Source organism: Akebia trifoliata, chromosome 13 (assembly GCF_017979445.1).
Source record: "Akebia trifoliata isolate Shusen 1 chromosome 13, ASM1797944v1, whole genome shotgun sequence".
In the NCBI taxonomy this organism is placed as follows: domain Eukaryota; kingdom Viridiplantae; phylum Streptophyta; class Magnoliopsida; order Ranunculales; family Lardizabalaceae; genus Akebia; species Akebia trifoliata.
In genome coordinates, this window is record NC_141387.1 from 9,384,222 (window position 1) to 9,456,310 (window position 72,089).

The 72,089-nt window shown below is 32.9% G+C and overlaps 5 protein-coding genes across 5 annotated transcripts in view; 2 read left to right on the forward strand and 3 right to left on the reverse strand.

The window, feature by feature from the left end:
* The first annotated feature begins 22,124 nt into the window (after positions 1–22,124).
* LOC147387753 (inactive TPR repeat-containing thioredoxin TTL3-like) lies at positions 22,125–26,835 on the forward strand. Its single transcript, XM_086421135.1, has 7 exons — positions 22,125–23,435; positions 24,368–24,563; positions 24,650–24,834; positions 24,920–25,253; positions 25,362–25,566; positions 25,655–25,761; positions 26,025–26,835. The coding sequence occupies exons 1-7, from the start codon at positions 22,519–22,521 to the stop codon at positions 26,175–26,177; spliced, it is 2,097 nt and encodes a 698-aa protein (XP_086277261.1). The 5' UTR covers positions 22,125–22,518; the 3' UTR covers positions 26,178–26,835.
* Positions 26,836–30,741: 3,906 nt separating this feature from the next.
* Positions 30,742–31,149, reverse strand: LOC147387754 (uncharacterized). Its single transcript, XM_086420230.1, has one exon. The coding sequence runs from the start codon at positions 31,147–31,149 to the stop codon at positions 30,742–30,744; it is 408 nt and encodes a 135-aa protein (XP_086276356.1).
* Positions 31,150–34,383: 3,234 nt separating this feature from the next.
* Positions 34,384–35,504, reverse strand: LOC147387755 (uncharacterized). Its single transcript, XM_086421727.1, has 3 exons — positions 35,370–35,504; positions 35,122–35,166; positions 34,384–35,033 (listed from the first exon to the last, which is right to left on the reverse strand). The coding sequence occupies exons 1-3, from the start codon at positions 35,466–35,468 to the stop codon at positions 34,698–34,700; spliced, it is 480 nt and encodes a 159-aa protein (XP_086277853.1). The 5' UTR covers positions 35,469–35,504; the 3' UTR covers positions 34,384–34,697.
* Positions 35,505–50,633: 15,129 nt separating this feature from the next.
* Positions 50,634–54,216, forward strand: LOC147387756 (arogenate dehydrogenase 2, chloroplastic-like). The gene is made up of 7 exons (XM_086421849.1): positions 50,634–51,056; positions 51,197–51,365; positions 51,460–51,627; positions 52,497–52,579; positions 52,679–52,748; positions 52,893–52,967; positions 53,814–54,216. The coding sequence occupies exons 1-7, from the start codon at positions 50,680–50,682 to the stop codon at positions 54,066–54,068; spliced, it is 1,197 nt and encodes a 398-aa protein (XP_086277975.1). The 5' UTR covers positions 50,634–50,679; the 3' UTR covers positions 54,069–54,216.
* An 11,378-nt stretch (positions 54,217–65,594) lies between these two features.
* LOC147387757 (ubiquitin-conjugating enzyme E2 35) overlaps positions 65,595–72,089 on the reverse strand; it is a 9,938-nt gene continuing 3,443 nt past the window's right edge. The window contains exons 4-8 of the mRNA XM_086421014.1: positions 68,954–69,012; positions 66,611–66,652; positions 66,450–66,523; positions 66,166–66,263; positions 65,595–66,013 (exon numbers count right to left, since the gene is read on the reverse strand). Coding sequence (XP_086277140.1) covers positions 65,976–66,013; positions 66,166–66,263; positions 66,450–66,523; positions 66,611–66,652; positions 68,954–69,012 — 311 coding nt within the window. The 3' untranslated portion in view covers positions 65,595–65,975. The remainder of the gene's footprint in view (positions 66,014–66,165; positions 66,264–66,449; positions 66,524–66,610; positions 66,653–68,953; positions 69,013–72,089) is intronic.

Consider the following 72,089-nt stretch of genomic DNA (forward strand, 5'->3'; position numbering starts at 1 on the left):
ATTCGAGGTCAGAGTTTCGAAACATCCGTATATAAATGCGATTGATTTTTGACAATACGAGGTGAAAGAGAAGATGAAATGAAGAGATCTTTGGTGAATTTTGTAGATGTCGAGGCTGCGGACCTTTCTCCCTTCTACGTCAGAAGTCGACGGCAAGCGATTTGCGACAAATCCGAAGTTGAAAATCGAAGAAAAAAACAAATTTTTTTTTAAAAAAATGGGTTGGCTGGTTTTGGGTCGTTTAAAACGAAGGTGAATAATGAAAAAAATTATTTATATGTCTCTTGGGACGAAATTGGTATTTTGCCTATTGTTTCGATCGATGATAACTTGACCGTCCGGACTCTAAAAATGATGAATAAATACTCTATTTCATATAATTTTTCATTACGGATCTAAAGTATAGTCAATTTCTATAAATTCTATCTCTAACAAAAATTTATATTTTTAGCCTCAGGTGACCGTTAAAATTGACGTCATTTTCGTTTTTCACGATAATTTGATTTTCTATGCTCAAAAAATAATAAATAAATAGTTCATGTTTAATAATTTTTCATTATGAACCCAATGGTATGATCAAATCTTAACAATTCTTACTCTAGTAAAAAGTCACTATTTTAGCCTGGTTTGACTCAATAATCGAGGATTTTGTAACTTTTATGTTCAGACTTGCATTTGAGCATGCTAACAGACTAAAGTATGTTTTTTTAATTATTTTGAATCCAATGGTAAGATCAGATTTCATTAAAAATGATAAAAACAAAGTCTTACAATTTTACCTTGAGTCCCACTTTTAAGATTTTCTCAAAATTTTACTATATTTTTTCTCGAGATACGAATCGAAAACTCGGGGTTTTACAACTGCCAAGGAAGCCTTGTGACTTAAAGGGTTGGTCAAAGAGCTGGGTATTTAAAAAGGTGGAGTTTAGTTTCATTGTAATAGTCAAAGTGTCATTTATTTGACAAAGAACTAAGTGTATCATGCAAAGACCAAGCACATATATGTGAGGTTTCAAAGGATTAGGTAATTGGTTTCTTCTGGTGAATTATTTCTTGAGAAAATTCATACTTCTGATAAGTCAAAGACATATTAACAAAGCTTGTTACCTCAGATAAGTTCAAGCATTGCTTGGACTTGATTAATGTCTTTAGGTGTTAGATGGAAGACGTCCCAACCTATTATCTCAAATAGAATTCCAGGTTATGTTTTTTTTTCTCCTAAGGGGTGGATATTCGCCAAGATGGGGGATTGTGTGTAGTATGTGGCTCATCTTGAGTGGAACATGTATATAGAGAAAACAAGTGATGTCGAGAGTGAAGTGGAGCAGAACGACTGTATCTACCATTTGGGATGTAATTTACTATTTTATTACCATGGACAATTAATAGGTTGGGGGTGCGTTGCCGTATGATACATGGGTATTATTGGAATTTTCTAATACCTCTTGTACGGTTACGGTTTACTATAAATTCATATGATGTAACCCTAAATTTGACAAATAGTGAAAATTTAGCCCCTCGTTCCTATGGATGTAAGCACACCGCCAAACCACGTTAAATATGTGTGTTTTTCTTATTTTCTTTTTTGGTACTATTCATCATAATTGCCACACGTAACACATTAAAAACAATGGCCTTAGTGATAGAAAAATACAATTGGCCAAAGTTGCAACCAGATGTGATGCAGTACGTTGAATGATACCAGATTTGTCAAGCTTCCAAGGGTCACACGCAAAACACAGGGCACATTCTATTACCAAAAAATCTTTTTTAGTATTCTACTATGTTTGTCACTATTCATAATCCATCATCTCAATTGCAATAGTGGATCGTTGGTTTTTCTAAGATTTTTTGGTAGTAGAATGTGCATGAATGCAAATATATATACATGTTTCTCTAAGTTTTTGACAAAGAAGTATTTGAAAAATTATGCAACAAGATACGATTTCGAAACATTTATGTAACTAGCTAATTAAACTTATTTGATTTCATCTAAATATTTTTGCAAATTTAATGAATTTTTGTGGATCTGAAACTAAATTTACCCTAATATCCTTACACAAAAAAGTCATATTTTTTGCATTTGAAAAGGGGTGTTTATATAAGTCTATAGTACTGACCATACAAAAATTTTACGTTTTCGTAATAATGTATTTACATGACAATATAATTTTGAGAATTAGTAAATATTTTAAAATTTTATAAGCTTATATAAATTTTATCATTTTTATGTATTTTCACCTTATTTTTATATTACATTAATAGTCCTTACTCTAGATAGTTGAGGTAAAACTTCACCATCTATTAACATGATGTATATCATGAAAATAGGAAAAAAAGGAAATTCATTAAATGTTACATATTTGGTTCAATACATATTACAACAAATTAAATAGGCTATTAGTATAAAAAGATTTGACAAGTTGTAAAATCTTTAAAAAATATTTCAAAATGAATGTAAATCTATAATTTAAAGAAAGTTTTTCGATATAACCTTCGCACCACTCCATTATTTACTTTTATCTATGTCACAAACAAAACAAAGGGGTATTAATAATTGAGAAATTGACAAGTTGTAAAATCTTTCAAAAATCTGTATTATGAAAATACAAGTTTTCTACCATGTCTAATCCTAGAGGAGGGGGGTGAATAGGATAATTTAAAATTTCTTTCAATTCTTCCAATTAACCTCCTAGGTATTTAGTTAAACAATGTGATAACCTAAGTCCATTCACCAAGTCTCAAATGTTCTAAGTTTCTAGTTTGAAAAGACATAAAACTCACTTAGATTCTAAGCATGCATAATATGTCATACATGGCATTCAATCAATATATGCATTCATGACATTCATGACAGTCATTCATCCAAGTATGAACATAACAAAGACGTTTTCACAAATATGAGACAAGCAATTTATAGTGGTTCAGCAACTTGCCTACATCTACTCCTAAGAGAGCTTTTTTCTAAAATCTTGGTGTTCACTTCAAACCTTACACAAATTTTTTTCCTAAGCTAAATTCCAAAATCTTATTGTCTTGAGAGAGGAAACACCTTACTTAATGAGCTAAGTTTTATACTTAGAAAACTCACAACCTTGACACTTGACAAGAGTTCTAGACTCAAGCAAATGCTTAGTTTTTGACAAGGTCAAACTAAGAAACCACCTTAGATGGTTTTGTGAAAACAAATATAAAAAAAACTTACAAGGACACACTTAACATGTTAATCTTCCAATCTTGACTCTCGAGCTTATCGATATCCTTGACTTCTTCACTTCTTTCAACTTCTTTTAGCTCCTTGCTCCAATAGATGCTTCAAGTGTGTTAAAGGTGAAGATGGACGGATAAAGGGGGGATCAAACAATGACGGACATGGGGTTGATGATGATTTCAACTTAGGCCATGGTTTCCTATGATATGAGAAGGCTCCAAGGGATAAGAGAATCTTGGGAGCTAAAATTGTCAATGTTTGACCAAATCCAAGTGAAACAAATGGCTTCTAATTTATAAAAATGTATTAGGGAACATCTTTCTGTCAGTAACAGCATCAAAGAAGCAACGGTCAGATTTTTCAAAAATCTGACACTTGGACATGAGGGGCAACACTGTTGGTGGCACCGACGGAAAATGCTTATGCCACCAATAGACCCCTGAAAAGTCCACTTCTATTAGTGGTTGAGGGTGCCACCCCTACTCCTACCAAGCACCAAATTTGCTGGAATTTGGGCTGATTAAACGGGCCTAATGTGTATCGATTTGGTTGAATTTAAATTCTACTAGGGTGTGTCGGGAAGGTCTTAAATGTTCTATTTATTTGATTGGGTTGTGCACACAAATGGTCGATCTCGTGAGAGCATGTGCATCGAAGTAGTGTTTGCACGTGTCCTTGAGTGTCTGGCCTATGTCCCTATGTGTCTAGCATGTGTTAATTACATGTCTTCCAATATATACAAATTTAACACACCACAAAATCTTGGGATTGACAAAATCAAGGCACTAACATATTATACCATAGTCTTGTTGTCTTTAAATTTATGGGTGAAAAATCCTATATGACCTCTCCACTTGATGTAACATGAAGCATCTTATGATTTAGGGTATAACTTATCATTTTCCATTCCTTTTGTAATTTTTCATTCACTATTTTGGATAGATGAGACTTCAATTTTTATCAACCCAAATCCCAATGATTATTGACATTTCTCTTAACTAAAATATTGCAAAATGGGTGCATCCTTTGTTATCAAATTTATCCACAAGGGATAACGGTCCCACTCTCAAGGAGGAGGTTGACATCCCGGGTGTGTCAATGACAAGAGACTGGGTTTGAGATGATGTGATGTCTTCTTCTATCTAGCCAACATTTCTTGCACTTGAATGCTTAAAAAACACGAGAAATATGTTGTTCAGGGTGGTATAGGGGATGAAGCCATTGTATTTATTATGTTTGGTTGTACTGCAGGAGTCACCAAATGGATTGATAAATAAGGCATGGAACCATGCAGCAAGCTCGCAATAGAAATTGGCTGGATTTGAGTTTGTGGCCAGAGCTCAACATAAGGCTGAAATTCTAAAAATAACAACAACAAAAAACAACATGAGGCTAAAATTTTTGCACTAAACAACTAAACCAATTGCATCGACATACATTAAAATTTATGATATGTTTTTCAACCATATCCAAATTCTCTTTTAAATCCACCTTTCAAACCCTCATGTCACTTTGTATCGATAAGATCTCAGAAGATGGTTAATTCAGGAGCTCGGTCAGAAACCTTAGTTATTATAAAACAAAGACTAAAATGTGATCTAAGTTCTTTGATGTATCAAATCTTTACATTTAATGCAATATCTGATAATACTTATCAAATTTGATGTAGATGTGACATTCTCTAACTCACCTTCCCCCAAACAATACAATCACCTCAACTCAACCTCAATTGCGTTTAGACGCTATAAGTCCAACTCAAGTATTAGCATTAATAAGGCATGGGCATAAAACCCAATAAAAGGATTAGCAATCCCATCCAGCTCACCCACTACTTGGCATTAGACCTAGACCAACTGTAAGGTGACACTTGTCTCTGGGTTTTAACTATTAAACTCCCTCTCAAAGACTATACGAGGGTTCAATAAAATTACTCAAGTCCCGTTGTAAAAACCTACTCCCTCTGCAAATTAACTATTCATCATCTTTTTCATCTAAACTCCTCATTTTCTATTATTCACCATTATTCCCTAATTAAATCTTAGGAGGATCTTTGGCAAGTGTCACACCGAGGCCTCATCCTTCTTCATTCAGCCGTCCAAGGAGTCAAAGTCAACTAAATCAATGCCAGTCAAAGGAAAAGATTACAAGATCAAGGCACAACCACTCATTTGAAGATCCTGCTCATCTCTAGAAATGGAAGCCTGAAAAAGCCTCCACAAGAATGGAGTCCGTTTAAAGATTTACACAAAAACCCCAACATTTGAATTCTCTCGTTAAGCCGGCTGATTATGGTCATATCTGAATATATTGAAAAATTAAAGAAAACATGATCATGAAAGTCTATTGTGAAGGAATCACAAGACCCCCATCAACTTCCAACTACCAATTGTATTTCATACCTTCAATATTAGGGTAACAATTGGGATCCTTGATGAGCTAGACCAAAAAAAATTTCCAACTCACACAAACTAAAATTTGGAAGAACTTATTTCAATGTCTTCATCATAAAAAAGTATTGTGGGCTCTCCAAACCAGTTAGATTGCCTAGCTGGCCAGTCATCGAAACTGGAGTGGTACATTCCCTTACCTAGACGAAATTTGTCATAATGCAACTTGCTTTATTATTTTCTCGCAATATAATGCCAAATTTTCATTTGCATAGCCTATAACTAATTAGAATTTAAAGTATTTTGATAAAAAGGCATCATTACTTTGCATTGGAAGCAACTAGGTCAAATGATTAATGCAGCACGAAGCGTCTTATGTTTAGGTTATAGTTTTTTTCATCCATCTATCTGTTATTTCGTTTTTGCTATTTGGATTTATGATGAATTTGTACTCATCGATCCAAACCCCGATAGTTGTTCCTGGCATTTCCTGTAAACTAAAATATTGCCAAAAAGAACACGCTGTACATCGATGTTGCTCACCAAATGTGCACCTGTGGCACATCTCCACCACCAAAAACGTCTCCTACAAATCGTCTATCCCTTTACTCTCTCTTCTAAAATATTTTTTTTAATCTTATGTTAGTTTTGGTTGCATTTTATCTTTATTCATTTCTTATGGACTTGGAACAAACAATCTTTATCTTGCAGGTTTCTCGAGTTGCCTTCTAGGTTTGGCCAGACAAATCAGGGTGTCTACATACAAAAAATGTGTGAAGCACACTTCAAACGCTTCTAAAAACATTGATATTCGGCAATGAGGATTTACTGTTAGACAATCCACGGTTGTTTGCATTGAGTTTTCACTAGATTTTGATCTGTACTTTCATTGGTGATGTGTAAAATCGAAGTTATGTTTCTTGGGAGGTCTATATTTCTCTTTATTTGGTAAAGGGTATAATCTTTAATAGAAAGTTTTCTCTTCATAGTGAAATCGGTGTAGAACCGTGGATGTAACCTCAATCTTCAGGAACAACGTAAATCTCTGAGTTTCTTTGTGTACTTAAATTTTTGCTCAATTTCTATGTTTTTCTTCAATCGAATTCATTTCATTTTCTAAAACGAAACGAATTCGAGCACTATTTTAGAATATTTTTCATGTATTTTATTCATTTTAGAAGGATTGGGTCGTGTCATCTACGCGTTGAAAAAACTGATCGAGAATGATTCTCTTTGGTCTGAATGAGTTTTTGAATTATGTTGGACTACATAAAACAAAGGGAGGTCTATAACATCCTTTACAATCTTATAGCAATCAGGACATCGATAGATACAAATTAGATACCATAATAGGCAACCCTCATATAACAAAAGAGTATTATTAATTGAAAAAGATTTAATAACTTGTAAAATCTTTCCAAATATTTTGGACTGAATGTATCATAATCTTGTTCTCTTCCAATTTCATGAAGAAAAAAAATCCTATAAAAACCCTACCCACTTCACCCAACGTAGTATGAAGCATCCTATGTTAGAGCATCTCCAATAGACTCTTTAAAGTCCGTTAACTTTTTTACTTTAAAGAATGACAAGTTGAAAATTTTGTCTTCAAAAGACTCTTTAAAAGAAAATGTTAAAATAAAGAAGCAGCTTCCACTCTTTACATGTAGAGAGCCTCCAAAATTAACTATTTTAATGTTTAAAAAAATGGAAAAACACTTTCCTTTCCAACTTTGTAAGATTTCAAATTTTACTAAAGGTTCTTGGCCCGCATGGATTATCACATTGGCAATCCAACATAACATTCTTCTAGATTTCATGGGAAAACTCATATAATAAGAATAATAATAATAATCTGTTTTTGAACTTTATCCAAAGTATTGAACATGGACCACTACCAAATTCCGAAAACTTAAAATTAAAATTTAATGATGAAAAATAATATTATAAAAAATTAAAATTCTTAGAATTTCATTCTCTACAAGCTCACGGCATCATATTATACTTTTGAATGTCAAGATGTGAGCTCGTGACCCTTAATAAGATTTTAGTAGGTCTCAGCAAATATTTATTTGTAAAGTAAAATAATATTAAATATTAAGAATCAAGAAAGAATTGTTGAGTCTATTGGAGTTAGGATCAAATTTTAAACTAGTTAAGATAACTTTTGATACTGTTTTTTTTATATACAAAAGATGTTCTTGATTGTAAGAGTCGTGCTGGAATGACCTCAAGATGGGACCTCATATCGCATTTCTTGACGTGAAAGTCGATAGGAACCATAGATTCTTTTTCACTCGTATCTCGATGAAAAACATCTATGGTTCCCATACACTTTCAAGTCAAGAAGTGCGATATGAGGTTCCAACCTGAGATCACTTCAGCATTATTCTTATTTCAAAGAACATTGTGTATGGTCCTATGTTTTCATCCATTTATCTATCATTTCTTTTTAACTATTTAGATTTATGATGCATTCTTATGTATGAAGTCCAAATCTCGATCGTTGTTCCCAAACAATTCTTTTAAAGTCAAATATTGTCAAAAATAATGAATAATGATTTCCTGACGCCCCACTCCCACATACGCCCCCATTACAAAATCTTAGATCATTTGCCTCAAGATATGTAGAAACATAAATTTGTTTCTTGTGTATCTCCTGGCAAATGATCTATGATTTTGTGATGGAGGCATAGGTCAAACTATCACGGCTCAAAAAGAATACACTGAACACCTATTTTTGCAATAATGATTAGTGTTAGGGTGTTTGAGCATGCAGATATGTGGCATATTATCTCCTTCACCATCTCCATAAGCATCAATTGCAACTCGTCAGTCCCTTTACTCTCTCATGGATATATATATATAGGGGTCCCCTTCAAAAGCCAACGTTAGGGATTCAACGATTTTTTTCTATATGGGTTAAAAGTATTGGATTGAGCTGATTTTTTGTGAGGATGATCTCTATGATGAGAAGATCATTCTCACTAAAATCAGCTCAATCTAAAACTTCTAACCCTATTAAAAGTGGTTTAGAATTGTGGACCATTAATTTTTTATTGTTAATTTGTAAACTACTTTTGATGGGGTTAGAAGTTTCAGGTTGGGGCGATTTTTTGTGAGAATGATCTCCTCACCATATAGGACAAATTTTGGCTCCCAACATTGGTTACCAAACTTCCACAAATGAGCCAGAGTTGGAACCAAGGCATATAGAACCCTCCCCCAGGCACGCACAACGCTCGCACATCACACACACCAAGTAACTGAAGGAACGCCCTTGTGGGTGGTCCCAAGAAAATATTACTCATACTGGGTATCAAACACACAACCTACAGAATCTCACCGCTTACAGGATTCGAAATTGCCATTGAGCTAACCCCTCGGGGTTACAAATAATCGATTTTTCTTTTAAGAAAGGGAAACATCTATGTTTTTCAATAAAATAATTCTAGCAATTTATAAATTTAACCAACTTATGATGTTTAAATTACCTATTTGCCAAACAATCCTAAGATATTATAAAATTGGCTACATCATCACGAGGAAAAAGATCTACGATTCTATGCCCTTTCCACATCATCCGCTTATCTTTACCGCGTTGATTTATCTTGACTCCACAAAATGTCCCTTACTAATAAAGATACAAATCTATCTTGAATAATGTAATATCAAATCTTGAAATATAGCTCTATATTTGAAATATGATGGCAACCCAGAGGAGTAAATAGCCTCATGGTGAACTAAAGTATTCTCATACCCAAAATCGGATCTGTTCTTCTTTAATAACTAGAATTTTGATCAAGAATTTGAGTTTGATCAGGATCCGATAAGAATTCGATCCAATAAAATTTGAGAGTTTATGAAATTATAATATATATTTTGTTTGAATATATGAAGTCAAAACAAGATTTTATTTTATCTGGACCCAATCAGATTGTTATTGGATCATATTTTGATTTTATTTTTATTTGAGCAGAGCCCACCAACTAAACAATAAAAACCCACTGACAGTATCGTTCATGGTTTCTTGTCTCGTCAAAGTAGTTTAAATAAATTTAATTATAAACTATAAATTTATATTTAAATAATATCTATAATTTTGTAAGAACTCTTAATCACAAAACCTTCACAAACATTTAAACTCTCAAAAATGATTATTTGCATTAAAAAAATTCAAAACTAGGGGTATCAGTGGCAAGTTTGGGCCGGGCTTAGTTGAGTGCTAACCCAACCCAATAGTAGTGGACTTTGCCTTACACCAGCCCTATACCCCTATCAGGTCTAAGTTGAATTAGCCCTAACCTGGCCTTGATGGGTTTGGGCTTCGTTCGGACCAACTCAAAAAGAATTTACTTCAAAAAAAAAAAAAAAAGTGTGAATCAAAACCAATAAACTTGTCGATACTTTGAATTTAGAGAAATTTACCAAAATAATACAGTTTTCATAATTAATTACCAAAATGGTAAACTGTAGCAATTAACCATTTACCATTTTCGAAATTAATATTTTTTATCAAAATGATAAAAATAGGAAAATATAAATTTTTTTTACTGAAAATACTCTTTTTTTTATATATGCATTTATCATTTTAACCTTAGAAATAATTCAAAATCCAACTAAATCTTTCTCATCTTTTTAATCTTCCCAACACTAACAAAAACCTGCACTTCGTCTTCTCCATCTTCTCAAATCTGACTCAATATAAACGACACCAAATAGAATTATGAAAGAAGAAGGAATTTTTTTGTAATTTCATTATTAAAAAAAAAAGGGTATTTTTAATTTTTTTTTTTAAATTACATTTTACTGTTTTTACCGTTTTGGTAAAAAATATTAATTCCGAAAATGGTAAATTACCATTTTCGGAATTAATTGCTACAGTTTACCATTTTGGTAAATAGTCGAAATGTAGTGTATGTTTTGATAAAATTGCCTTGATTTTAAACAAGTCAATGTGAAGGGTAATTCACAGGGACTATCTCACGCATACCTTCAAGGCTGAGATGACTCGAGTCATCTCGAACAAGTTCTAAAACCATGAAACCTCTACGAATTGCAGTACCAAGAACTTCAACCAAACTTGGCACACCGTACATTATATAAGAACAAAGAAAGACAGATTACTTAGTTTACAAAATAAACTCTAATATAAAAGAAGCTAAAACTAATGAAAATGGTACAGTGTCCCATGTGGATGTAATCTTGGGCTTTGTACAGATGAGCCTTCCCAATGAGATGTAATGCTCTTAAGAGATTATTAAAAAAAATTTGTTTTCAAAGGAGCCCAGCATTTCCTATAATCAAATAGTTATTATAATCTTCTTCTGTTTTTTAAGTAACAAATCTTCATTAATAGAGTAATAATTTCTTCATAGAGGACCGTCGAATCATCCATGAACAGTGAATAATTGTGGACTGTTTGATTAATAAAATAACATTTCAAACATATATCATGGAGCAATCTTAGCCATTTTATATGGATTAAGGAGAATAGTTAAACCCAGAGAAAGACTTTATTTGGTTGACATCAAATCTAATTAATAGTAGGTATTTATACATTATCTCTTAAACTTTTAAAAACTATTTTGGTATTCTATATTTTTGAATTTCATTATCTTGTAGATCCTACGATATTATTTATTTTTAGCGACAAGTATCTTTGCGTTGATGTTTACGTTAATGTGTTGGAATATACGTAATGGTGAAATTATTTTGGTTATTTATATCAAAATCCAGTTTCATTATCCCGAAATTGTCTTGTGCTATATTTTTCAAGCCCAATGAAGAAAACCTACTTACATGTTGTTTGGATTTGAGAAAAATGGAGAGAAGAGAAAGGAATAAGTTTTCTCTTCATTTCTTTTCTTTGGGAAGTTAAGTGAGGAGAGAAAAAAATTCAAATTTTTTCTCCCCCAAATTGGAGAAATTTGGAGAGAAAGTGAGAAAATAGAATAAATTACTTCATATTCTATTATTTTCTCCCCTATCTATCCACACAAGATGGAGAGAAAGTTGCTTTATGCTCTTTTCTCTCCGTTTCTCTCAATCCAAATAAATAGTTAAGTAACTCTTACAAATTATATTAACAAAAATATAAAAATGATTTAACCTTACCATTCCCATTGTTAATTAAGATGTAAATCTTTTAGTACGACTCTTAGGTTATGTTTGGATTGAAAGAAGTGGAGAAAAGAGAAGAGAAATTCAATTTCTCTCCATCATGTTTGGATTGACAAGAGAGAACTTAGGACAACTTTGAAATTTTAAAATACCTTAAAAAGAGATTTAGGGGCAGAGTTGGAATTATAAAATATTTTAAAATGGTTTCTCTACATTTCTCATCTCTTCTCTCCACTTTTGGAGATGAAGAAAACTCACATTTTTTTCTCTCCTCACTAAACAATCCAAGCAAGAGAAATGGAGAGAAACCCATTTATTTTCTCTTCCCTTCTCTTCTCTTCTCTTCTCTCAATTGAAACACAACCTTAAAGAATTCATTTTTAAGGAAATATGAATTTCCTGAGATTATAGTCATGGGAACATGATTTTTTTTTTCTATTTGATTAAACCTAGAAAAATTCTGAAAAGAGGGTTGATTTTTGTTTCGAGAATGAGTGTTAATTGTGAGAAAATAATATTACGAGTGGGAAAATCATTTAATGGGGTGAGGTGTGAAATCATTTTCACTCCCATGATGGAAAATTCCTTCGACTAGAAAAATGAATTCAAAGGAAAATGTTCGATCACATACCTGAAAATCTTTTTTCCAAGAAAATGAATTTCTTACATGTTTTCTACATGTAATCATAAAGATCCCCAAGTGTTCATTTCCTTCTTTAACAATCCATCAATTTTTAATGATAAGATAGCCAAAAGTAGCAAATGTGTGTGTGTTACTCTAAATTTGATATTTAATGATATCTGGTTGGTGTCACACCTAATCCATCTTTTCTATTTAAAAGTATTTGAAAAATTCATTTTTTGGGGGAAGCTGCTTTTGTCACTTTATTATTTTTTTCTTAAATAAATTATTTATAATACATCAAATAATGATGTATGCTGCATGTACCCATTAATCAGGACCGCAAATTTTATTGATCGAATGATCAGCTTTGTTATCACATTGATTTAATGGTCCAGATTGATAAGTAGGTGCCAATGTTAATAGATATAGAGACAAATGTCATCATCTGAACATCATTGTTGCTATTACAAGGCACCATATTATATTTCCTCCTTAAATTGTGCAAGAAGAGAGGATGTGTTGAAGTCTGAAGAAGTCAACGAGGAATCATGACGTTGGTATCTTTATATAATTAAGCTGTTCTTCAATATTTTATATCCAACCATTCCTAAGGTAAACTACAAGGAAGACATGAAGAAAACTATAAACTACAAGGAAAGAAATATATATATTTACAAGATGAATAAAAAATTAGAATGCTTATCTCGAAAGGAAAAAAGATAGAAGTTGTTATTGGTGCACTTTGTAAATTATATATTTCGATGGGGGTAGAGAAGTATAACTCAATCGTAGTCCTTTTTGTATCAACTTGTTGAGTTAATTCAATAGTTTTTTTTTTTTTAATTGTTTTGAAAATTGAAACTTTATTATTTAATTATCCGATTATATATTTTGCAAAATATTTGGTTGTTAGTAAAATTTTGTAATTCTTGAAATAAAAATATTAAATTTTCAATTTACCCATCAGGGATTAGCTGAGATGGGAAGACTGATTGAATTTGCTCTTCATATCGTGATTTCAAATCTCTATATGCCCCTCTATAAAAAAAATGTGGTTAGTTATTTGTTTTATACGTGTTGGGTGGGGTGATGATACATGCAACCCGTCAAAGTTAAAAAATAAAATAAAAAATTATATTAAATTTTCAATTCACAGATTGAAATTCATTTTGTATAGTGACGTCATCTTGAAAGAAAAGAGTAAAACTTTGAGGGGTGGCTCAATGACAATTTCAGATCTAATAAGTAGTTAGAGTTTGTAGGTTGTGTGTTCGATACCTATTATGAACAATAATTAAAAATGTGGATTGTCAATTTTTTATCAATAATTTATAAATCACTTTTGATGGACTTAGAAGTTTCAAATTGAGCTAATTTTTTGTGAGGTTCTTCTTATCATAGAAATCATCCTCGCAAAAAATCAGCTTAATCCAAAACTTCTAATCCATATTTTGAAAAATTATTATTTTTACATATTTCTCATGATCCGCCCCTATATATATATATAAACACAAAATCCAATGATTGAAAAATATTCTTGAGATAAGTATCATCGACATATGTATTATTGAGATATACATAAAATCTCAATCATTGAATTTTGTATTATATGATCAAGATCTTGTGTCATAACTTGAGTCATATTTATTGAATTAGTAGAACACTACTCTCTCTATATATATTTTCAATAAAGTAAATGAAATAAAAATAAAAAAGAAAAAATTTTAACTACTAAAAAGAAAAGTTATATATTTTATGAAGTACAAAACTTTAACGTTTACCATGGCCTATAGTGCTATATAATATATATTAAATAATAAATGTAACGGTCAAGGACTTTTACGCTTATAACTGACTCCGTCAAATGTACAGTAAGTGGAAGTCGATTTCCTCAGTTATAAACGGTCCATTCTACCTGTCTTCATCTCAAAATAAATAACACTGTCCAAATCCTGTACTTTACGGAGTTGTCCACTTACCCAACTTCAAGTTTCCTTTGAATGCCACGTGGAAATTCCTTTTTTTTTTATTAGTGGTGATGTTGTGGCTAAAAGAAACCTGGAGTACAGAATCTGAAGTAATGTAAATAACAGCAAAGAGTTCCCCCCCCCCCCCCCCCCCCCATTAGCCACGTGTTACACTCTACTTCTCACGTCACATGGCACTTTTTGGGCCCACTAACCCGCTCCATCCCTTCTAAACCCAGCCATTGTAAATCATTTTATTTTTTATTTTTCCATTTTGGGTTTGAATTTTAATCAAACTAACCAAAACTAATAAAAAAATTAAAATAAAATAAAAATCGTGCTCGAATGACTTTAAAATTGACATCGATTCATTCTTTTATTGTCGTAGAGGTGCACATGAATCATTGATTTTTTCACTCATATGTTAATGAAAATATGGAAAATACTGGAATGACACAAGGTATTTACTGTGATTCTCACAAGTCTGACATAGGATATGCACATAATCATAGATGTGTTTCCTTATGATACGAGTAAAAATCATCTACGGTAATTTATGCATGTCCATGTTAGAATTGTGAGAATCACAATAAATCCTATGTCACCCCAGCACGACTCAAAAAACATTTATGATTCCATACACACATCCACGTCGGCAAAGTGTGAATCAATGTGAATTTTAAAGTCGTTCCAATATTATTCAAATGAAAAAAGTCATGATGGAACGACTTTAAAATTTACATCGATTCACATTGCAAATCACGTGAAGGCCTATATAGAATCATAGATCATTTTCTTGAAGAAGACCACGGTCAAGGGACTTATTCAAATGACTAAAAATGGAAATGTAGGGATATATCTAAATTACCCTTATAATTATAATTATAATTATAATAAAATTATTTCAATCTCTCAAAAGTCAAAACCTAGTTCACAACTTGTATGTCTAAGATAGAACGTTAAAATAAAGAATTAAAAAAATATGATTTATAGGCGGAATTACTGGTTTTGTCAAGTTCCTAGTCTCTTTTAGGAACATGTGGTCAAGAGACTCACGAGCACCGACACACCGACCTCGTGACTCGTGAGTGAGTTCGTCACTACGTCAGCAATACCTCCTCCCAACTATTTTTTGACTTTTTGCTTAAAAATGAGAATGGAACACCAATACATTTTTTTTATCAATTCAACCACCTTTAGTAGAAGGTGGCATGTGCAAATGCAAATGTATCATAAGGGCTTATCTGTAATTTAAAATTTTAATTAAAGGTTAGTTTAGAAGATTACTTAGTAAAAAGAATATGTTTGTAATTTTGAAAATTAATCAACGTGATTATAGGGATGGACGATTTTATATTTCTTAGTTTCAATCAAAATGATTTTGATTATATTAAGTTGAAATATTAAGATGGGGGTAATTTTGCTGTTGAACCACTTTTACTATGTCTTCTCTGATTATAATAATAAAGAATATTTTTATTATTATTACTAAAAGATAATATATATAAATGCACGTGAATCAGAAGGGTTATTTGTAAATTAATATATTAATTAAAGTATTTTTATAATAAATATTAAAAAGAATATTTTTGTAATTTTTAAAACCACTCAACATGATATGAGTCATTGGCGTGTAATTTTCTAAGTTTTTCTTTATTTATTAAAATGACATTGATTATATTAAGTTCAAATGTACAAGTGGGCTCCAAAATTTGTTGTCAAACCACTTCTACTCTGCATTCTCTCAATATAATAGTAAAGATTATTATTATTAGGGTTGCCAATGTGGCCAGCTTGATTAGAATCCAATTGGAATCAAAATCAAAAATCGCAATTCTACATCTCTTTTTTAGTTATTTGTATACTTGATTAGAGTTGGGATAAAAAAGAATCGAACTAATAGGAATCAAAACTGATTTGACTATGACTTGTTAGCATTTGGAAATAATTTATTTTGTGATTCCCGTTTAGTTTTGAAAAACATATCAACTCATATTTTTACTAGAACAAATTATAATTATGTTATTGATAATTTTTTAGTTGATGTGTTGTGTTCTTAAAAATGAAAATAAGGTAAACAAATTTTAAATCTCTCATTTAGTCAAACTTATTACTCTACAAATTATTAACTTGATTGTCAGAGACTCTTTGGTAGGCTTCACATTGATTTCTTAGGTAGATGATGAGAGTTGATTTGGAGAAGATCAATACAAATCTCAAAGGATGTGTGAAAAATAATCTCCACAATTTTATTGCATAATATATATAACTAGGGTTGTCAATTAATTGGCTTGGTTTGGCCCAAAAAATTTGTAATATAACCCTAAAGAAGACAAGATGTGCCCTAGTCCAACTCTAAATATCTATTTTATTGGTACTAATTCAATATTTTCAGTCAATCGTGTCCTTCAAATTTTATAAATATTTTACAAATCATAACCTAAATCCTCACTGTGCCTCTATTTTTTTTTTTTTTTTTAATTGTTAGAAAATCTATTTTTAGTGAGACCAGTAACTCGATGATGATGAGAATTGAACCTAGGTCTATGGTATCATCAACTAGAAGTTGACTAACACTTCTGAAAATTTATTGTTGGCGCCATGTAAGCCTGTTTTTAATGTAATAAATAACTCGATGGGGGGAGTGGACCTTCTATAATTTTCTTTTCCTATAGTTTCCTGTAGTACTTTTTCCACAATGAAGAGGACATGATGAAATAAAAAAATCAATACATCAACTATATAAAGAAAGATCATGACTTAGATAGGATTTGAAAAAAGAAAAAATTCTTCTTTAGCCTGATCGGTGGTTTTGAATAGAACAGTCATTGAACTCCAATGATTTTAACGGAAGGTTTTCAATGTTGTTGCCATGTAACATTCTCTCAAGTAAATATCCTCACTACAAGGAACGACTTCGTTTCCTACCCAATGTTAGGTTTTGCCCTTCAGATCCGGACATGGAAATATCAACTATGCATTGGATCTACTTAGACCCAGGAATAGAGGTGGTTATCCCAGTGTAGGGGATTGCGGGCGGTGCAACAACGATCTTCAAAGCAGGTTGAGTTCATTGGATAACCTCAATCGAGTTCAATCTGACTCTTGCTTGCCCTAACAACTCAATTCGAAAAAAAAAAAAAAAAACTCAGTTACATTAACCCTCACTGCATTTAGAGTCCAGAGAAAGATAACTACAGAGGATTCGCTCCCAACTCGATGATGGTGGGAATTATTCAAACCTCAATAAACATCTTAGAGCTTGTACGAATAGCAAATATATACTTTTAAATTGTATGTCAGAATTATAGTGAATCCACATAGCATCAATGGTATTTACTCATTGATTTTCCTCTTCTTAAACAAGTGAAAGATTCCCCACTTCAGTTTTGAAAGTTGTTGTACAATATGAGAAATCCAATAATCGACTTTATAAGGAAAACCACTTCACTTGGATCAATGTACGGAGATTATAAAATGAGAGTTACTATTACCGCACCAACTTTTGCTAATGCCACACCAATTCCTATGTAAAACACCCCACCAATTCCTACGTAAATCATCAAAGAATTGCACATAACTAGGGTGGCATTAGCAAACGTTGGTGTGGCAATAGCAGCTATCTTGTAAAATATTAGATTCACATTTTTTTTTGTTACCTTTTTTTAAAATATTTAAATTTCTCTAAAATCAATTATCAATATTTCAATGGAGATTGGTAAAACCAATTTTTTAAATGAAATTCATGAAAGGACTTTTCTAGGGTTCAACAATGTTGGACGTCAACTAATAAAAAAAAACAATGTTGGATATTGATTGTCCACTAAACAAGTTGGGATTATATTAATACTTGTGAACATGATGTAAAATGTATGAATCTTATAGTTTAGTTATTTACTCTCAATAGTCTAATTCTACAAAATTACATTAATATTCACCATTGCCGATGAGATGAGAAGCGAGAGAGTGGAATGCGTTTAATTTATTTTAAGTGAGGGAAAGTTTACGTGATAAGATTGAGATTTTAAATGAGAGCGAGTTAGAGAATTATAGTATAATAAGAAAGTTCATTTAAGAAAACAAGAAGAATCATTATCTCGTGTATGTGATCCCGACTAAAAGAAAGAAAGGAAATGAATCAAACTTTAGAAAATCCTAGATGTAACGTTATTTAGTTGAATTGATTTTGTTACAAAATCCAGTTGAATCCAATAATACCAACAGTTCGGTCCAATTTTAAGTCATGGATGGATATTGTTCGCAGAAATCATCGATAAAATATATATATATATATATATATATATATATATATATATATATATATATATATTATGGAATTAATGTATGATCATCATTTAATTAAAATATGGATATGTTAGCATGAGATGTGGAGATAGGATGCAAGATATTTTTAAAATTTAGAATGAAATAATTAATAAAATTTGCACAAACAATATCCATCGATGCTAAAACTAGATTGAATTGATAGTTCAATTGGGTTCGATAGAATTTTGTAATAAATCGGTTCAATTAATGAACCAAGGTATTTTAATAAAAGATTACACATATTTTTAAGTTTTTAATTAGCAAACAACAGTTCCACTAAATTGAACTAGGGTCCGACTTGATTCAACCAATTTAACAAATACTCAATTTGATCATTGATTCAATTTTTAAAACATTGATATACATCCATCCATCTATTTTTTTAATATATAATTTATATTATATATATAATCGAGGTCTTAACAACTATTTGCTTCTTGAGGAAGTCCTCATGGCCTATTCTCAAATGTTTGTAACTAGTTGAAGCTTTCTCTTCGACGAAACTCAATTTCACTTACCCACCAAACTCAAAAGACCCTCTTAAACTCCTTCTTATCAAACCTCTATTGCCCTTACTAAATAGTAAAATTTGTGTCCTATGCAATGTCTAGGGAGGTTAAGAGTGAGTTAAGTCAATTCGTATAAATAGACCTGCAATCTCATTCTTGTATGTCGAGGTGATCAGTGCAAAATTTATATATGATTAAAAGTCATGTGGTATTGAGGCAGTCATTTTAGAGCTTTAAGTCAAAACAACGTTCACTAACTCTTCCATAGCTATTTTGAAAATATATTGATAAAACTTTTGAATTGGAGTTTCAATTTTGACAATAACTGAAAGTGTTTTGACTCCTCCCAAGATAGTATGGTTGAGCAGATGATCCCTATTGTAGATGATCCAGTTAGCTTTTCATTGTGGAACTCAAATGAAATTTGCGATATATATATATATATATATATATATATATATATATAGATTATAAAACACAATAGTATGATCTACAATTGCTACAGTTTTATGCAGAATAAATTTTTATTTAATTACAATTTTGTGGGGATAACATCTTATTGAGCTATAGTTTTATAAGACCCACTTATATTGCCTTTACTTTTTACCCCTACTAACTTTTACTATATTTTCTTTTTTACCCTTTTAACTCATTTAAAATTTTTTTATCACTTATTTATTTATTTATTTATAACAATACCACTTAAATTTTATGTTTTTTTTCTCTTTACCCCTTAATCTTAGAAAGGATGCCCATGCTCTAGTCATAGACGAACTCTAAGGTAGATCTCTATACTCTACCAACAAGGTTAAAGACACCATAACTAAAAAAAAAAAAAATAGAACTATTATTGGCACCCCATCTTTTACTTACTACACTCCAATTCTTAAATTATTTATCATACCCTAATTAAAGATTAAAACGTACTACCCAAACATTACGAAGGTTTTGGCTAAAATTATAATCTTGACATTACAAAACATTATAACACTTTTCAAACAATTTCAATAGTTGTTTAGAATTATGATTGGACATACAAAATTCTAAAGCTTTGTGCTGAAATCCCACATCGCACTTTTTGACGTGAAAGTTTTTCATACATTTTCACATCAAGAAGTGCGATATGAGGTTTCAGCTTGAGGTCATTTCAGGATTATTCAATCTTAAACTTCAAAAGAATGAAAATATAGCAAAAACAAAAAATCGAGAGAGCTTCTATCGAACCCCCCAACTTTCTCTTATTCTCAATCATTCATTTATTTTCTCCATCTTTAATTTTGATGTAATAAGTAAAAGTTGGAGTGCCAAAAGCAGTTATAAGAAAAATCATTTGTGATACTGCCACACCATTATATTATGAATAAAGCCATAAGTGACTTTGTTGTAAAATCACATCATGTAATAAAATCACTTGATAGCATAATGATGAGGGTAATATCATTGCCCCTAAATGAACCATCCTTTAATTATAAGAGATTCGGGTCGGGTTTTCCCCTATTCAGTATTCTGGGTCCAAAAAAGATTCTCCCTAGTCTAGTGGAGCTGAACCGAGCCGACTTGAGTTGAATTATCAAGCCATCGTTTTTTTACTTCAAAGATTGTAGACATCTGCATGTCTCAGTCAAACTTCGGCTCGGCTCAACACATTCACATTAATATATAACAGAATATACTGACGTCGTTAACTTCTCCGTTATTTGCTTAGCTGGAAACCGCTAGGTTTTCTGAATGGGCCAGCTGGCATGGCACGCTGCACATGGCCAGCTACCCCTGTCGAAAGTGCGACCCATTTTACCACAAATAACTAAACTCCAAGTTAAATTACTAAAATGTCCTTCCTGAATCCATTAATCGAAAGTTTCACATTTTTTCACATCTTCTTAGAAACATCGGGAAGAACCATTAACTCATCAGAAGGAATTTCGTAATTTACGAGTTAAATAAAGGGGTATTTTTGAAAATTGTGACATTCAAAATAAAGGGTAGTTTGGTAATTATGGATAAGGTCTTTAAATTCTTGGCTTGCACAAGAAGAGAAATCTCGAAACTACGGAATCAACAATGAATAGATGAGACCAAGACAAGAATAATAAAGGGTAATTTAGACATACTCCCTCAAGTTTTTATAAATTTTGGAGTACCCATCTTTGTTTTCAAACTGACAAAATAACCCCTGACCTTGGTCTTTTATGAGATACTGATGTCAAAGTCCTAAATGCCCTCAACTTCAACTTATACCCAAAAACCCCTTTAATTTTTCTCCAAAACAAATCTTCTTTAACCTTCAAATTTGAAGTATAAGATAGGATTTTTTGAGAAATAAAACTATGGATTTCTACATAGAAAAAAAAAAATTTAATGATTTCTATAAGATGCTAAAGACTAAAATCAAAATATTAAAATTTCTATCGCACACATTAATGGCTTGAAGCTAATATATATATATATATATATATGTATATTGTTATATTTTTCTTATAAAATAATATTTTATCTCCTTCAACCTTCAAAGATCAATAATTAATTAGGATGTTTAGTAAAAAAGTCAAATATTTTTTACAATTCATTGAAGGTAATGGATTGAAGATACATTAAATAAATTGAAAATAATTAAGATGACAGTAAATTGTTTTACAATCTTTTTATTTTTTTTTTAAAAGAAAATCAAGAAGTGATAAGTATCTCAAAGAAGACCTAAGTCATTAATGAGGGGGCATGTCATCAGTTTTAAAATCTAAGGGGCATTTTTAAAATTGATCAAAACATGAAGGGTCATATTCAAACTAGCCATAATATATATAATATATAATAAATAAACATGAATGTGTCAACAGACACCACAACTCATACTAGTCAGATTCTAGCATCAACCCCAAGGTGAACAAGGCTTAACGTACGCACCCATTTCTCTAATAAAAAAATCCTATTTAAAAATAAAAATAAAATAAAAAAATAAATAAATCAAAATTAGAGAGAGAGAGAAATCAGAGATAGAGAGGAGATGAGAGAACGGAGTGTCTCGTGAAGCTGCAGGTGGAAGAAAGGGAAAAAAAAAAAAAACAAAAAAGAGCAAAATTTCCTTTCTCTCCTCTCTCTCTCTTTCTCTCACTCTTTCTCTAAAAACACACTCACATACATTCCTTGCTTCATCCTTTTAGATCACGAGATCCCCATATCTTTCTCTCTTTCTTTCTTTCTCTTTAATGTCTCCTTCAAGACCTCTTTCTTCTTCTTCTTCTTCTCTTTGTTCTTCTTGTAGAAGTTTTTTTTGTAGTTGTAAACAGACATTCTTGAAAGGGTAGAAGATTAGAGGACAAAAACAAAAAACCCAGAAAGAAAAATCAAAACTTTTTTTTTATTTCAGGTAAAAATGTCACATTCAGACAAACCCATATCTGAACTAGGGTTTGATTCCTTGAACGATCGGTTTCGCAATGCTTTGAACTTCGAGAACAACAAACCAGATTTCAAAGAACTCGATCTGGGTTCCCCTGTTTCCCCTTTACGAACCAGTCGTTCTGTTAGTGGATCTGGGCCCACACCCACCAGTAGTTCTAGCTCGTCTGGTTCGGTTTCTGGAAAAACTGGGTTGAACCCAAATTTTACAAGATCTGATAGAGGTGGAAACAATCATTCTGGGGAGCTTTCTGGGTCAAGCGAGGGCAGTCCCACTGCTGCACAGAGCGTTCGATCCGCTTTTGGGGCTCGTAATTTCCAGCCGAGTCACATAATATCGAGTTCGGGGAGTGCCCCATTGATTTATTCGGGTGGAAGCGTCAGCACTAGCAGCAGTAGTAGTGGTGGTGGTGTAGGTGGTGGTGTGAGTTCTGGAAATTCCCCTAATTTGAATGCTCTTCCGACTGGAAACATTTGCCCGTCTGGGAAAATTTTGAAAACGGGAATGATGAGCAGAAGCACGGCTAGAACTGATGTTTTGGGGTCAGGAACGAGGAATTATGGGCATGGAAGTATAATGCGGGGCAATGTTGGGGGAAAATTGGGTGATGAGTCGGTGATGATGAAGCGGGCGATGATGAGTTACGATCTAGAAGAGGTGAAGAGGGCTGGGAATGATCAGTATAAAAAGGGGCATTTTGCGGAGGCTTTGTGTTTATATGATCGAGCTATCGTGATTTCGCCTGATAATGCAGCTTGTAGGAGTAACAGGGCAGCAGCATTGATGGGTCTTGGGAGATTGGCCGAGGCCGTGAGGGAATGTGAAGAGGCGGTGAGGTTGGATCCTGGGTATTGGAGGGCTCATCAACGGTTGGGGTCTCTACATCTGAGGTGAGTTACAAAGAGAGATTTGAACTTGCATTGTCACTTGTGTTTATATATTTGCTTATATTTTAGTGCAAATAATGTCCTTTATGATCTTTTTCTGTAGATTATTATGAGTGGCTAGTATTGCTATGATCTGAATTAGTTCTAGTTTTTTGGGTTTTTCTATCTGCTTTATTACTTTTTTGTTTGTTCTGTTTGTTGTTTCATTTAGTGCTTATATTTTTCTAGTGTTGTTGGCATAAGCAATATTCATGGGTTTTCTGTGATATTTGAGTTGATGAATAAGTTCTCTTCAGTTTGCCGTTAGTCTATTTAGATTAATGTGTTCTCTTTGGTTTTATATTTGAGTGATTAATACTAAGTGGTCTATTTAGATTGATGGGTTCTCTTTGGTTTTATATTTGAGTGATTAACACTAAGGGGTCTATTTAGATTGATGGGTTCTCTTTGGTTTTATATCTGAATTATTTAATGCTAAAGGGTTATGTTAGTCTTTTTTTTTGTTGGTAATATTCAACTGTTTTCTGTGATATTTGAATACTTTGGGTGAATAAGTTCTTTTCAGTTTGATGCTAGTCTATTTAGATTAATTGGGATATCTTTGGTTTTCTGTCTGAATTATCAATAGTAAGGGGTTCTCTATGATTTGCTCTTCTTAAAGTTTTAGTTTTTTATATTCAAGTGTTCTTATTTGTTTTGCTTTATCTTGCTATGGAAGTGATGGTCCCTGTACCTGTGTTATAGCAATTGGATTGATTTAGATTCATGGGCTATCTCTGTAGCATTTAGAACACTGTTCTCTCTTTGAATATTCAGCATTTTTGCTGATTTTGTGAGATGTAGATCAATTGGATTTGTTTCTCCTGTGTTGTGCCACTATGCCATATAAGTTTGGAAAGGTTGTGCAGTGTTCCTTTAACTTGGTTTTATTGCAGGTTAGGGCAGGTCGACAGTGCCCGAAGACACCTTTGTTTTCCGGGGCAACACCCTGATCCAACCGAGTTACAAAAGTTGCAAGAAGTGGAGATGCATCTCAGAAGATGCACCAATTCTCGAAAAATTGGTGATTGGAAGAGTGCATTAAGGGAGGGTGATGCTGCCATTGCCGCTGGAGCAGAATCTTCTCCTCAGGTAAAGCCCATTCGTCAATTTCTTCTAATATCAATCCGAGCATAAAAAACCATACAACCTAAATTATTAAAAATTGGAATTTACAGCTTTTTGCATGTAGAGTAGAAGCCCTTTTGAAGCTTCACCAACTTCACAATGCAGAATCTGGCCTTCAAAACATCCCCAAATTTGAACCATTATCCCATACATGCTCCCAGACCAAGTTCTTTGGGATGCTCTCGGTGTCTTACGTGTTCTTTGTTCGAGCTCAAGTTGAGATGGCATTAGGAAGGTGAGCTCCGAAATATAAAGTTTCATGAGAATAAATAGTTAAGGGTCTTGGGGGTGAGTGAGAATGGATGATGGATGGTTTGCAGGTTTGAGAATGCAATTGCAGCGGCTGAGAAGGCTGTGCAGATTGATCCTCGGAACGTTGAGGTCGCAGCGATGTTCAACAATGTGAAGTTCGTCGCAAGCGCCCGTGCCCGTGGTAATGATCTCTTCAATTCAGGAAAATTTTCTGAAGCTTGCTCGGCTTATGGTGAAGGTCTCAAATTTGATCCTTCAAATTCCGTTCTCTATTGCAATAGAGCGGCTTGTTGGTCGAAGCTTGGAAAGTGGGAAAGATCTGTTGAAGACTGTAATCAGGCTCTCAAGATACAACCGAATTACATCAAAGCTCTTCTTCGACGGGCTTCATCCAATAGTAAGGTGAATTGAATTTCCATTAATTTTCTTTGCAATTAGGCTCTTGGAAATTTGATGGGGTAAAACCGTAAAAGTAATCATTCATGGGCATCTTTTGTTTTGGGATTATAGCTTGAACGGTGGGTTGACTCGGTGAGAGATTATGAGGTCTTGAGAAGAGAACTTCCCGAAGACAATGAGGTGGCAGAAGCTCTATTCCATGCTCAAGTTGCATTGAAGAAATCCCGTGGGGAAGAAGTACAAAATTTGAAATTTGGTGGTGAAGTTGAGGAAATCTCAGACCTCGAGCAGTTTAGAGCCGCAATATCTTTCCCAGGTGAGGCCTCCTATCTTTGTTTCACTGGTGTGATTTCATTCATGACCCGACCTTTTCTAGTAATCAATAATGGAACTTCAATTATCAGGTGTTTCAGTAGTACATTTCAAGGCAACCTCAAACCAGCAATGTGAGCAGATATCCCCATTCGTCAACGTATTATGTATCCGATATCCATCTGTCAATTTTCTAAAGGTAGGAGGAACTCATTCTGAAAAAAGAAAAAAAAATGATCATCCATTTGTCAAATCCTTTTAATTAGAGAGATTCTATTGCCATACCAACTTTTGCTAATGGCATCCCAATTCATATGTAAATCACCAAAGAATTAGCACACATCTTGGGGTGGCATTAGCAGAAGTTGGTGTGGCAATAGAAGCTAGCTCTTTAATAATCATTTGTCTATCCGCAAACAGCAAACTTAAATCTGATATTGATGAACTCTTGTTTGATGGAAGGTGGACGTGGAGGAGAGCGCAGCAGTAGCCAAGGCCGAGAATGTGAGGATTGTTCCCACATTCAAAATTTACAAGAATGGTAGTAGAGTGAAGGAGATAATCTGCCCAAGCCATCATGTCTTGGAGTACTCAGTGAAGCATTATAGTCTCTAGAGCAACAATGTGTTCTAAAATTCTCCTTTTTCTTGTGCTTTCCAACAAGAGGGCAAGTTTCCCAAATACTTCATCCCACACTTACCCAATATTCACACAAGGATACCTAGTTACTTGTCAAAAAAGAAAAAACCAACTACATAATAATTTCATAGAGCCAAGACCAGAAGAACCCAGAGAGACACAACTTAGTTTCTTTTGCACTTTTTATTTATTCTTTCCATTATGAGTCTCTCTCGTTATATAGTCCCCCCCGTTTCCTCATTTTTTTTCCTTTTATCATCATTTTTTTTTCACATAGACATGCCTCATTCTTGTGTCCCTCCCCTACTTTCCTCATCTTGAAAGTCTGAGAAATATGTACAATTAAGTTGGCTCTGAGAGAGAAAGAGAGTAAAAAATGTATGATACATATATTATGTATACACACAAGAAATATTGGACACCATGAGAGAGAGAGAGAGAGAGAGAGAGAGAGAGAGAGAGAGATTAGATTGTGCGGTGGGTGGTGGGTACCATTGGGTTTAGGGAGAGGAGGCTGATGATCTTATTGATGGTGGTGTTGCTTCTGCTCTACCATTCCTTGAATAAAAAATCTCAATTTTTTATTTTTTGTGTTTGTTTTTGTTTCATCTTCTATTTAATTTTGTTTTCTTAATGTATTATCTCGTCATATTGCCCTGTGGACTGGAGTTGTATATGCAATGTCTTCGGAGATTTGAGCCTTACATTGCACAGTGAAGATAATAAAGTCAACCGTTTGATGAGATCTCTGACAAGTCTTGCAGGAAGATTACATGCCTTTTTTAATTTTTAATTTTTTTAGTGGAGGGTTGGCTTTTTTGTTTGGAGTTTGTTGAAGGCATTCATTGCCATATTTGAGTAGAGAGAGAGAGAGATCTGTGGTCCAGTTTAATTCAGTTTTGACATAGTTCATGGAGCCAGATTTGTTAGATCCCAACTTAGCTGGTCCGACATTGGACTAGTTTGTGTTAGTAGGATTTATTTATTTATTTATTTTTTTTTTGTCAGGGTCATGATTTATAAAACTTAATTTTTTTTAGCATTTTAACAAAATATTAGAGAAAGATTAGTAAATTACAGTACCAATTAGGTGTTTTAAATAATTACCAAAATGATTTTTAACTATTTTGATAACCAACTTAATTTTAAGGAGCAATAAGTTTTTTATAATTTTTATTTTTATTTTCCTTTATACTTGAAAGTGCCCTCAATTCGTTTGGTGCACGGATCTATTTTTGACTCTTGAGGTTTGGGAGTCGTCACCTAGTTATTACGGTCTAGGAGTCAAATTGATTCTAAAATGGATAAAAAATTAATCTGCTACAGAAAAAATTGAATCCGGGGATCACGTTACGGGGTTGGAAGGTGTTAGGCACCAATCTTGTCCGGTCAATGCCGGTTTTTACTTATCCCAAATATAACTACATCGTTAATGACAAAATCTAGATAAAAAAAATAACAAAAACCTTACCTTCGATCTGCAAAGGTTCTATTCCCTCAAATCTGGTGAAAATGCTTCTTGTACCGTACTCCTTACCTCGTTTTGTCTTCGGATCTGATTTCTGATCTCCGAGGTAAGGTATCTCCTTCTTGGATCTGAGTGCTTTGAATTTGTTGTGAATTTTAGAGTGTTTTTGAAAGGTTTTTAGGTGTTTTTTAGGCTAAAATCAAAGCATGGTGTTAGGTAAGGAGTTGGGGCTTCAAAATTAGGGTTTTGGGGAGGTTGTAGAGGATTCTTCACCTATTTTTTCTAGGATTTTTTCTTTAATACGAAAATAGGGTGTGGAGGCTCCTATTTATAAAGTTTTTTAGAAGCATTAGGATTTGATTAGGGTTTCTTTTAGAGTTTTAATTAGGGTTTTAACTTTGGTCTTATGAGATGGACTTAGTCTTTAGGGTTTTAATTTAGGGTTTTGACTTTAGTCTTATGAGATTGACTTGATTAGTTTAGATTAGGGTTTTGATTTAGGATTTTGATTTAGGATTTTGATTTTATTTTTATGAGTTTGACTTGATTAGTTTAGATTAGGGTTTGATTTAGGGTTTTGACTTTAGTCTTATGAGATTGACTTTAATACTTTGACTTTAGTCTTTCTTGGTTGACTTTTAATATCTTGACTTTAGTCTTATTTGATTGATTTTAAGATTGACTTTAATCTTACTTGATTGACTTTAATGTTTCACTTTACATTATTTAATGATTTATTTATTAATTTTGAAATTTTTAATTATTAAAGTTGTAAAATTACCATTTTACCCTCGGAGGGGATTTTTTACGTTTTAAGTCATTTTTCAATGTTTCAGGATGTTTTGGAATCAGTTTTTCGTAAGAAATTCAATGGGAATGTTGGTTTTTGTCATTTATGAAATTTTTTGTGTGAAATAGTCGTGAATTTTATGAGGGGTATTTTCATAATTTTGTCGAATTTTGTAAAACTTGGCGAAGTGGTTTATTTGGTTTCGATTTGTTATTTTATGTGTTTGAATGAGTTTTCCTAATTGTAACATAGGCTCTAGGGTTGTTTTGATGTTAGGGGTATTTTGGTAATTTGGTCATTTTTAGTGATTTTTATCGTGAAACTTCTTTTTGTCTGCAAGATGATGATTTCTATGTTTCTGGGGTCGTATTTTCCTAACGTAGCGTGATTTCTAAGTTTTGTCAGTTCGAGATACCTCATTCGGATTTCTGAAACATATCGGGTAACAAAATAAAGCATTGGAATAAACATCCATCATTGCGAACCGTTGCGATCGGGTTGACGAGTTGATTAATCAGGCGAGTGCAAAAATGGGGTGTCTACAATACCCTATTTTAAGAAAACGTCCTATTAGTGATTTATTTTATTGTTTTTCTTATTCATTCCTTTCAACTTATTTGTCTTTCCCTTGTTTTTTTTTTTCAATAAAATTCCTTTGAAGGGTCTACTCTGTTATAATTTTGTGGGGGGTAAACATCCATTCCGTAATAGTTTTGTGGGATCCACACCATGTTCTTTTTCTTTTCACCCTTTTAATTTTATTATCTTTCTTTTCCTCCCCCCCCTCCCCCTCCCTCTCCCTCTTTTTTTCAATAATATCTTTCTAATCTTATTATATTTTATCTTTTACCCCGTTTTTCATAGTGACCTTTTGAAGTTTACTATTTTACTTGTTTGCCCTTTAACCCCGTTGAGGATGCTAATGCCCATTTATTTAATTTCTTAATAATACCTTTTCAATTTTATTATTTTTCTTTTTTTACTTTATTAATCCCAAAGATGATGTTCGTATTGGTGTGGCGAATTGTAATTATCTTATAACAAAGGTATAAATATATTTTTTTTTTCACAAAGGAGATCAATGGTTAGTAATTAGTGGGTGAAGGCAGGTGGTATCAACACTCCCTCTCAGACTTTTAACCAACTTACCAATCTAGCTCCTTCTAATTTAAAAGGATATTAATTACCATTTTGAAAATATAAGGTGTTTATTATAGGCGTTAATAACCATTTTGATAAATATTTTTTAAAGATGACTAAGAGCATCTCCAACAATGCTCTTTAAACTAAAGAGCAGTTTTTAGTCAAAAAATGATAAAAGTTATTTTAGCTAGTATAAAATTTCTTGATTGCTCCAAGAGATTCAACAAATCTTTATTTATTTTTAATATTTTATATTATTTTACATTTGCTAAAACTTACTTAAATTATATTAAAGATTGTGAACTAACATCTTAGTTTCCAAAAATATGATCCGATATCACATGCTTGTAGAGAATGAAATTTTACGAATTTTGAATATTTAAAAAAAAAAAAAACATACAATTTTTCACCCTTAAATTTTATTTTTATGTTTTGAGAATATTATAACTGTTCATTTTTAACACCTTGGATAAAGTTGAAAAACTTTTTTTAAAAAATAAAATAAAATTTGGATATGCGTTTTTTCATGAAATATAGAAAGGTGTTGTGTTGGATTGATAATGTGGTAATCCATGTGGGCCTAATGACCCATAGATGAGATTTGAAATCTTACAAAGATAATAAGCAAAGTGTTTTTAATTTTTTAACATTAAAATAACTAGTCTTCGAGGCTCTCTACATGTAAAGAGTGAAACTCCCCTTTTATTTTAACATCTACTTCTAAATAATCTCTTTGGAACCAATTTTTTCACCTTTCACTCTTTAAAATAAAGAGGCAACAAACTTTAAAATGTCTGTTGGAGATGCTCAAACATGGTAATTTACCCATCTTTCACGACTACTCTAGTAAATTTCTCTTCTTCTTCTTCTTCTTCTTTATTTTTTTTTTTCTAAAAAACGAATTTTTGTTAATAAGCAAGCAATGAAGGTGGGTGTTGAGCATAGATCAGTAGTAATAGCTTCTCAAAATGCCAACATAATTCGAAGATTCACTTCAACAACTTAGTTCAACCAGTTTTATTTTATTTTTTTAATCCATATAAAGCTGGTTTCCTAAACATAATCATAAACCATCAAATCTAACATTCAAATACATTAGTAGTGAACCATGAAGAGCACAATTAATTAAGCCACACGTTTTACTGGCCCAAGCCAAATGCCTCGACGGGGAAAGTCTTGGTGATACCCGCGAGGCTCTTGAAATGAATTTTCCCCGTTGGTGGGTCATCGACCATGATCTCATTAACGGGTGGCCACAAAATGAGCTCCTTGGCCTTCACACCCTTGAGTTTCTTGATTCTCTTTTTCTCTACGTAACCATGTATCTCCGTGTCGTAGCTTACGAGCTTACCAATCATCTTGAAATTATGTTCCACTATTTTTTGTTGCACGATCCACATGTATCCGGTGCTCCGAACAAATCCGACTTCTATCACGTTTTCGAGACGAAGAAGACCCAAAGGGAGCTCAAACTCTTCAAGAAGAGAAATAGCCATTTTCATCCCCTCCTCATGACCATTCTTCACAATGCCTCCTTTCTCTGCCATGGATTAATCTGATTTAACTATCTTAGTTTTTATGAGAGAAAAGTTGAAAAGTTTTGCTCATAGTTTGAGAATTTATAGTCGATAGGTTGATGAAAAGCCAAGTAAATGGGACTATTGAATGAGGAAACCTAAGTAATGGGCATTGGATTTATCTAATACTACTATGTAAGGTTTTTTCTATTGTCTTTTGGTTTAATGATTTAGATGTTTTGTTCTGATGAGATGATCTTGACCATTGATTTGTTTCTTTTATTACTTTTAGATGATCAACGGGAAGACATCGTCCATTAGATAAGGTTGAGCGATCGAATGGCATAGACATTCCTCGAAATTCAAAGTCAAGATGATGATACAATATCCACCCTCTAAATTGGTTGGGTTGACCAAATTGCCAATTGGATTGGACCCATTAAAAGTGGGATTGGGCAAGTCAAAATAATGTGTAACAAACTTTGGGGAAGTCAGGTGGGATGGTTTGATCATGTGGAATGAACATTGCTAACAACCCTAATTAGAAGGAACATAAGTAGTAATCAAGTTGTAAAAGTTGATTAAGGCTTTTATCATGATCAATGATAATGTCTTTAGGTTCAATCTATACAACTGTACCCCTCAATTCCTTAATCTACATTTCGATAATTGCGAATCAATTGCATGCCTCGTTAACTCGTGCAGAGCCCGAGTCCATCTGTCCCTCTTAAAAAAAAAACACAAAATAAAATTAATTTTTTTTATTTTAAATGTTAATGATTAATACAATTATATTGCAGAAACAAAACAATTGTTCTTGAAATATATACATATATTTTTCAATTGTGACCGAAATCAACTTGAACAGGTTTTGGAAGGGTTGATGCGCCCAAATCAGCTCCCGAAAATCGGTTCTAAAAACTATGGCCTTGGCGTGATGTGAATATAAACCTATTTAAAATCAATTGGCAATGAGTAGAGAGGCCCAGAAGCTTATAAGGAAAGAGACAAGGTAATTTGTGTCTGATGTGGGACTAAACTCAACATAAACTAGCTTAGTTGGAGAAATCCATGACCCAGGTTCAATTCACTCTTTTAAACAACACTGTTTGATCCAAAAAAAAAAAAGTTACATAAATCTTATTCATCCAATGCTTTTTAAAACCATGAGTGGCATGAGTCTAACCAATTAAATTGATTTTAAAATATATATTGTTCATATATAAATAATTATCAAACAGCTCATCTCGAATCTTGGACTAGTGAATGAGATGGACGATTCACATTAACTATCTCCATGGTTGCTGTCCAGAAAGAGATGGGTTGGCCGACAAATTTTTTAAATTCCTTATTTGATATATATCAGGATCAAGAACCAACTAAATGGCTAAACGTGGTTGTCCTAAATGGGTTAGAAGTTTCAGAACTAATTTTTTTGTGAGAATCTCATCAATCATCCTCACAAAAACTCAGTCAAGTCTGAAACTTTTAACCCCATTTAGGACGAAACATGTTGGTCATTTAGTTGGTTGAGCCTTAACTTAATCCGCTTTAGACTAATCATGTATCCATATTGAGCCCAAGTTACCTAAGCCCAAACCCAACTCTAAAAGACTTAGATTGATTGTTGTGATTTATAATAATTTTTTTTTTTTTTGAATCATGACATTATTGCTTTTCATTGAAATGGTGGTCTAATCTTTATATTTGATTAAAAAATAATTAGAGATGAGAGTAAACTTATTATTTTGAAGAGAAACTCTAGTTGATACTTCATTTTTGTTCTTTAACGAGGATATCCGCCTGGACCAAGGCACAAGGGTTGCTCACCCGGACACGTGCAATGCTCACACATCTCACACACTAGGTAAGTGAGGGTACACTCTCACGGGTGGCCTCTAAGAGTCGTTGCTCATACTGGGTATCGACAGACAACCTACAGACTCTCACCGCTTATTGGATTCGAAATTGTCTTTGAGCAAAGGCCTCAGGTTTTGATACTTCATTTTGAATCTGCATTTTATTACTATTTGAGATATCTCTCTTATATTTACAAACTGGTGATGACATGCTCCTTGACCTTGGTTTTCTCATATAGATTAATAAAAAAATGACCTAAAAGCCATGACTTTTCTTCTCAGAACCAATCAGCTTCAACCTATTGACCACAATCTTGACTTATAATCTAATGAAAAATGTAATAAAATCCCATGAATTTCTTCTGAAAACTAGTCATCTTCAACCTCTTGAATAGGGTGACGATGAAGTTGGTGATGATGAAGACGTCATCTTGTCATTGCCATCGTTCAAATCATCACCAGATTGAAGATGAATAGATATGTGAAGAAAAATCAACGATTTAAGGTCATTTTTCTTAAGTTTATTAGAAAATACCGAGGTCTATTAAAAAATATAAAAAGATGTCTTAAATAAAAAAAAAGAAAAATTAGAGGTCAAAAGTAAAATATACTAATAGGCTGGATCATGGTTTCAAGTCTCGTCCAATACATCTCTGTATCGTCCACCAACGAGATAGATAGACAAGTCAAATGTATCGGACGCGATTTAAAACCATGGTTCATTTGTCTCATTGTTGAACGAGACGACTCAAACGTATCGGAAAACTCATCCGAGACAAGAGGTCAAAACGAGTTTTAAAACCATGGGCTGGATTGAGGCAGTTTGAGATGGGCCTAGTTAGTTCCTACTCCGACTAAAATTTAATGGGTTTGAGAAGTTTGAGCCCTAAACGAAACCCTTAGTTTTGGGATAAGCCGGATCAATGGGCCCAATTGACTCCTCAAGAGACAACACCTTACCAACTACAGTTGCGATATTCCGACTCGAAAATTTTCACTCCGTCTGTACTCCGTCGACGTGGCAAATTCACAGAACCATAGATCTTTTTCTTTGGGATACACAAGGAAAAAGATCTACGGCTCTATGCACTTGCCACGTTGACCGAGTGAAAATTTTCTGAGTCAGATTATCATTAGTCTACCATCAATATTTATGTCATTTGAGAGCATGGTTTTAAATCTCGTCCGATACGTCCCAGTATCTTCCACCAACAAGACGGATAGAAAGTCAAATGTATCGGATGAGATTTAAAATCATAGTTCATTTTTCTCATTGTTGAACAAGATGACTCAAACATATCGGAAAACTCATCCGAGACGAGATGTCAAAACAAGTTTTAAAACCATATTTGAGAGAGCATTTGCTAAAGTTTCAAGTCAGAAAGAAAGAACAGATCCACATAATTCCACCAAATTCATTATCAATCACCAAAGGGCACCTCTAGGCCCAACCTATGACATGTCCAATGGGCCCAAAAATAACAGTAATGCCCTTTGCCTTCACAGAAATTACATAACAAACAGTTCCTACACTTTCAGTTTTTTAAACCTTCCCGCCATGAAAAAACAGAACAAACAAACAGAGAGCAAAGTTGTTGAAGTCGAATTAACAAGGGGTTTTGTTAACGTGTACACTTAGGGCACACGTTAAAGAGCAATACAAAATCCAATTTCCAAAGTGTAGTTATTGCACTTTAACGTGTGCCATAACAAGACCCATTAACAAGATCCGTAAGAAACAGAAGAGGAACCTGGAGGAATTCTAGCTAATTTCTTCATCGATTTTCGCTTCCTCTTCGATCTTGAATTCTTGCCATTTTCAGTAACAGTGGAAGAGAGACAATTGTTCTGCAGATCGTAGTCGTTCCATAGATTCTTCTTCCCCAATCCTTCGGTTTCAATCGACTGAACAGAGCATTCGTTCCATTGGAGAGTGATTAGGTCTTTGTTCACCTCCTCAGGAGTGAGAAAAGCAGAGGAAGAGATGTTCTCTTTCAAAGTCGATCGATAAAGAACCATTAAATCGATCGAACTCAATGCATCAAGCATAACAGTCTGCAGATTAAAGATCAAAATTGAAGAAAATTCTAGGGTTTCAGAAGAAGAGAGTGAGATCTAATGAGATTAAGATCTTAATTCTTACCTTATGGACTTTATGTAACTTTTTGAGGCCATGGATCGCAATGATCTGATTGAAAGAAAACATGTTAAATCGATTGGACGAACAGATCTTCTTATAAAAGTTGAATAGAAACTTTAAAAACTTTACAGAGAAATAGAATCATATAAAAAAAACAGATCAAGATCGAAGATTTCGTTAATGGAGGGAGAAAATTTTCAAGAAATCTTTCTGAAAAAACAAATAATTAACAAGATCTGGAGAACAGTGACCTCGTTAATTTGATTGACTGTGAGATCACTCGCTTTGGGATTTTCAGAGAAATCTATGTAGTCTTCGAGCGTCGCTTTTCCCGACCTCTTCACTCCCATTTTTACAAATTCTCTCTCTCTCTCTCTCTCTCTATCTCAAACCGGGCTTATGTTCCCTTCGTGATTTCGTCTGACTTTTAGAGGCATGTTTCGTGAATCGGCTCGACTAGGTTCATTTTCGAAACGACTCGTTATTGACTCTTTTTGAGTTAACTCGTCTAATTAACTTGGAAACTCAGTCGACTTAATGATTTGTGTTGACTCAGAATTTGGGATTCTAATTAGGAAAAAAATCTAGAGAACTTGATTTTTTTCAAAATGGTTAAATACCCTTTCTTTCTTCTATCATGGCGTCTGATATATATATGGGTAGCGTTCAATGGCTAACTTTTTGGTAAAACATTTTTCAAAACATGGGTCAGAAGTTTTGGAATTGGCTGATTTTTGGTGAGGATGATCTCTACGGTGAGGAGATCATTATCACCAAAAATCAGCTCATTCCAAAACTTCTAACCCTGTAAAAAATGGTTTACAAAAAATGAATGGTCCACGGTTTTTCAACTTGTAAACATGGGGTTAGAAATTTTGGAATGGGTTGATTTTTGGTGAGGATGATCTTCTCACCGTAGAAATCATCACCAAAAATCAGCCCATTCCAAAACTTCTAACCCATGTAGGACAAAAATGGTTGGCTAAAATGTTTCGTGCTAAACGGGACCCATATATATATATATATGGGGCCCATTCACCACCCTACGCTTTAGCAAACGTGTTTTGTCCTACATGGGTTAGAAGTTTTGGAATAGACTGATTTTTGGTGAGGGTGATCTCTTCTCTTGACCATAGATATCATCCTCACCAAAAATCAACCCATTCTAAAACTTCTAACCCCATAAAAAATGGTTTACAAAAAATGGATGGTCCACGATTTTTCAACTCGTAAACATGGGGCTAGAAATTTCAGAATGGGCTGATTTTTTGTGAGGAAGATCTTCTAATCGTAGAGATCATCCTCACCAAAAATCAGCCTATTCCAAAACTTCTAACCCATGTAGGACAAAATACGCTTAGTAAAACATAGGGTAAAGTGTAGGGTGTTGAACATTTCCATATATATATATATATAAAATTGAAAATCAAGTTAAATGATGATTTATCTCATTCAAGACGAGACGACATGGTTTCAAATCTCGATTTGACATCTCATCTCGAACATAGACAAGACCGAATTGTCTCTAAACCTCTATGGAGCTTGAATCACTCAAGCCCTAACCCACATTGTATGTGTTGGGCTAGGCTCTATTCGTGTTTCAAGCCTTTTGATAATATATTTTAGAGGTAAAGAGATATCACCATGGTCACAAAGTCGGAGTATGGGTTTATAATGGAAAGGGAAAACTTCAGAAAAAATGTTAAAAGCCGGAAAAATGATGAAAATAAGATATAAAAAAATTATTAAAAGCTATGAAAAAATATATATCTTATGAAAATTCATAAAATCAAGTTATTATCACTAAATCTCATATTTTTATATTTATGACTTACCAAATTCTATTATGTATCAAATCCGGCTTTTAAAAAAAAAGGAGAAAATGTTTAAAATTTTGTCCATATGAATGAAAAAAATCGGAAAAACGATGACTTTTTACAAATGAAAAAGCTGCATTTTTTATTGTTTCAATCGTCAGGGATGCAAGTTGTGTTTTAAACGTAACTTTGTCAAAAACTCTACTTGTACGAATTGAATCATTCACCTTTCTTGAATATTAGACTTACCTTTTTCTCTTTCTCTATTCTTTAGATTTGCTAGGATTTACCATTCTTGAAGGAATAATAATCAAAATATTTTAGTAAGAGTTAGTGCTCCAATGATTTTGACAATGTGCATCTAATAGGGTGCCATTCCATTCTTTTTATTGATGAGAGGAAAGGGTAGGGGTGGATTTACAGTGGGGACACTTGACTTTTAGAAGAATTTTCAAACTATATATGAATTTTTAAGCTATTACGACAGATAACAGTGGCTGATAAAAAAATCTGTCACTATTGCCCCCACAAAAGTTTTCCCTCTCTTAGTTAACCCCATAAAAAACTCTCCCCTTCTTAGTTGTCCCCATGTGGGCATAATCCTGGCTCCGTCCCTAGGAGAGGGCCTAAAATTCATCTTTTAGTAAAAATCCTATCCAATAAGGTTTCCTACTAAATTTTTAGTAAAAATCCTATCCAATAAGGTTTAACGAGATCCTTACCGATTTTTAATGGCTTAAGGTTTCCTAAAATTCTTTTGACATTCTCTAATATAGAATCCAATTATATTTAAAATACTAAAAACATGTTAGTGAGTTGAGTCACGATAAAACGTGGTCTAACATTTTGAACCTAAGTCATGGTATCAACACTAACATAATTTAACAAGTTAGCAAGTGGGCACATTATGTTATTGGGTTGTAATTAGTAGGTGAAGGTGGGTTTTGAACCTAAGTCAAGTATCACACTCGCATAGGTGTGTGTGATGTGCGGGTGTTGCATGTTCCCCCCCCTAAACTAGTCCTTGGACTAGACCATGGTCTATGGACTGAGCAAAACCTAGATATGAGCCCAGTTCACTGTCTATAACCCCAAAATTTTAAACTTGATAGCCACTTTGGATCAGTCACTATTAAGCCCTGTACTGTCCCAGATTTTATGATTTGAGAATTTTAAACCCAATTAAACTTTACGGGCTCTAAATCAAGGCCCTAACTCATCATAAGGTCCACCCTTCCAATAAAGGAAATCATGTTGCACTCATCTAACTCATCATAAGAAGAGAGATTTTTTTTTGTTCCCTTGAGAGAGATAAGTTTTAGATTCCACCAAGATGTGATGCACACTTTAATAGAGCTATTGAATCCATAATCAATTATTCTCCAATTTTTTTGAAATTCTCCGAATTAAGGGTTAGTCGATTAATTCGACTGATTAATTCGACTAATTGACACAATAAACGACGATCCTCAATTAATCGGGGAATTTGTAGTTATGGATTACCAGTTAGATCAAATTTTTTTTTATAGGTAGGTCCATCAAGTTGTGATTCATGATTTACTAGATCTATAAATTCTTTCACTCAAGTACAAATTTACTGGACTTATAACAAAAAAGAAGGCTTTGTGGAATGGAACTCTAGGCCCATTATCTAAGAACAAATATACAATATTGGCAGCAAACTATGAGATGGTGGGGCACCACCAATTGTGCCCTATTTAGGGTAGTCAATGGATGAGGTCTAGTTGAGTTTGATCTAGGCCTTAAATAAGGCATTTTTCCAGACCTGAAAATCTTGGCCAGACGTGAAAATATTAAGGGGTAAAAGTGAAAAAATAATTAAATTGAGGGGATGTTATTAAGAAAAGGGGAGAAGAGAAAAGACAAATGATGTAGATTAAAGGGGTAAAAGAGGAAAGATTGTAGAGTTAGTGGGTTTCTATTGAAAAATGGGGTAAAAGAGGATAGATAATACAATTGGAGAGATATTATTGAAAAGGAGGAGAAGAAATACAATGAAATTGAAGGGGTGAAGTGGGATGGTGCGGACCTCACTACACTGTAGTTAGAGAGGAAGTTTGTCCATCCACGAAACAGTAGTTGGAGTGGGATCCATAGTTGTGTTTTATTAATAAATTTTAAGTTAAAAATGCTTTAATTTCTTTTTCCTTTTTATGGCTAAACTTGTCTTTAATGAATTCAATAGCTGTATGCCGGTTGGAATCGAACTCAAGTCTATGATATCATGACCCAAAAAGTTCACCAATTAAGCTAATTGGCACTTGTAACTCTTAGGGTATGTTTGATTGCACATGAAAAATAGGATGGAAAATCAATTTCTATGGAAAATGACATTTTTCATGTGTTTGATTGCATATGTCCATGGAAATTCATTTTCCACCTTAATCAAAAAGTCCACCAAATCATAAGTTTCACTTTCTCACACATATGGGTGGAAAAGTGAAATTCATCTAAATTTTTTATCCCCAAAATATCTTCTTCTCCCCCACCACTACCACCATCACACTCAACCTCATCGTCATCATCATCATTACCATCACCACTGTCGTCGTCGCCATTATCACCACCGTCACCATCACCATTGCTGGCCACCTTCTCTCTCTCTCTCTCTCCCTTCTCTTCCCTCACCTTTGCCGTAGCCACCACCACCACTACCACATCCTCCCCTATTCTTCCCCACCATCACCACACAATCACAATTGCCACTATCATCATCGCCATAGTCGTTGTTGTTGTCATTTATGGCCACCCTCATCCTCCTTATTATTCTTCTTTTTCTTCATACTCCCTCCGTCCTAATCCTGCTCTCTCTCTTTCTCACTTTATTTTGTTTCCTTGATGTTTTTTAAATGCAATCAAACTGTGAAATTTGATGTTTCCACCCTAGCCATTTTTCATGGATTTCAAATTCTATGAAAAATAACTTTCCATGCAATCAAACACACTCTTAATGAATTTGAAAAGTTATATTTTCTTGATCCTTGATATAGTAATACTTTTCTCCATATCTTGAATAATCTATTATATTTCTTTAATAAAGTAATGTTAAATTTCAACTAAAGAAAGAGAGAGAGACACACACACAATGTGAAAAAAAACCCAAATTTGACAGTCTTAGGCCGTCAAATTTCATAAAATTCGACAGACTAAGAGGTTGAATTGGCGTCGAATTTTTCATTATCAAATTTTTTTTTTCGACAGGCCGAATCTGTCAAATTAATGAAGGATGAGAGAAATTCGAAAGCTCTAAGCCGTTAAATCTAGGAACATCAAGAATTTCAACGGTCTTAAACTATCAAAATTCGATTTCTAAAATCTGTGGGTCTTGGTCCGTCAATTTTTTCTGTAGAATTTTCTAATTTTCATGTAGTGAAAGATGGCTCAGGAAGCTGAGGTCTTGAGTTCAAATTGCTTTTCAGGGACTACTCTTAGGGATTTATCTCATAAATTATCTGATACATGTTGGGGAAGGGGACTGCATGTGCCTGAGGATTAGTCGACTATTTCTAAGAGTCCTAGATAACTCGATTACACAAACAAAAGGAATAAAAAATAATTATAATATCTATATCCATAGAGACTACATGAAGATGCTAAGAATCCTCTTAATTTATTGTTATTTTGACTAAAACAAAACAATTTGGACTTTTTATAACCTAAACTTGTCCAATTCCAATGACCCATCATTCCAACATTCAATTATTTAAGATTATCATTTGATCTTCAGCCCATGGTCCTATAAAAGCTTCTAAATCGATCTCGCATTAAGCAAATAAATACAATTTATTTGTTAAAATCAAATTAAAAATATGATAAAATTTTAATCCACGTGTTTGTAAAGTATATAACCTCATAAATTAAAATTTAAAAAATAAAAAAATTAGCCCACGTGTATGTGTAGATGTATAGCCCCATAACACCCACGTGTATAACGTTGGACGAAAATATGCCTCCACCCACGCTAGCCTCGTGGGAAGCCAAAATTAGATGTGGGGTCCACATGTAAAATGAAAATATCATTCGAATCTCAATGATTTGAAGAGTCTAACTAGCCTTACTAAGTTAGCAAGGATTTTACCCTTACTAAGGGTCCTTCCACTCACCTTCTGACATCAAAAAAATATGAGACAAAATTCTATGAGCTTTGAAAAAACAAATTCAAAAAAATTTATTTTTCATTATTTGAATTTGAATTTTAAATTTTTTGAGTAAGGTGGAAGTTTAATAGCCGTCCATTATCAAAACTTTGGATCAAGCCCAAAACAAATCATATTTTGAAAGTTTTCTCTTGGATCTGAATTTTTCGATGAAATTTAGAGGGTTGTGGCTTTGGATTGCTAACGTTGTAGTCCATTTGAGCAAAACGACCCTTAATAAAACTTAAAATATTACTAAGTTACTAAGAAAATTTTTTCTCAGTCTCAATTAACGGCACACTTCTTTATCTTCTATTTATTATTTTTCCAATGGGCCAGGCCCATGTGTCGAATTTATGAAAGGCTCTGGACCAACTGAAATTAATGATTGGCAGAGAGATGAGAGGACAATGGGTTCGGATTATAGAATCCATAAGTTTGGAATTATTTACAATTTTTATTTATTTATTTATAATTAAGAATTAAAAAGCAAGAAAAATAAGAAATAATGCTCAAGTTGTTTCTCTTTATTCTCGCACATAATCTTCCTACGGTGATTAAGGTTCATTGGTTATAAAGAAAATCATTTGTGTACTAAATGGTTACGATCATTTGGTGATGCCATGATGATCAAAACAAGGGTATGGACCCATCGTTTTAAATCTCGTCCGATACATCTCTGTATTGTCCACCAACGAGTCGGATCGATAAGTCAAACATATTGGACGTCCACGATTCATTTTTCTCATTGTTGAATGAGACAAGACGTCAAAATGAATTTTAAAACTATGACTTAGACTCATAGATGAGTTGGTCTAACACATTACAAAACAAATTTGAAATCGGACGATAAGTTCAGCTTATCCATAAAAAAAGAAATTGAGGTGTTGTGGATTGGAGTCGTGCTTACCATTCAAAAAACAACAACAATTCTAATTTTTGTTATAAAAATTATAAAATCGTCATAATTTTTATTTTTTTAAATTTGTTTCATCGTAATTTCTTATAAATTAATTAGGTAAATTAAATTTTGTTTATAAGATTAATTCTCAAATTAGAGTGTTACTCAAACAAGATTTTGATTTTTTTTGGATGGTAAAATTATTTGTTCGAAAATAATATAATTAAAAAATTAAAAAAATTAAAAATTCCAGATTTTAATAATCGATTTCTATAATCTGATGATAAGAATTAGAAATCTAGTCCAACAATTCGAATTAAAAGTCTTCTTGGTGTAATATGGACCAAGAATGGGTAGGTTTGGTGGAAATCTTGATTCCAACTTAAAAGAATTCTATATTGTCTTTTGTTTCAAAGCCAAGTCCATTCTCAACTGCGTCGGGTCGCTCTTCTCATCTGTGTAATTACTAGTTTGGGTATCCAGTACTCTGCATATAACGTAAATGCCCTTCAACTGTGAAATAGGAGTTGGAAATTCATACATGTTCATAATGACAAAAAAAATTCTTTGTTGAAATCTAAATATCATTTTTGTAATTTTTAATAGATAGCTAATAATTAAAGTAATTGAAAATAGACTTAGACTCCTAGAAAGAACACAAAATCAAACAATTTGATACTTTTCCTTGGGATAAGTATTTTTTGAGATGTGTGTTATGGGGATACATGTAAATCCCTTTGACATTGCGTTGATGTGGCAGTGGGTAGAGAACCATAGATTTTTTTTCTTTGTATCTCGAGGGAAAAATCTATGGTTTTCTACAATATGCACATGACGCTTTATAGACATTTCTAGATTAGTAAAGTTTTTGTTGGGGATATGTGTTTCTTGGGAATATCAAACATCTCGCCTATTTGACGAAGAGCACTAGTGTTTTCAAACATAAAATGTTTCGGGAAAGAGTTGTGATATTCTGACTCGAAAATTTTCGCTTGGTCGATGTGGCAAGTGCACAAAATCATAGATCGAAAAAAAATCTACGATTCTGTGCACTTGCCACATCGATCGAGTATAGATCAAGTGAGAATTTTAAAGTCCGATTATCACTAGTGTGCGAGGGCAAAAGGGGTTTCTTTTTAAATCTCCCTTTTGAGGTTCAATTAATAAACTTTCTCATTTGTAATGCCTCACCTTAACAAAAGTTCCAAAGCTCCAAAAATATCACTTTCTCACTTCTTTTATCATACTTGAATTTTTCAACAGGGATTGTGATTCATTCCGATGAGTTATATGCTCTGAATGATAAAGAAAGAACTATATACTCATAATTTCAAAGATTTAGATGTAACTTTCAATCTATTTCAATGATTTGTTAGGATAAATAAATAACGGAGAATGACAGAATCATAATTTTGAAGATTTAGACATAATGTTTGATCAAAATGTTAGTTTTGTCATTATAATATAAGTATTTTGGGAAGATCTATCTAGTTTTGAGCTCCAAAAATTGAAAAAATTGAAAAAATTGAAAAAATTGAAAAAATAAATAAAAATCTTTAGAACAATGTATACGTTTTGTTCCTTCATTTATTCGTCATGAATATATTTCAAATGCCAACGTTATGGACTTTGTTTCCCATCAAACGTAGAAGCGCAAAATGATCAAAACATATAAGAAGACCCACGTAAAAATGAATATATTAGTGATTAAGTCGTGAGAGTAAGATATTATCCTAATATAAAATAATTTACATGTGCTTTATTAATACATTTTCTTAAACAATCCAAATATAAATAATAGCATTGAAAACACATGGCCCCATGAGATATGTAATCTTTATTAAGAACATTTATAATAACTAATTTAATGTACCAGAAGTGTCCAATTTGCCCACCTCGTGTGTAAAATGGATTATCGCAATTACTTAAATTTGAGAATAACTTCTCTACGGTATGAGTTGACTAGATAAGTTTTGGAATTTAATTTTTTTTTTTTTTAATTTTAAAAATTAATATTAAAAATAGTATATAATTCTTAACTATTTTCAAACAAATAAGTGAAGGTCCCTAATCTCACAGACAATATGTCGTGTGTTCGAGGAGATTAAAAGTTCTCATTGGACTATTTGCATCTATATACATAAAGATTTTGATTCATCAAATCAAATAAGTGGAGGCCTCCCAATCTAAGAGATAATATGAGGTATTTTGGAGGGTTTGGAACTTCTAATTGAACCATTTGTATCTCTATGCCTTGGGATCTGAATTTAATCTCCAATTCAAGAAATAAGATGATTGACTAATTCTTTTGACTTTTTTTTTTTCCAAATTCAATAAAGATTTGTGCTTGATTGACTTTGAAATTCACTTTGTTTCACACTTTGCTGACGTGGAGGTGCGCACATAACATTAAATGCTTTTCACTAATATTTATGGTTTTGTGCACACCTCCATGTCAATAAAGTGTGAAATGGAGTGAATTTCAAAGTCACTCCAACATTTTCCTTTGATAAATGTTAGTTGATACTAGGGGTGTTAATGGATAGTCAAAACTTCAAATTCGAATTCAAAATTTTTGGATATCGGATTCAAATTCAAATAGTTTTATATATAAAACTTATCGGACACGGATTTAGATATTAACATTTTGAATTCAATTTCGGTTCTGGTTCGGTTTCGATTAAATGGGTACCCATGACACCCCTAATCATATGTCACTTATGATGTTTATTCACACCAAAATGATTACATAAGAGCATATCTAACAATTTTTTTAAAAACGCAGTCTCCAATGTTGTAAGATCATTGGTCTTTTAAAACCTGATAGTTTGTCTTTGTCTCTTGGTCCATATATATAATGAGTATTCTTCTTATTTTGAGTTGAGATGGTAAGGAACGACTCGGTTTGCTCCTTAGGTCATGTCTTCGAATTTCTACACACCCCTCTATAGAAATGTGACTACTTAAATACCGTAACACGTGATAGGGTATTGGATAGTGCGTGCGGCTTAGGTACATTAGTCTCACCCAAGGTGGGGATACTCTCCGAGCTAACAAAAAAAAAACTCAATCCCGAATGCTGTAAGATCATTGGTCTTTTAAAACTTGATATTTTGTCTTTGTCTCCTCGTCCATATATAATGAGTTGATTCTTCTCATTTTATATGAGTTAAATCATTTATACCATTTTAACGAGTCTAGACTTGCCCTTGTTGTGGAATCGGAAGAAGCTTACTTCTATAGCTTGGCCTCACTAATTACATTTCTCATTTTGTTCCAATCCCCTACCAGAAAGAAATTCTATTTAAGTGATGGCGAGATGATTGGCTCTAATTTAGTATGTAGATTGCTCTAAAAATTTTAGTATTTGGGATGGTTTCAAAACTACAAGGTGTGCTAACTATGTGGAAAGCCCCTAATTAGATGAAAAGCATATGTGCATGCTAAGGCCCACAGAGATTTCTCACTTGTTCCAACTCAAATTCCGAATGTTTGAGTGTGATTATTTAAACGGGGATAGTTATAAAGTGAATTTTTAGATGCTTACTCAATAAAATCTAACTTTCATATTATAACAAACATTTAAATTATAGAAATTAATGATTTTACATCAAAACAATATAAAACCCTATTGGATTTATGCTTTGGATTATATGACAAAAGGGATTGTAGACACCCAATTTTTGCCTAGACCGAATCTAAGAACACCAAAAATATTGTGAGAACAAGTTTGAACCAAGGTGTATTTTAAAAAGACTTAAAATCCTAACATTTGAGTAGTCACAAGGCCCAAGGGCCATTATCAACCTGGATTCAAGCTTGGTCGTGGGTGACTCTAGGCTAGGCCATTTTTTGGCTTCGCCAAATCTTACCTATGGCCAAAGTAAACTTTTGCAAAGAATGAAGGTGCCTCACGACAAGAAGGATGTTTTGCATGCCTACTATGGGAGTCACCTTTGGTCAAACCTAATTTTGTTCAGGCCTTGGCTCATCCAAGGCCAATTCTATTAGGCAGTTACAAGCCCATGTGTGCTGAGATTTTTTTTAAGGAAAATTACACTCTAAACCCCTTCCTTAATGACTTGTCCCTTAACAAATCCTTTTATTTTACTCTTTTATCCTTACATTATCCCTCTAATAATCCCATCACTTTGGTCTTCAAGTAATTTCATGATTCTTCTTACAAAGATCCTTGGTGAAGTGTTTGTTCTCACATAAGTGTAATCCTCTAGAACTTGTGCACAAAGACTAGATTATTCTTAGTTTGTTAGAGAGCTAGCCTAGGGAAATGATATTAATGTTCAAAATCCAAGCACCAAATTACATGTCATTTGTTTTAATTATCTTTCAATTGACTTAAAACCTAAGGTCTACGACCACTTTACCTTCCTTAAAAATTCTCTAGAAACTATGAGGTTTTTACTAATAAGCTCCTTGAGAGTATTAGAATAATTTTTTTTACTTATTTACTTCCATGCAATTTAAATTCTTAAATTAGTTGTTCTACTTTATCCTACTTTCCATGCAATTTAAATTCCTAAAAGAATGATTCTTTATTTTATTTTCTTGATGGCAATAGAGTTAGAGAGTAAACTCTCATTAGAGGTAATTTTCTCTTATTAAATCCATCCCATGCATACTTTCATATATACGCTCACTTATAAATGGTTACAAGAAAGAGTGTAGATTTCAATGGACTTATATTTAATCTTTAGAACCAATAAAAAGATTATCATAAACATAGATAATACCTCATGCATAAGAATTTGATCCTTTCATGGTCTTGTTCAATTCATGACATCGCTTATGGGTCAAATCAATAACAAACCTCCCAAGGGAACACATAAACTAGATTTAAAGTTTTAGGACTCCAAATGATAAAAATCCAAGTAGATTCCCACCATTCACATTGACCATCTTGCCTGATGGATTCCCAACAGTTAGAATCTCATTATCTACACCATCTAAAACTTTGTAAGTCAATTAACTAAAGTCTATCCATGCATTGCTTCTTGTACATAGAGGTTGGTAACTTAATTGAAGAGATAAATAGCGGAGAGTTTATGAAACCACCTACAAAATACTTAGTATTTATGATGGATGATAAATTGAAGAATCGATGATACAACTTCATTTTTTTTTGTGCTAAATAAACGAATGAAACTAAGTAAAGCAGAATATACAAGTATGAATGAGGCATACCCCTAATTTACATTAAGCAACAACAACAAAAAAAATCATCATTTTATGATCCACTGAAGTTTAAGTTTAGAAGTAGTAGGAAATATTCTTTTTTTGTTCTTTTTGTTGCTTATCATGGATATCTACATTGTAACGCCATAAAAATTTATTACGTATACCGAAGAATTAAGTTAATTATATTGATTTACTTTCTTATTTAGTTTAGAATAAAAATATTAAAATAAATTCAATATTATCGATCTAAAATAAGAATTTGTTAGAAGAAAATTTGATAAATGAAATGTATAATTTGAGAAATCTTATCATAATTATGATTGAAAAATTAGAACATTTAGTCAAAATTAAAAAAATTCAAAATTTTATAGGAAGTTCTTTTAGTCAAATGGATATTACCATTAAGTTCAAAAACATAATTTAATCTGTCAACATGCTTAAATCCGAATTTAATAGGATAAATTATGAAAATATTAATTTTATAAGAAAAACTTAGGGCATAAGAGATATTTTGATTAATAGAGAAAAATCGGTGAGGAATTTCAAAAATTCGAGATATACAATTCAAATTGGTCTAATGTAACAAACATAATGGACAAAATAAAAATATATGAAAAAAATATTATTTTTATATTATTAAAATATTAAAATAAATTATTTTTTTACAAAAATTGAGTTTAATTATAATTATTTATATAAGAAGGATAAATTTGAAATTATTAAAATTTTAAAGGGGTGAGATGTAATTAATATAAATAAAATTATTATTATATTATATCATATTATTTGGAAGAAATCAATATCGTATTTAAACTTTGAAGATCTTGATTTTGATTTTTTTATTTTTCATTCCACCCTCGAGATTTGGGAAAATCTAAATTCTAAATCGGGACGTGACACGCACCCTTCAGGAGAGACTAATCCCACGATTATATACACCGCCCCTCGAAAAATCCTACGTTCAACTGGTTGAGTCGAAGGTCAATAAGACTCTGGAGGGTAGCCCCAAGGAATTCATTGCTTCGTGGGGGTGTCAAACACTTTACCTACCTTTCTCAAGAAGCTTATTAAGGCTTGGGTTACCACTGGGCCAACCCCTTAGGATTGTAGTAGGAAATAGTCTGAATCGTCCAGGTAGAAGCTTCAATTAGGATGAATATTAAATGGTTTAAATGTTTGGCATCAATAGTGGTTTCTGGCCATTGGATTTATTTTTATCGTGGGCTTTAGTCTAGCTTTACCTACAATCTTGTTTGTGAAACCTATGGTTGAAATATCCTCTGAGTTAAAAGTAATTGTAATAACAAATGTTAGGTTTTCATCCACACTGAGATGGGTGTTGCCTTGAGATATGCATCACGTGAGGTGTCCTACTCGAGAGGTTAGAATAAGTCATTCTCAAGCAAAATTCGAAGGATTCTTTTCTATAAAAAATTGTAAAATCAAATATTGATTTTTCATCTATAAGAGATGTGTGTTACCTCAAGACATGCATTACATGTATAAGGTGTCTGATGTGAGACGTCAGGATAAGTTATTTTAAAGTCAAATTTTAATTAATGATTTTTATTAAAAATAAATATTGATTTTCATTTGTAGGAGACACATGTTACCTTAAGATATGCATTATGTGAGATGTTTGTTAGAAGTCAAGATAAGTCATTTCCAAGCGAAGGAAACATATATTGCCCAAGATATGCATTATGTGAGGTCAAGATAAGTCATTTTCAAGCAAAGGAAATGTGTACTGCTCAAGATATGCAGCATGTGAGATATTTGCTAGAGTACACCATGACTAGTACCATGAGGCTCCACAAACCATAACACTCACCCCACTCCTAATGCGGAGATTAGCACCATGAAGTCAAAAATGAAACTATGGAGGGTAAAAATGCTCACTGAGCAAGAAAGTGCCATGTGTAAGCTTCTTTAAAGAAGATTGACTACTGAATTTTTGAATTATACTTAGTCAATACGAATCTCCAAGAAATTAGGGATTGAACTCTAAATTTAAACGATTATATAAAGGGCAATCAAAACAGAAAGATCGGTTACTCTGAAAATAAGGCCATGAACAAGGATATAGAAGATCAAACCTATCACCAAAACACTATAAATAAAGGCTTTTTAATCTAATGAAGGTATAAAAAAATTCCTTACTCAAGATTTTATTGGAAGAATATATAGTAGTTTTCCTTTCTAACTTGATTGTCGGAGAGGTTGTCGTGCAACTTTTCACAAAAGAGATAAAGATTTGATCGCACGTTTCAGAGTGTTCTAACAAAACTCTAAAACCCTCGGTGGAACGAATTCGAGACTCCACAAAATCCATACCCGAAACTTAAGCAGATATTTGTGGAAATTTGTCATTAGTTATACCAAACAAAGAATATACCCAGACCCAAGAATATAAAGAGAGAAAACAACCGATGGAGAAACCTAAGATGACTCATTTTCAACTTGGAAAACGATGTAAAATCGACCATGAGAAATATCAAGCAAGGGAAGACATCAAATCATCTCACACATATTTAAGTTAAAAGATACCAACATTATATTTCCCATCACACCAATAAAGTTGATCATTCATGTAGTCTCTCCTAATAGTGGGACACGTGGAAATTTTAGGTGGTGAGGCGGCTACAGAATTCCAATTATTATAATTAACACTTGTAGCCAATTAAGACTTGTGATCCATTCAATTATTGAATATAGGACACTTTGTTTTATCATCTTCCCAACTTTTTCTAAGAAAGAAGGCTCACGCTCACGAAATTTAATAAGGGAATATCACCTTATTGACTCTCCAGTTGGGATTTCTTTGTAAATATACATTGTTTTTGGTAGGTAATTTAATAATTCAATTAATAAAATCTTTATTAGAAAATATTGGAATGACACAACTGGAAACACAAAGTTGAGAAAAATGATGTGATGGCGCGCACATAACCGCAGATGCTTTTTGTTCGTATCTCACAAAAAAACATCTATAGTAATGTGCACGACACTTGAAGTTTTTGTCACTCTTGTACCTCCGTTTGTGTCACCCCAGCACGACTCATCTTTATTTGTTAATGTCCCTCACCCTATAAAATTCAAACTCAAATTGTCATCTTGACAATATGATTAATGTCGATCTCGATGGCTGTAAAAGATCAATCTCCACGGTTGAATACGGGTGAGGGGGATTAAGAAAGAAAAGAATAAATTATTAACTGAACCATCAAGGTATCTTCCAAAAGTAGGAGTTATTTAAAAAGAAATAATCCATAAGGGTTCATTAAATAATTTTTATTTTAATAAAACGTGGACAATGAATAGTATACTCTCAGATGAATTAAAAAAAACAAATTTTCTGTAATTCCCTTCTATAATAAGGGTATTTAAGTAAATACACAAGGCTTTCTTGCATCTATATAGCTTCTCATCTCACACCACATTTCATTGAAAAAAAATATATATATCAAAGCTGACATAAGTGGTAATAGAAATGGCAACCTCGCTTCATCTCTTCCACTGCACTTCTCAAACTCATCCAATTTTGCCTCCAAATTTATCTCCAAATCTAACATTTAGTAGCACTTTCACCCTCTCTTATGCATCAAACTTCGCAAAATTTAGCAAAATTACTTTAAAACATCGAAACTCTAGAGATAATCAGATTTTCAATCAAGTTCATGAGTCTTCTGTCCCTTTAGTTGCCTCGAAAATCATTCCTGAAGATCCACTAAAGATTGGTATCATAGGGTTCGGAAACTTTGGTCAATTCTTTGCTAAGGCGCTTATTCGTCAGGGTCACGTTGTCCTCGCTACATCACGATCCGACTACTCCGACTATTGTCAACAAAATGGGATTCAATTTTTCAGGTGAGTCGCATTTCTTAAGCGCATTTTCATAATTTTTTTTTTTAAAGAGTTTTCGAATATTGCAACACAAGGACTTCCCGGGTGGTCACCCATCCTAGTACTACTCTCTCCTAAGAATTTTCATAATTTTAATATGATAGAAACATAGATGGATTGTGCGAGGAACAGCCGGACGTGGTATTGGTATGCAGTTCGATCTTGTCCACTGAAACAGTGGTTCGAGGTATCCCGATGCACAAGTTGAAGCCTGATACAATCTTCGCAGATGTCTTATCGGTCAAACAATTTCCTAGGAACCTTTTATTGGAGGTAATCAAAGCTAATGAGTTGTATTTGATGCTAGGGTAGCTGTTTAATAGATATTTATGAGTATAGTTAAATGGGTGATTATTGGAATTTTTAGGTTCTTCCATCAGAGTTTGGGATCGTTTGTACCCATCCGATGTTTGGACCAGAGAGCGGAAAGGATGGCTGGGATGGATTGCCTTTCGTTTACGACAAGGTCCGGATTGATGAAAAAAGTGTACAAGATCGTAAATGTGCCCAATTCCTTGGCATCTTTGAACAAGAGGTTAGTTATTTTATCACTTCATACTTAAGCAATGGTGATGGTCAAAGGGGTAGATGTAACTTACCCCAATTATTTTGTTTGGTTGATTTCCATTATTGGGAGTGTAAATTGGACAAATTTACCCATTAATCCGGCTTAGTTAGGCCAAAAAAAATAAGGGTTAGGTCACAAGTGCTAATATATTTAATATATAATGTATAGCTAGATATAGTGTTTCGTGTAAAAAATAACTAAATAATAAGGTATTTTAGAAACACCCATCTGTATAAAATTGGTGATATTAGGTTTATCCCACTTGACCGTTTTCTTGATAATTTAATGATAAAATTTTGATTTTTTTGAAAATGTTCTTTTAATAGTAAATTACTAAATCAATATTTCACTATTAAATCATCAAGAAAAAATAGTGTTAACTTACGGTCAAGGTGGGTAAATCTAATCTTACATTTTGTAAAGGGATAAACCTAATATCACTAATTTATAGGGGGTGTTTGTAAAATATGTTAAATAATATTATAAAATAGTAAGTTTACTCATGTCAATTTCTTCGATTTGAATGGAGACTGGACTCCTATTTAATAATGAACATTAATAAATGACATAAAATGATTTTGAAAGTACATTATTATTTTATTTTTTTTATTATAAATTTCGAAAATCAACTTGAGCCTTACTTTGGCTAAGTTCATCCAAGGCCAAGTTTGAGTTTCATGAACCTAGGCCCGATAAGTATATAGGATTGGTCTAAGGTACAACTCACCTCTTTAAATCAGGTTGAGGTTGAACCAAGTTTGGCTAGAACCCATCCATCTACTCTTTATGATTTTTTTTTTCTTTCTGAAAATTAAAGTATAAGTGGGATATATCAGGGTTGTCGAATGGTGGAGATGTCTTGCGAAGAACACGATCGCCACGCGGCTGGCAGCCAATTCATCACCCACACCATTGGAAGGTATTATATATTTAATTCAAAATTTATTATCCATTGATTAATGGATTTTAATACAATGAATCTTTAAAATTTGATCATCAATAATTTCTTTATTTATAGGATCTTATCTCATCTTGACTTGGAGTCAACGCCCATCAACACAAAAGGATACGAGACACTCTTACAACTGGTAATTTTTTTTCTCATTTTTCAAAAACATCCTTCAAATCATCAAGAAATACTAAAAGTAACCTATTTAATTCAATTTAAATACAACTTAACCCTTAACTATACTTTGTAGTCTTGATTTTGGTTTATTTTTTGTTTCTTAAAGACAGAGAATACTGTCAGCGACAGCTTTGACCTTTATTACGGACTATTCATGTATAATGTGAATGCCACCGAACAGGTAAGTCAAATTCATTTTTAATTCATGAAGTTTTTTATTTTAATTTATTTATATAAAAGGACAAAAGTATTGAATATTTCTCTACCTACCAATAATGCTCCAGAAACGCACGTTACCGCCAACACATGGGTCCCACTATTTGTGGTTGATTTCTGAATAATTGAGATGTGAGAAAACTACAGTGACAAAGTGAGATTCGGGAATAATTCCGCAAGAAAAAGCTTTGGCCAAAAACGTCAAAGTCGATAAAATCGAAGAAACATCAGATAAATTTAAAAGGAAAAATAATTTTTTTAACTATAAAAATATATATTTTATATAATAAATAATTAATTAATATTTTAAAATGCTAAAAAAAAAAAAAAAAAAAAAATTGAATGATTTTTTCAAGAACTTAAATCATGATTTTTTTTTTTTTTAAATTGCAAATTTGTATCATGCTGCGATGCTGAAATAATATTAAAATGTACATCGTGGGTGACATATCTGACATGAATGTCTGTCAGAATCATAAATGCTTTCATCGAGAGATCTCACTCGTATCTCAATGAAAATCATCGATCTATGGTTGTTTTGACACACATCCATGTCAACCCCCTTGCACATTTAATGTTATTCTAGCACGACTCATTTACACAGGATTTATTGTGATTCTCGCAATTTTGACGTGGACATGCATACATAATCGAAGATGATTTTTACTCGTATCACGAGAAAATACATCTATGATTATGTGCACATCCCATGTCAGACCTGTGAGAATTGCAATAAATACCCTATGTCATTCCAACATTTTCCCTCGTAAAAATATAATTTGATTGGTGTGATGTGTTGCATTTATTACAGATTGAGAATCTCGATAGAGCATTTGAGACAGTGAAGCAGAAATTATTTGGGAGGCTTCATGATATATTGAGGAAACAAATAGTAGAGAGGGTCCCACTGCAAGGAGGCCCACCAAAGATCAGAGAAGCTAAGCCTACTTCATTCTTACCTAACAATGAGAACATGAAAGATCTATCTTCCTTTGTTGTACCCCCTCGTATACTGCAAAACATTGATGAGGCTGCTTCACAGCCTAAAGAATCTCTTGTCTCCTAGTTCCCAGGATTGAGTTTTCTCAACCGTTGGATTTTGCCATCGAATGTAGGTCCTTTATGGACAAGTAACGATTGTAAGAGTAGCTTTTATCAATTCTACTTCGATTAAAATTAAAATTAATAAAAATATTTTTTAAATTTTTTTAAAATGTTAAGTTTTTGTGGGCCTCATTTGTATAATTTCAAATATTAAGATATTTTAGATTGCTAAACAAATTTTTTCACTTTCATAATAAACTTATCAACACCAAGAATCATGGCAACATATTTCCTACTTAAGAATAATTGTTATAAGGTATTTTGGTGTCAACTGAACGAATTATATTCTTCCATCTCAAAATCGTAAATTTCGAGGAACAACGAGTTGGCCAATTTTAGGTATTCGAAGAAGATATAAACGACAATGGGCCACCTCTTCGGAAAGGTATTTTAGTATCTTTAAGGTGAAGGGACATTTAGAATTTATATTGAAAGATTTCATAAATTAGTTTATTAAGTTACTGCCCACATTTTAAAGAGTATTTAGAATGAAGTCCCTATATATATTCTTAGGGTCCATTTAGTAATTTTTCTAAAATTTAATTGAAAAATACCAACCCATGTTTCATTATTGGAAGGTTAAGTCAATTATTGAACTTCACAATTTGGGGTGAGGTGACAACTAACGCTCATGTTGAATCTTCTACACCGACAGAGTAGACGACAATAATAAATAATAAAATTAATTAACAAACACGTGGATAGTCTTGTTTGAGGAGCATTTTTCCAATAACGTTGGTGGTATTTAACAACCACGCTAGTCTCGTGGTATCTAATAATAAGTTTGAGATCCCCACTTTCACGATAAAATGTGAGAATCACGTTAATGAAAAGAGTATTGATGATATGATGAATTTGACGCACGCTGACGTAGAAGCACATAACTTATTAAAAAAATTAAAAAGAAAAAAATAAAGTTTCTTTCTCTTGTCCATAGTGAAATAAAGAAATTTTCAGATCTGATTACTTTGTGACTTTCAAAATCATGATCCGATGAAATGGGTTTGTAGAGGATAAAGTTATATGAACTTAATTTTTTTTTTTTTTTTAAATAGTTATTTTTCACCGTTGAGTAATGCGAAAAAAGTAATGATTTTGGAACTTAGCCTGATAGGTTAACTCAAACACTCAATTGACATGTACTATGCAAGAATCATAGATTATCCCCATAAAATATGTGCAGTTGTGTGTGTAGGAGGGAAAATCTACTGTTCTTGCACCTGCCACGTCAGTGAGTTTTTGAGTTACCCTGTTAGCTTGAGTTACAAAATCAGCACTCTAAGGAAAATGTTGGAGTGACTTTAAAATGCATTATGTTCTACACTTTGTCGATTTAAATGTGTGTACGAACCATAGATGTTTTTCATTGAGATAAAAGTAAAAAAACAAAATTATTTCTATGTACACTTCCATGTCAGCAAAATGTGAAACAAAGTGAATTTCAAAATCACTAGCACTCTTAGAAGAAATGGGACCAATCACTTTCTCTCAAAAGACATAAGCTTTCCCTCTAGAGAATAAGAAGCTCTCAAGCCCTCCTTTAGAGAGACCTGAACTCTGATTAAAAAGAAAATCAAGTCTAAAGTTCTTCTCTGAAAGTTAAAAAATCATTTTCAACCGATCAAATGCGAAATTTGAAGAGAAAAAATCTATACAAATACTTAATAGAAGATCAAACACAACAAAACCACCATCAAAACAACATTCTCAACCGATCAAACACTAAGCCCAGAGATAAGAAAACTACACACACTATTTCTACTTTATTTGACTGTTGATCAGTGAATAATACTAAGATTTGTATCTCCATTTTATCAAATCAATATAAAATCATTTGTGATCTTATTTCACGAATCTTGAAGTGGATCATGAAATTTATTGTCAACAATTACTTAAGGACTTGATAGAGGGGTTTCTTTCTAAATAATCCTTAAATTATAAACATTTTCTTAATAATTCATTTAGTAAACATTTTCTTTCTTAATAATCCCTAATCTCATTCGTTCCATTTCCCTGATACCTTTTTGCTATGTCGAACACAACATCCACAGTGTGATGGCTCATATTTGAACAGGTTTTCCCTTTAATTCCTTCATAAGCCCTCATTTTGTTGATCTCAATCTTCTATACCTCATAACCATTAGAGGAAGCAAGTTTTTAAGATTATTTTATTATTGTTCAAGAGATCCAGTTATGGACTTTGGTTTCATGAAACTTCATGTAACTCATGTTTGGAAAGGGTTTATGGTACATTCATTGCAGATTATTGAAAATGTATTGTCACAACACCACAACTATTTTCTTATGTAAGAATGGAAAGTACTCAAATGGTACAAACACATTGAGGTCAAATACTTAATGGCTAGAAAAAAAGTCCAAAAATAATTAGTATCAATTGAGAATGATAGTACTACTTTTGTAATTGATAATCTATTAATAAAATAGTTATCACCAAAAGATTACAAAGGGCATATTATTAGGATGAGACTTTTGAAAAAATCAATTTTATAATTGACATTAATATGGTAGTAAATAAAAATGTTTTGCCTTATTTCCTTTTTTTTCCAATAGTGTTCTTTATAGGTATGGGGTGGGTTTACGGGACGGCCTTGAAAACATGAAAAAAATGATGGGTTGGAGTTGTTGGATCTAACACATATCAACCAATAGATGCCCATTTATGATGGGTTGATATGTGTCAGATCCAACAACTCCAATCCATCATAAAAGGGCATCTGTTAATCCAATCTCTCCTTGCACAGTATAGAGATGAAACCAAACCTAGAACAATAATCTCATGAAGATGAGGTTTTGAAAGAAAAAATCATAAATTTTTAGCAACTCAAATAGTGAGTGGTAGATCTGAGGGAGACAATGTGGCAGATCTAGTAACTAGCAAGCTAAGATCTTTAGGCTTTGGGTTAGTAGATCTAGGTTAGAGAGAGAGATAGAAAGTGGTTTATTGTTATTGGTGAGTTTCTTCTCTTCTCTCTCATGATTTCTCCTCTCTACCATTATTTGGGGTTGGTTGGTTATGAGTTGGACTCCTAACCATATCATGTCATCCTGGTTGTAGTTAACATCAACCAATTGTGAGAGAGAAGAAAGGGTTTAAAAGATAGGGTAGAGACTAGAGAGAGTTATTTGCAAATAATTTAAAAGTTTGAAAGTAAAAATGGGAACCAGTTGGAGCTCATGAGATCTTTTTAAAAGGGGATCTGTCTAGTGAAATGCTCCAAATCGAACGGCTTCAACCCATCGTTTATGGATTTATAATCACAAGAAATATCTTGACAAGAAAAATTAAAGGGAAACATTTGAATTATACCAAGAAAGTTATTAATGATGTGGTATATAGAAAGGAGTATGGCATTGATGATCTATAATCAGGGACGAAGTTAGGATTTTGCTCATGTCAAGACAACTAAGAGTAGAAATTTTTGTTTTTTTTTTTTTTTTTGTTTTTTGGGGGAGGGGGGGGGGGGGGCAACTAAGAGTGGAAAAAATAATTGTGGGGGCAATAGTGGTAGATTTCTTTATCTATTGCTAAAATATGTTTCAATAGCATATTAATCCATAGAATTTGAAAACTATTGTGGGGGCAAGTGCCCCAACTCTAAATTCACCCCCTGCATATGATCGTCATGACTCATATTAATCATCAAACTAGAATACAATATTACAATGTTTAATTAGTTAGGGTTATTGACTTGTTTTGAAAATCATGTACATGTGTAAAATTATTTTTGATAGAATCCAACAATGAGTCATTTTGAAAGGTAGAAAGTTTTTAAAAAAATACATTATAGCACAATTGGCGTGATAGGCCAAGTGAGAGAATGTTAGACCACATTTTGAGTATTTTAAATTCAATTGGATTCAATAATAAAATAATGTCAATATTTGGGTAAACCCTAAACTGTTGGAATTAGAAAGAATTAATCTTTATCAAAGATTTATTAGGAAATCTTCATATAGAGGAATTTTACTAAAATAAGAAGTTTAGGCCATCTATTCTCATATATATATATATATACGAAGAAGAAGATGAGTCAATATTCAAGAAGTGAGTTGAATCAATTCACATAAGGAGAGATTATTTTGTTCTACAATTTTTTTTTACTGATTAGTTTATTGATCTTGACAGCACAAGGTAGGCTTCCCGATAACTTTTAATTTAGAATCATGAACATGACAGATTCTTAAGACATATGATTGATTCTAATCGATGTAAATAATGTCGAATGAATTTTGTATTTCTTAAAAGTTCTCACAAAAATATATCACAAATATAATTCCGAATTTTAAAATATTAAAATTATTTAATAAACATAATAATGAATTACAAAAGTTGACTTCAACTTGGACCTTTGATTCCAATTTCCCTTTTGACTGAAATTATAATCTCAACATTATAACACTCGTTCAAACAATTTCAATAGTTTCTTACAATTATAATTAGGCGCATATAAAATCCTAAACCTATCTAACAAAAAACCGAGAGAGCTTCTATTGGCACCCCAACTTTTATATATTTTCAATCATTTACTTAGGGGCTATTCGTTTGGATTTTAAAAGCTGGCTTATTTTACTTTTTTAGCTTTTAAGCCAAAAAAACTACAATAAGAGTGTTCGTTTGAGCTTTTTAGCTCCCACAAATATTAACAAAAGTCCAAAAATGGTTCTTATTTAGAGACGTCAAAATGAAGCTTTTTTTATTTTGCTTCTACGCAGAGTTGATCATCGAAAACGACATATGTACAAAGATCGAAATACCCTTCACCTTTGTTTAAATTTCCAACACATAAACCTAAACCCTATTTCGTTTGACTCTCAACGAATGTAAATTCCTTCCTCGTCTCTCTCGTTGTAGCTTGTAGCCTCTCTGTGATCTCTTCTTCTTCCCCAAACCTTTTAGGTTTTATACTTGAGAGATACCAAGCCCGATTTGTGCGTTTAACGAAATTGAAAGAGTTTTTGTATTCATCCATCATTGAAGCTCACTCCACAAAGCCTAGAACCAGAGAGGCTGTTCGTTTGAGCTTTATAAGTCTGTCTTTTCGTAAAAGTTACAGGTATGCCTCTCATTCCTTCTTGTGTTTTGATTTTGATTTTTTTTCCTCTATTTGATGTTAATCTGTAGAACCCATTTATCCATTTTATTTCTCTTTCATGAATTTTCGATTATGGGTTTCTGTCCTTCTCTGTTTTTTTTTTTTTTTTTTGGTATTTAAGCAGATTTCCCTTATCTATTTTGTTGTTTCTACATCTTCAAGTCTACAATTGGTATAGGGATAGGAAAATCAAACTTACAAATAAAAAGCCTTATAATTATAGAGATTTGGGAAAAAGGGCAAACTTCTTTAGGAATTGATAGGGTGGAACAATGATGATGTATCCTGCGATTTTGTTTTAAAGGGTTATTTCTACTCTATTATCAAACCCCTCTTCAAACAAGATCATGGATTTATTAGTTTTTGACGAGATCATGGATTTATAATCGAAAGGGCATCTTTGGGTACACGCAAATTTTTTTTTAGAATCAAAAGGGTATCTTTATTAGTTTTTGAGTTAAATGCATATTTTTTATTTTTATTTTTTATGTTTCATCAAGTTATAAATATTCAAAATTCTCATGATTTTTAAATTCTTGATAAAATCCTGATTTTTTTAATCAAATCATAATTTACTTATTGCATCACAATTTATTCAAAGAAAGATTTATCCGGGAGAAGTAGTTGCATTTTTTATTAAAAGACTCCCTTGAAGTTCTGACAACTCCAATGAAAACTTTAGGGGTTGTTCTTTTGAGTTCAATGCAGTGTACATAAATCTTGTAGAAGGTATATACATTTTGAGTTCAACGCAGAAGTCTTGTGCTGATGAAAAAAATATTGTAAAAGGTATATACATGTTGATCTTAGCTAGATTGGGTGGACATGCCCATCTATTTCGACCGTCCAATCGTAGTGCCATTATTTTGGATGGCACGGGCACAGTAATGACCATGGCCATGTGTGCACATTCACCACACAACACGACACATGTTGGCATGATGTTGTGTAGACTATCCATTGTTGTGATATTTGGAGAAATCCATTTATTTAAGAGGTAAAACCATACTTGTAAGAAAAATCATAGTTGGAGTGATCCTTTTGTTGCATCCAGATAGGTTTGATGGTGATGTATTGGTAAAAATTGGTATTGGGGATTCTAGTGATGAGAGGTACAAGTAGAAAAATGTTTGATGTGTGTAGTGGTGGGTTAAAGCACCTTGGCTAGTCTCCCAACTTACTTGATTTCATTTATGGATTTTGTTTTCTTCTATACTTTTTCTCTTAATTTCTTCTCTGTTTATAAGTGTGGGGGGTGAGGTGAGGTGGTCGGTGGAATACATGATAGACCAAATTCACTAGCTTAGCATAAATCTAATATAAGACATAATTTGGTTGTTTTCAATATTCTATTATTCTATATTGGCTGGTATGTGTGTGTGAGAATATTTTTGTAAGCTTTGACGCTACTAAGAGCATCATGTAGAGAGAGAAAGAGAAAATTATCTGTGTATTAATTTGTTAATTTTACTACTTATGTAAAGATGGACTATCTATTTTGGCCCATAAAACTTTGCAAAAACAAGGAAGAGTGAAATCAAGGCATTCTCTCGTATCTGTATAAACTTTTTATTTGAACCTCTTTCCGTAATAAAAGATTTACAACGAAATCCAAAAATGAACTATTATTTTTTAGAAAAGAAGGAATGCTTTTTTCGTCATATAAACAAACCATAACCTGTGTGAGGTACAATAGTGTTCTCATTCCTTGATATTAGTTTTAGTGATGGTATATAAAGATGGACTATATGGTTTAAAACATGTTGATATACATATTATGTATTTTTTTTAATGTTAATGTATATGAGATATTGCGTGGATGATAGATTATGTATTATGCAGTTTATTACACAGGTATTTTTTTTATCAGGAAAATTTCATATGTCCATTTTAAAGAGGAGATGCTGTCGAAATTTTGATAGAATTATAAACTTTATAGATTTATTTAAATTAAAAATAATTATTTTTATAATTTTTTAATATAAATTTATTATATATATATATTGGGAAATGTTCAGCACCCTACCATTTACCCAACATTTTGCCCAACATGTTTTGTCTTAAACGGATTAGAAGTTTTGGAATGGGCTAATTTTTGGTGAGGATGATCTCTACAGTTAGAAGATCATCTTCACCAAAAATCAGCCCATTCCAAAACTTCTAACCCAATGTTTACAAGTTGAAAAATCGTGGACCGTCCATTTTTTGTAAACCATTTCTGAAGGGGATAGAAGTTTTGGAATGGGCTAATTTTTGGTGAGGATGATCTCTTCACCATAGAGATCATCCTCACCAAAAATCAACCTATTCCAAAACTTCTAACCCATGTAGGACAAAACATGTTGGGCAAATTGTTGGGTAAATGGTTGGGTGCCGAAGGGGACCCATATATATAGTGTAATTTTATATTTATTAAAGTATTTTGATTATTTTTATGCATTCTAAGTGCATTATCAACATTAAGGGTATTTTGGTCATTTTACCAGAATCCAATAATAAAAAATTGTCAAACGAACATGTTTTTCTGGCTTATGTGCTTCTGTAACGAACAAGTTTCTGTTAGATATGATTTTTTAGGCTCTAAACTTTTACTTCTTCCAAAAGCCAGTTTCTAGAGCTGAAACTGACTTCTGAAAAGAACATACCCTTACTTTCTTTATTTTTAGTTTGGGTGTATTAAGTAAAAGTTGGGATGCTAATAGTAGGTCTCTAATATTAAAAGAGAATATAAATAAGTGGACAAAAGATGTAGACGTGAACAAAGTTGACCATCCAAAAGAACAGATAGAAATGAGTAGACTTCTTTCCCACCTAACTCATTTGCTTTTGCTCTTGTAATAATATTGGCTTGAAATAGAAAACTTTGACTTATTTTTATGAGAATTCTATTAGAAATTTACTTGCAATATTTAAAATGAGCAGTCCAACTAATTAAAATCAAACTACAATGTATGAAAGAAAAAAATATATTTTAATTATAAGCTATAGAATGAGCAGGCCCAGCCCAACCTGATCACTCTATGGGATTAGTAAAATTACCCACACCCAGTTCATGATGGGTCGGATCGGGTCAGGCCAGAATAGAACCCAACTAATGGACAACACTAATTATAATTATATTTGATTAGTAACTTAATTGAGAACACAAATAGGAGTGAGACTTGATAAATCCCACCTAACACAGGATGGGTGACAGACTGAAGAGCATCAATCCATTGATTCATGCACATGTGGAGCAATCTTAACTGTTGGATCAGGCATTGAAAATAGGATTGGTTACTAAATGGTCAAGGGTTTGAAAAAAAGGAACCAATAAATCCATGATTCATGATTATTAGATAAGCTCAATTTTACCTTCAAAAGAAAGTGTCCCACCATCTTAAAAGTCCTGAGTGAGTGGGTTGATGAGGCCAGCTTATTAGTTGTAATTGAGGCTTAAATTTGCTATTTTCTTTGTATAAACTGTTAAATGTTCTTACCCTTGAAAAAATGTCTTATTCGACTTCCAACCACCACTAACTTCATAGGAGATTAGACATAAAGCACTCAACTTTAATGGTGAGCTAAAATTATTAATTTTTTTTTTTTAATTGATTCAGTCATTATTTTTATTTAGAGTGATGATATTACTCGATCATAAAAGTATGAATAAACTCCATTAGTGATTTTCTTATAAAATCACACCATAGGTGTAGGTTTTGTTTTTTTTTGTTTGTTGAAAAGAAGTGATCTTTGGTAGCGGGCTGTGTTCGGAACATCAAGCTTTGCCCGACCCAAACATCCAACCATACCCAACATGACTAATCCTTGGACCGCACGCACCATCCCACCCTAACGATCACGTGAAACCAGGTAAGTAGCCACCTTTTTGGTGAAGAGGCATATAGAGATTCAAATGCATGACCTGCAGAGCAAATCCAGTCAATCTTACTATCTCAACTAACCCGTGGTGGGTATTTTATTAGAAATTACTTATGGGATTTATTCATACTTTTATACAGCGGTAAAATTGTAGTCATTTTTTTAAAATATTTTGTAAAACTTATATATAATTAATAAAAATGATTTTTCTTTTGTTTATTAATTTAACTAGAAAATACTTAAAATGTCATAAATTAGTAAAACCCATTGATTGGGTGCAAGTCAAATCATCCCCCCCTTCCTCTTTTTCTGTTTTTTTTTCCACGTCTCATTTGTATAGTATTAGCCCACAATGTTATATTGTTATTAAACTGGGTAATTGAGGAGGATATTTTTTATAATGTACCAAATGGTGACATGTGGCACCTAGGGATTTATGTAAATCTTAGAAACCCAAGATAACTCAACCGAAATCAAACGGTTAGATAAGCTCAGTTGACTCGATCAAAACTTGGCTATGAGTACAAACCTCAATTGGTCGGGACAATATTGAGACAGAGATGCATAGTTGATCGACTCAGTCAATCTAAATCCCTAAAAATTAGGGATTGGGCAAAATCAAGAATGATTAGAATCTTGATGACATAAAATCCCAAAAAAGAAGGATTGAATATGAAAATGAAAATGATCTTTAATTAAATATATTCCTAATGAAGATATATTAGTAAAATGGATAAATGGCACAATTGAAAAAATGGATCAAAATAGATCTTAGAGTTTCACATTTATAAATACATGGACAAAAGCATTAAAAGATATGCAATTCTTTATTCCTCAAACTCTACACTATTTTTTATACTAAGATAATGACTTGGGAGTAAGAGAGGTAGTACAAGTTTTTACATCTACAATAATGATACCTTTTTTCTGAAAGTCAATAGTGATTTGTAGTATTCCACAAATAGTTTTGTAAATTTTGACCAACTTCAGATAAAAAATTTGATGTGTGAAATTTCTCCACTGGTACATTTTATATAATTGTGTCTTTAACTAAGGATGGCAACAAGGCAAGTTTGGCCGATATTCCGGTCTTGGCCCTGATTATATTTGTTCACCTTGAACCCAACCCCACCTTGACTTGGAGTCGAAATCACACGTATCAAAATAATTTATTTATAATTTAAAATATTAATTAAAGGATTTTTAATATTAAATAGTAAAAAAAATGATATTTTATAATTTTAAAATTTAACCACTTAAGGTAGTGGACAGCAATTTTCTTGCTTTTTGACTAAAATGATCTCTGATTATATTTATTTTAAATATAAATTTGGGGGCATTTGTGGGATCCAAAGTTTAGTGTTGAATCACTTCTACTCTGTCTTCTCTCATAATAGAAAAGAAAAGATGTTGAATGAGACCGATACAACTCAGACAAGTTTTCTGATAGGTTTGAGTAGTCTCGTTCAACAATGAGAAAAAATGAACTTCGGCTTTAAATCTTATCTATCCGTCTCGTTTGTGGACGATACCAAGATGTATCAGACGAGATTTAAAAACATGATACCACCAGGCACTTTTTTGGACTCGTTCTATTCGAGATTGTGACGTTTTATCCCAAATCTTTGTGCAATTAATTGGCTTGTTTTTAGGACTCCATTTTTAAGGCATAATATTCTAATGCCTCACCTGGCTGGCCACAAATGCTCGTTTTACTCTCCCACCGTTATCTTCAAGTGCCTAATGTCATTCTAAGGTATTGCCTAATGGAGGGATTTTATCAACAACCCTAAATATGATGAATCATATATATATATATATAAACAGTTGAATAACTAATAATATATTAATTAATAATAATAATAACATATAACACTAATTAACAATGTTTCAAGGAACAATAACATCCTTCACAATTTTGATTTTATGAAAAATACCATTGAAATACATTTATTAATCATTTAGACCCCGCTTGCTATGCTGTAAATGATTTGCAAATGCATATAATTTTCTTAAATCAATTTTTGAGAACACAACACAAATGATTTGCATGGATCACCTAAATTCTTAAGAAATTTTAGCAAATTATTTGCAGCAAAAAAAGTGCAGCAAGTCATTTGCAAAATCACAATGAAAATTTTTATTGCAAAGATCAACCAATCACCTAGAAAAAAAAATGATTTTGCAAAATATATATATATATTTTTTTTGAAAAGTTATTTTGCAAAAGATTTCCAAGCAGTAGTAAATCATTTGCATTGCAAAACATTTGGACGTACAATGATTTGTAAAGTACTAAGCAAGGCCTTAGTGTAAAAAGTAAAGATATTTGCCCATTTTGACCTATGCGCAATAAATACTTTAACAAAAATATCATTCAGATTTTTGATAGTTTGAAAGAAAAAAAAAATGTCATTGTATGAAGAATGCTAACATCTAATGCTTCATGGGATTGATTTTCTAAAACTGCTCTTAGAAAACAGTTATTATTGTCTTTTAAATGCAAAAAAAAGTAGAGATATTTTGTTTCATTATTTTGAAATGCATTGTAATAAAAAGTAAGTAAATAACATCAATACAGGCAAGACAAACACACTACATGGATCATAACATCAAAATACTAGACAATAGACAGCCCCTTTTGGGGAGGTGTGTGTGTAAGAGGGACAGGGACAGGGACAGGGAGAGGGAGAGAGAGAGAGAGACAGAGACAGATTTTTATCCAATCATACAAATTGGAGGACAGAACTTAAAAGAACAATTAACAGAAGGTAACTGAAGCTTTGAAAGGATTAATCCTTGGTAGTTATGACAAGAATTCTTAAACTTGTCATTTGAGAAACAAACTTACATTGCAGAAATGTTATCTGCGACAACGGTCTTCCATCATGTCATCATGCCCCACTCGCATATAAACGAGTCCATTCTTTAGCTGCAAGGATTCAACAATGCAAAGGCCGGTGACAAAAAACACAGGCAATGAAAACACATGCTAAATTCAACAGATTAGATCACCAAATTATGTGCAAAAAGGAATCTTAATTTCTTAAATATTTTTTTTTCAGTGAAAACTATCTGCATTACCTGTTTCAACAGCTTCAGTTTCATTTGCCTTCCAATGCTTAGCAATGTTTTCTGATAGTGGATCATCCGGATTTGGAGCACTCAGAAGTGCTTGAATGCTGATCCAGGATACAAAAGCAATAACATCAGTTTTATTTCGCCTTTCTCGGTCTAATTTAAAAATTAAATTCTACATGCCCTTGGGTGGTCATAAGTTATGACACCAGTACTCGTCCAATATCGATCATCCATGGATTTTTTTAGCACATAAGTGTAGCTTATGTAGGAACACAAGTGCATGTTACCTTAACAATACTGTTCGGATCTGGAGAGCTGGACTCCATTTGTCTTTTAGTATATCAAGACATATCCTTCCAAGCTGCAATGAGAAAATCATTCCCGTTTTAGAGGCAAGGAACATTACTTTTGAAGAGAGAGAGAGAGAGAGAGAGAGAGAGATGCTTGCCTTGTCAATGTTAGGATGGTAGATTTTGGTGAGAAAGCGCACCTGTTATATGGACAATATACAGAGAATAAACTGATGTGAAACTCCACAATAATAAATGATCCTATGGCATAATTTTCATAGCGACACATAAATATAACACCAATATAAGTGTAGCTTTGTATGCCTACTCTGTTTTGTAGATTGTACTTTTTCTACACTCATTAGGCACCCTTTAGGTCTTCAAATATTATTGAACTTAGATAGTTAGGAAATCCAGCACTTGCCACACATTTCCATACTGCTAACGGAATACACCCAAAGGCCTACATTTGAAGATGCCAACTTAGCAAGTTGGTAAGAGGAGTGGAAAATGTTCCCACGTCTTTGGTTCGACTCTCTTAGAACCCAACTTCACGATTACCTTAAAAAAACCATAATACCAATTTAAATTCAATTAATTATGTTAATATTTTTTTTATCGATTAATTATGTTAATCTAACTTTAGCAATCTTGTCAATTTGACACTAGAATAATTCACGTGTGAATTTATACCATGTTCATATTTTTGCAGGCACAACTAAATTATTATACCACCCTAGTAGTAGTGCAGCAGTGGTCAACAACCTAGGTCTAATCACTTGGGTTGTGAGATCGAGTCTCCCCACCCACGACTTTACCCAATGCACCTGTTTGTGGTGGCAGGGCGTATCTGCAGGGATTAGTCCTACTTCCGAAGGGGGCGGGGACATCTTGTCGCATCGAAAAAAGACTCATGTTTGAGTTGGGTCAGAAGGCTTACGACATTGAGATGTGTAGTATATTTCTCAGGCATTTCTAGAAATGTAGGTCTCATTCAATGTCAAAAATTGGGGAAAAAGAAAAATGTCTTGGGAAATTATGAAAAGTAAGTACCCCTGGGGAAGAGTGTTATGGCCTTAGTTTCAGTTATTTTCAATTTGAGGATTGAGTAGAGTGAGCGTATCTGCTTCCCATTTCGCACTAACAAGGGTTGCCTTATCCTGTTGTTAGAAGTGTGTGGTGCTCCTTGTTTGAGCTCATTGGTATCTACTGGATCATGAAAAGGTGTGTGAATTGTTTAATAGTTGGAAGTATTTTGACTCTTTGCCAAGTAGTCAAATTATTTGCTGCTTGATTCCCCCTATATATATTTTAAAAGTGGTTTGGGGAATGGAATGAAAGGTATAGTTGTCTTCACTAATTGAAGGAGCAGCTGATTGAAATATTTCTTATAAAAATGAAAACTTTGCACTTTAATCTTTTAGTGGTTTTCAGTGTTTAAGGAATGACAAGGAGTATTATCTATGATTTTGTTATAAGGTTGGAGTCAATTGTTTGTGCCTCTTCTAAATTTATAGTATAGCCAACTATTGTGGGACATCTTCTCTTCCTAGGTTATATTTTATAGGTATTTATCATTTTACTTAATATACTTTTTTACTTTTATCTTTTTTTTTTTAATATATAAAGGCACCTTCAAGAAGTCCATCATACCACAGATACATCCATACAAATGTTCTATAATATCACTTTTTAGTTCCATTAAATCATAGATTTTTGAAAGGGTATTTTAGAAACACCCCCTGTAAAATTGATGATATTAGGTTTACCCCCTTGCAAAATGCAAGATTAGGCTTACCTCCCTTGACCTTAAGTCAATGTTGCATTTTCTTGATGATTTAACGGTGATTTTTTTTTCTTTTCAAAATGCTCTTCAAATACTTGCATCACTAAATCAAAATTTGGAAAATATCAAAATTTCACAACTAAATCATCAAGAAAAAACAACGTTGACTTACGGTGAAGGGGGGCAAACCTAATCTTGCATTTTGCAATTGGGTAAACCTAATATCACCAATTTTACAGGGTGTGTTTCTAAAATACCCTTTTTGAAACAAAATTAAGAAAACAAATATGTGTCCAAAGAAAGATCATTGCCATAAGGTTATCCAATAACTTAAATAAGTAAATATACCAAGGAACACCAATCAAAACAACTATAGTTGTGTTAGCAACTTATTAAAGTAGTATATTGGGTAAGGCACCAACCTTGTTCAGAAATCATTTTTTTATAGAGAAACAATAAAATAAGGGGTGACACAATCATAAGTGCAAGAATGTGGGTTGGGATATGTCAACTCAACCAAAAGTAGAATGAGTTGTGTCATTGTCACATAGAATATGAAATGAGCATCTAAAATATAATAACGAAATAGAACAGCTGTCACAATAAATATTTGAAATTCCACTATTTAGAAACTGCACTGAATAACCTCAAGATCCTATTACAGTAAATAAGACGAGAGTACGTTTAATAGATTTTCAAATAACAATTATCATACCTTGGGTGCAGCCATTGGATATTCTTCAGGCAAAAATAATTCCAACTTAAAAACTCCTCCTACAAATAGATCAAAAACAAGAAAAGATTGCAACATGCTAGTGTGAATGTGAACAGAAAAGGTTAAGGGGAAAACCCCATGAAATGCAAACTAAACTACAGCGATGAAGCCTGAAATGCAGCACATCCGTACACATTATAATACTAGATTTTAGTAATAAATAAATTAGAAGTTTTTAAAATAAAAATAATGAAAAACGATGTGCCATGTAGCTTTAAATAACTTCAAAAATAGTAGATCTATAAAAGGAATATTATTAATTGTAGTTGAATCGGACAACTTTTTTTTTTTTGAAAAAGTATAATGGATTGGACAACTTCAGTGAAGTAGTGTACGTAGGACGGAACCACGGTTCAAAATAACATTCAGAACATTTTTCTTTCATCTCGTCGTTAACATCCAGAAAGTTTAAGTGGTCCTAAAGTACATGAACCAAAGCACTGAAAAAGGGTGATCCTTGAGCTGCCCAATCAATCTATCACCAAACAAACAGTCCAGAAAAAAGGAAATGTATCTATTTTGAAATAATTTCAACACCCCAAAGCCTCCACCAACCATAATTCCATTCCTCTAAATCCAACCCATAGAGATTTCAAAATGACATCAATAAAAGAAAAGTTGGCAATGTCTCAATGAACTTTTGCATGCTGACTGCGACCTTTTCTTATGTAGACCAGAACTAGATAACTAAGAGAAGAGAACAAAAAACATGGATACAAGAAAAAACTTTACCATCATTTCTTGATCCTAAACAAAAAGGGAGACCGACAGCATTTGACTATGACAAAAATGAGAGAAAAGAAACCATTAGCTATGACTTCATATATGTACAACCCATTTTACGGGTATAGGTGTGACAATGAGAATTTGATCCTAGGTCCATTTTCTCACCACACATAAACTTTACCACCACAACACAGTGGCTCCTTCAATTATTCCTTCTAGTTGATTTTTTTTATAAGTATAATTTTATTAGATCAAAGGAGGCCGAGGTGGTCCCCAAAGCTCCAAGAAGAGAAGAAATAGAAAGATGAAAAGGCAAAGAGCAAGACTCTTAACACTTGAAACAAAATCCTCGAAGAACAGACCTTCAAAGTCTTTGTTTAGCTTGCACCAATAGAAAAGCAATCCCAAAATCTCCAAGATTACTTTGTGGGTTGATTGCTCCACCCCTTGGAAGACCCTTCTATTTCTATCCAGCCAAAGCCCCCAACAAACAGTAAAAGGAAGGATGGACCAAAGATACCTTTTCCTACTAGAAAATATGTTAAAGCTCCAACCCATGAACAAGGATAAGACAGAGCCTGAGAAAACCTGCTCAACTTGAAATAGACTACTAAAATGTAACCATATTTTCAAACTAAAAGCACAATGAAGCAAAATAAGACTCCCTGAGTCACCACTTGCCCTGCATAGAAAGCAAAGTTTTGACATAGGCACACCTCGCTTAATCAAGTTATCCAAAGTTAGGATCTTGTTCAAAAATGCCAACCAAGAGAAAAACGCAACTTTGGAGGGAACTAAAGGAGACCAAATAGCTGCCTTTGAAAGAACCAGGTCGGAAGAAGGCAAGAACGCTTTGTGAAACAATCTCACAGAAAAGATTCCTTCCTTGTTTGCACTCCACTCTCTTCTATATTCCTCCATTCTCACACAAAGGATGAATTTATGACTTCTAGAAGGGACACCACCACGTTAATCTTCCAATCATTTAGGTTTCTCCTAAACCCTAGATCCCAAGAATGAACACACTTTTGTTGCGGATCAGACAGTTTCCACGGTTTTGTTTTTTTTCAATGACATAGCATAAATGAAGGGAACTGAGATGATAAAAGTGAATCTTTGCACCACCAATTCTCCCAAAAGTGAACCTTATTCTCTTTCCACATACTACACCCACAAGAAAGCCTCGTATCCCATTCTCCCACCCGAAACACTTCTCCCCGTACTTAGCTTTTATTATTCTTCTCCATAAACTTTCTCTTTCCTCCCTAAACACCATAATTATTTTCCTAGCTAAGCCTTATTTGTCCTTTACAAGCCCTTGATCCCCAAACCTTCATTCCTTTGAGGAGCAAAATGAATTTCCACTTGACTAATGATACTTCTTCCTTCCTTGTCATGACATGGGAAATCCCTCATCAACCTCTTTATCATGTTCACTACTCTCTTGGAGATAGAAAGTAACGAGTTGATAAATCAGAATACTTCCATGGTTGCTCATGATCAAAGTCAGCTTTCTTCCTTTGGAAAGATACTTGATTTCCAATTACTCAATCTTTCCCCATTTTCTCAATCGCCTGATCCCAGATTTTTTTACTGTTGTAGGGAGCACCTATGGGAAGACCTAAATAAGAAAGGAGAATATCCAAACAACAGCCCAGCATGACCGCTAAAGCAGGCAAATCATGAACCTCACCCACTCCGTACAACTTGCTCTTTTGAAGATTGATATGTAACCAAGAAATAGCCTCAAAACAACATAGCAGAACCCTTAGAAACTTCACCTGGTCCTTCGAATTATCTAGGAACACAATCGTATCATTTACAAACTGAAGGTGGAAAATCAAGGGGCCATCTCGCTAACCTTAAAACCCGAAAGAGCACCAATGTTAACTTCCCTAGACAGCAGTCTTCCCAAGGCCTCAGCAACTAGGAAAAACAAGAAAGGCAATAATGGATCACCTTGTGATGCAAGAGAAAGAATGAAGAATATGAAATGAGGGGGTTAGGGAATCTGGTTTGGGGTTGGGTTACAATAGGGTTTACCAAAAAGATTTAGGTTGTGAGTCTAATCTTGACATTTTGCAATTATGACCACAATCCCAATGATTATATGCTCAAAGGCAAAAGACAAAGTTTTGCAATTACAGATTTTTTTTAATAAGGGGATAGGTTAAGGATTAAGGGTTGTGGGAAAGGGATTTCAAGAATCAAAATTCAAGATTCAAGAGTTCTTGAATACAAGAAAATCAAGAACAAAAAAAAAAAAAAAAAAAAATTAGAAGAAAAAAGAGAATGTTAGAAGGATAGAACCTTGGAATCACACAAAAAATGATGGAGAACTCGCACCAAG

Bases quoted from the DNA above. Each gene is read 5' to 3' on its own strand.
- LOC147387753 (XM_086421135.1), top strand. From the start codon at position 22,519: ATGTCACATTCAGACAAACCCATATCTGAACTAGGGTTTGATTCCTTG. The intron at 25,254-25,361 runs GTGAATTGAATT...TTGGGATTATAG, and splicing joins GGGCTTCATCCAATAGTAAG to CTTGAACGGTGGGTTGACTC. The intron at 25,567-25,654 runs GTGAGGCCTCCT...TTCAATTATCAG, and splicing joins AGCCGCAATATCTTTCCCAG to GTGTTTCAGTAGTACATTTC.
- LOC147387754 (XM_086420230.1), bottom strand. From the start codon at position 31,149: ATGGCAGAGAAAGGAGGCATTGTGAAGAATGGTCATGAGGAGGGGATG.
- LOC147387755 (XM_086421727.1), bottom strand. From the start codon at position 35,468: ATGGGAGTGAAGAGGTCGGGAAAAGCGACGCTCGAAGACTACATAGAT. The intron at 35,167-35,369 runs GTCACTGTTCTC...TCTTTCAATCAG, and splicing joins CAGTCAATCAAATTAACGAG to ATCATTGCGATCCATGGCCT. The intron at 35,034-35,121 runs GTAAGAATTAAG...TTTAATCTGCAG, and splicing joins AGTTACATAAAGTCCATAAG to ACTGTTATGCTTGATGCATT.
- LOC147387756 (XM_086421849.1), top strand. From the start codon at position 50,680: ATGGCAACCTCGCTTCATCTCTTCCACTGCACTTCTCAAACTCATCCA. The intron at 52,580-52,678 runs GTATTATATATT...CTTTATTTATAG, and splicing joins ATCACCCACACCATTGGAAG to GATCTTATCTCATCTTGACT. The intron at 52,749-52,892 runs GTAATTTTTTTT...TGTTTCTTAAAG, and splicing joins ACGAGACACTCTTACAACTG to ACAGAGAATACTGTCAGCGA.